This window comes from Passer montanus, unplaced genomic scaffold, assembly GCF_014805655.1.
Source record: "Passer montanus isolate IOZ18808 unplaced genomic scaffold, ASM1480565v1 scaffold18, whole genome shotgun sequence".
Lineage (NCBI taxonomy): Eukaryota > Metazoa > Chordata > Aves > Passeriformes > Passeridae > Passer > Passer montanus.
This window is the reverse complement of record NW_024365381.1, coordinates 59,693-131,781: the sequence shown is the minus strand read 5'-3', so window position 1 is coordinate 131,781 and position 72,089 is coordinate 59,693. Positions and strand designations below refer to the sequence as shown.

The 72,089-nt window shown below is 39.9% G+C and overlaps 1 long non-coding RNA gene across 1 annotated transcript; it reads right to left on the bottom strand.

Annotated features, from left to right (window-relative positions):
* Positions 1 to 23,222: 23,222 nt before the first annotated feature.
* On the bottom strand, positions 23,223 to 54,451 carry LOC120500527. Its single transcript, XR_005627120.1, has 3 exons — positions 54,354 to 54,451; positions 24,725 to 24,878; positions 23,223 to 23,660 (listed from the first exon to the last, which is right to left on the bottom strand). It is a non-coding gene; the product is annotated as an uncharacterized LOC120500527 (long non-coding RNA).
* Between the last annotated feature and the right edge of the window lie 17,638 nt (positions 54,452 to 72,089).

Sequence of the window (72,089 nt, the reverse complement as noted above, 5' to 3'; positions counted from 1 at the left end):
CCAAAAAAAATAAGCAATCCATTACAGGCTGCAGCTGTTTGCATGCTTGGGGAAAACACTATACATCTACAGGATGGCAGTCCTAGACTAGTCTCATGGATATTGCTCAGTTTTGATTGCTTAACTTGATGAAAGGACTTTGTAAAGTCACAGGTATGATTGTTCACAATTTTCAACTTAGGAAATTCAGGAATAAGGAAGGTGAGGCAATTAGCCCAAGGTAAATCAAGAGTTGTGAAAAGACCTTCATTATCCCCACTCTTATTGTAGTCATTAATCAGCACGGCCTTCAGTCCCAAAGGAAGAAGGTATTTTGGGGGGAGCAGCCTAGCCCTCCATCATACAGCTGGAGAATACAGAACATGGGTGAGCACCTTTGTTTCATGTGGCACTCGTCCATCCACCAAAAAATATCCTACAAGCCCTGCTGCCTGTCAAGGCAAGTCTCCTTGCTATAGACAGCACTGGAGAAAGTCCTAAGGCTACTTGCTGAGGACTCCCTACCTCTCCAGTTTTGGTTCTCAGCACAAATACAACCTTTCACTCTCCCACAGGTCTGCTTGGGGAAGAGTCTCTCTGGAACAGAGCCAAACCATGGAAATCATGAGGAAAACGTAGACTACCTTTCTGAACGCATTACTCAAGAGTGACCTCATTCATCCATGTCAAGTGTTCTTATCTCTTTATGGAGAACAGATATCAGATTATGGAACTGCAAAATAAATATATTTTAAATTATATTCTAAGGAAATTATCACTTTTCTTTAAACAGAGTCCCCACATGCACAAGGCTTAGTCTCAAACACTAAGTTTATCTGTACTGCACAACATATTCAACAGTAAGCAGGCAAATGATAAGTTCTAATAATGGCTCCTGCTACAAATTTGTCTTCTGCAATTTTGTAGCAATGTGTGAAGGCAGGAAAAAATCTATGACACATGAATACTGAGGACTCACTGCACACCTGCACTGGACTGAGAACTCTGTTTTTTAACTTGGCTGCAGCTGTTTCTCTGCTGCATTTTACCTCCCTCCAAGACAAAACACAGAAGAGAAACGGTAAGAACTCTTTCAGACATCACCAGCAAAAAACCCAACACTGAAATGCCTCCCTCTGAATAGATAATCATCAACACTATGCTGCTTTCTAGATCAAAACAGTTTTCTACCTGTAGGCCAGAAATGGGGATCACTTGGATTCTGCTGGCATCTAAATACAGCAGCAGGATGGATGCTCACTTGAAAAGACCCTCCCAGGGCAGGGTGGCACTCTCCTGTCCCGGTACTATTTCCATAACACCAAGTTCGTATAATCGCAAATTTTCTTCCTGTAAGATACAAGATTTCTTTAGTCTGCTGGATTCAAAACCAAAGAAAAACATTGGAAAGCTTTGAAAACTGAGGGTATATGCTGTCTATCATACAGAACCTGGGACTGGTGCACGTCCACAACAGCTATAAACAGCTGCTTCCTAGACAGAATGCTTTGCTTCAACAGTTTTTTCTCAGCATGAAATTGAGCCAAAACCTCAGTGTTCTGCTTTTCAGTAAATTCACACAAGAGTAGGATTGTGGTTTAGACATTCCTACCAGTTTCAGAGGCACACAATAAAACTGACCAGGCAGGCAATTCTGTAGACCAGAGGGACTGGCACATCCCAGCTCTCAGTTCTAGAGTTATGTGGTGAGCTGGGGTCATCACTTTCTCAGATTCCTAGCATGCCATGACAGACATCCAGCTCTTTCACAATTCCCTTTGATTCTCACAAAGCACAGCAAACCAGAGACTCCAATCCAAATGCTTCCTGCTTCATGCTTTATTAGGGAAGCTTTTGGCCCACTTACCAGTCTCCTTTCAGAGCTCTGCACCTTCCATTCCAGGCCCTCTTGGGATGCACAGTGCTGGGCCTAGAAATAACGAGGTGCGGATGGCAGCCCAGTGTCCTTAGCCATGTGTCAGCTCATTGCTTTCCTTCAGCTTATGAGCAAAGCAGGGAGGGAAGTGACAAAAGGCCTGTTATGGCTCTGTGCTGTGAGCCTAGCTGTGTTCCTCCGATGTCACCATGGCTGGATGTGCCCCAGGGACTCCAGGCAGAAGCTGCAGTGGGGACAGCCAGGGCCTCACCTTGCAACAGTGAGCTGGTCAATGAAACAGAGAAACCGGCAAAGCTGTTAGGAGCGGGACCCGGAGGAGCCAGGCCACACAACTTTTTATTTTCTGATTTCCTTTTTCAATTACATTTGACATTTTTGAGAGCAAGCTTGCTGACAGACTGTTAATCTGCAGCTGAGGTCCAAGGAAGGAAAACACTTCAGTGAGAACTGAACACTGAAAAGCTTTGTCTGCAGTACAGCATGCTAAGATCATTCCAGTGGGTTTTGACAAACAGGCAGTGGCAGTCCAGGCATGTGTGACACAAACATGTTCATACAGTATTTTCAGAGGAAAAGGTGAAATTTTAATGCCTATTTCCTTCCTTTCCTTTAAATTCAAGAATCATATCATCTAGGGAAAAGCATGTATTAACTGATATTTGCCACTAGTTAAGCAAAATGGTCATAATCCACCTACAGTGAAAGGCTTCTAACACTTGCAACAGACTGAGAACATCTAACTGGACCTTTGGAAGGAGCTGAATTTTCAATTTTAAGCATATGAAGATCAGATGACAGATTCAGAGGACAAAATGAGAGGTGCCATGATTTGTATCTAAAGCCTGATTATCTAGAGCAGCTAGAAGAGATTTGCATTTGAGAACCAGTTCATGCTTGATTATTTGAGATATAATGCTAAAAAATGAAAGTAATTTTTAAAAATACCTATAATTACATATAAAAAACAACATATAAAAATTACATATAAAATTATAATTAAGTAAAATTACCACTTAGTTGTACTGCATACTTATGAAGCTAACAATTTGATATCTAATCCTTAGATATCCTTAGGGTTCTTGTTCATATGTTACTCAGGAAAACAATATTTCGTTTCAGCAATAAAGCAAAACATTGAGCTGCAATTTCTGGAAAGATCCAAGATCTGGATTTGAACATTACGTCTAGGATGTACCTCTTAAAACAAATAAATTAAGGAAACTAAAGTCACATGTGGAACATAAACAGGTACCTGTAATCTCAAAATGAACAAGTGTTAAAAGAATACTTCCTCTGGAAGTTTTGAGAGCAGTTTTTATTTTTCTATCATGTGTCTCTCACATGCAAGAAGAAACTCTGGCAAATATTTCCTGTCAAATAGAAAATGGAAAGTGTTCAGAAAAAGATGGAGGGAATCTTTGCACAAAATTTTCACTGTATGCTAAGCCTTTGACCATACCCACAGGCAGTAATCAAATACAAATTCAACAATGTCAATAATCAATACAAAAACAACTCATCAGTGCAGGAACTGTAGAGCAAAATGAAGGCAAAAAACTGACTTTACTGATAAAGATCACCATCTTCCTTCAATGCCAGTCCCTTAATAATAGTTGTTACAGCTTTGAATCTAAGTGTCTTAACCCTTTAGCTTAATCTGCAATTGCTCATTCTTGCTGGAAGTCATTCATGTGGTGTGAGGAAGGACTGAAGGAGTCCTTCTAGCCAGTGTGTAGAAGGCTTCTGTTCATTTGCTGTTCAGTGAATCATGATTATATATGGTCAGATAATTATGAGTGGTTTGTTTAACAGAACAAGAAATAGAGGGGTTTTAAACATTTAAGCACTGCAAGCCATTTGCAGAGATAACAATTTCAAACCCACAGGCAATCTGTTTTCAGACATTTCTGACTTTTGTATTTTATATTGCTTTGTGTACCCAGACCCAGGAAGCTGAAGAATAAAGAAACATGATGTAGGGTTGTATAGGTGTAGCAATTTGAAGATTCAGAATGCTACAGTAGGCAGAAAGTATACACACATTCTGAATAACTGCAACATTTGTAATTTTAAGCAACGTTTTGCTCAAATATTATTTTTAGCAGCATGCAGGGAGACTGGGTAAAGCCTCAAAGAGGAATCAACAGCTGCAGTGATGCTCATCAGCTATAGATTAGATCATCCACAGGATGTGAAGAGTACACCATGTCTGCACTCTTCAAAGCAGAGTGAAGTGACTCACAGGACCACAATCCTGCTGTGGGTTGCCTCCATGCATGTTTGTCTGGGCTGACAGAAACACTGCTTCCATCTCACAGCACCCATGGCCAGGCTCCCCAGCAGCCTGCTGCCATGTAAAGCGGGCAACAAGAGCTGGGATCAGCACAGGACTGCAAGAAGGAAAAGGGCAGAAAGGAAGACAAAAGGAAGGGAGAAGTGAAGCAAACCTGAGTTGAAAAGGAGCAGCACTACTCTGCCGTGACAGGGGGAGGAGGGAGGCCCGGGTCTGAAGACAGGAAGAGTTTTTTGGCAGTATAGGCAGCATTTGCATCACCAGCTGCAAGTGTTTCATGGATTGGATTTCACGGAGACCTGGCACTGAGTCATTGAAAAAGATAACTACAATAAATGTGCTTAGATGGAGGGCGTTTTCATTAAAACTATAAAATCAACAAAGGCCTCTGATTGCTTGCTTTTTTCTTTAATTGAAAAGTTTCTCACTTTGCTGCTATTCTCAACAAGTTTTAATTGTGTTCATAGAACAATTAGAGGCTCCCTCCTCTGGCTCAGTTTAATACCTATATTTATAGGTATTAATATGGGAATTTCCCCATCAAAATCTTTGCAGAAGAGGGACAAAAGAAGAAAAGACTGCTTTATAGTATTAACTGGGGACTTGAAATCCTGCAGAAATTGTATTTCTATGGGAAATTATTCATATTTTTTTATTTCTCCGTCAAATCAATGACTACATTTTCGGCACCTAATTGAATGTCACAGTTTTAACTCAAAGCCAAGCAAGATAAGTGTATCAAGAAGAGGAAGCAAAAGAATTCTCATTCTCTTCACTTTTTTCTTGAAAGATCAAAAACTATAGTAAGATATGTCTCAATTTCATGAAATTTGGGATCCCTATAAGCTAGGAAAATAATTTTGTTTGAACTGCATGGCTCTTATGTTTAGCTTTAGAATAACATATTTCTAAGTCCCTTACAACATTAAATACAGGCTTCTGTAATTGGAGCTTCTGTCTCACTGATACTTCCATAACATTTTGTCCAAATCCTGATTATATTTAATTTAAATTGTTAATAGCTTTTACCACGGATCAGAGTCTTTGCATGGGAGTTTCTGAACCTAGATGAGTCTTAGTGCTATATCACTCTGAGGTCAGGAAACTACATAAAATTCTGATGGCTAAACTACATAAATTACATTTATAGGACTGAATTGACCCAATTTTACTTCCTATTTCAAATATACAGTATCTGTCCAAATGCTATAATCAAATAAACATGCTTTGGATGGTCGCACAAGCAGGCTCAACGTCTCTCACAGTCGAGAGAACATAACAAGCTTGACTGTCCCTGCCCAGCTCCTGGGGCTCCTCACACCCCAGCCATGGCTCAGAACCCACATCAGCCCCTTTTTGGCTGAGTTTTTTGACTGTTATTGATGTAAATTAAAACCAGCCCTTTTGCAGAAATAAAGCCTTTGTGATAATTTATGCACCACATCAATATGTGTGGGCATCCATCTATCTGAAAATTGCATTTAAAGACATTACTCAAGAAATCTTCAGTCAGTCATTCCTGAGGTCTTTGGGTAGAGATTGCTTCTTTTTCCTCCTGTGTCTTCACGGGTCCCTCTGGACTGTGCCAAGGGCTGACATGTTCTAACCTCAGCTGGCAGCTGAGCACCCTAAAGCTGCTCCCCAATGGGATGGAGAAAAGGGAATTGAAAGGGTTAAAGTGAAAAAAACTCATGGATTATTATAAAAAGAGTTTAATAATTAAATTTTTTAAAAATAATTCAAATGGTCACAAAAAAGAAAATAACAAAGAGAAAGAAATAAAACCCAAGACAGACAAGTGATGCAAATGAAAACAACTGCTCACCACAAACCAACCCATGTGCAGCCAGTCCCTAAGCAGCAATCTCCAGACAACCTTCCCCCACAGCCCTATTGCCAAGCATGGTGCCATATGGTATGGGATACCCCTGGGGTCAGCTATATCCCCTTCCAACCTTTTGTGTATCCCCACCCTTCTCACTGCTGGGTGGGGTGAGAAGCAGAAAAGGCCTTGACTCTGCGTAAGCACTGTTCAGCTGTAACAAAAACATCCCTGAACTACCAACCCTGGCCCCAGAACAAATCCAAAGCACAGCCCCACACTGGCTGCTGTGATGAAAATTAACTCAACCTCAACCAAAACCAGCATTCGCTCTTAGGTAATAGATGCAAAACAAAGAACTGTAGCCTCAAAATTAACTCAGTATTAATTATGAAGCTTGGATAGGGGTGCAAATAAGACAACTGGAACTGAGCAGAAAATTATTTCATCCTGGGAAAATTTTTTCCATTTTATAAAGTCTTCAATGTCCCAAACTAGCGCATGATGGATTGAGACCAGGTAAAAGCTTTTGTTCCCAAACTGATCAAGTAGCCTTATGACTGTCATATCTTTCTTCCTCCTGTTTCTTCCATCTCAAACAATGTCTGTCAAGCTTCTTTTACTTGTGATTTAAGGAAAAAAACCTTAAATCTTATTTCTTCCTCCTTTTCTTAGTTGGTTTTGCTTTAAAAATCAGGATACGGTTGCCTTGAAAATAATTTGAATATATAGAGAACCAGAATATATATAGCAAAATCAACCAAGGAAGTTGACTTTTTTTTTTCTGATTGTTTATACGTTCGTGATTTCTACCACAATTTATAGCAGGCACCCACCCACCAACCTCACCCCCCCAAAAAAAATCCTGTTTATTAAATTTTTCTCCTCTCTATCCCCTCAACAAAATGCTTGAGAACATTCTGAAAATACCTATGAGCTAACACAAAGAATTCTCCAAAACTTCAGGGAAGGAGAGGGAAACACTCAACATATTACCACTTCGTAGTAGTTTTGTATGGGAAGCACTCACAAAAGTAATGCAAAAAAAAGCTAATACACCTCTGTGAACGCCCATGTAAAAAATGAAAATCATTCTAGAGAGTGCCCTGGTGATTATCCAGCACTGAATTGGTGCATTAGCTGAGAAATCTCAAACTGGCAAACCAAAACCACTGCACACTCCCTACACAACATCCAAGAAGATAAAACTCAGTGATCTGATGTGGTATCTTTTTGACCAGAAATAAACCAGTGCTGTTTTGATGCCATGTTCCTTCTTTTGACAGGCATTTTAAGAGGTAAAATCTGAAAATTACTGATGTCAAAACCTGATGGGAATAATTCTGCTAGCAATTTTATTGGCAGTCAAACGGAATTAGACCGTGCAGAGACGTTCCAAAAGGTAGCAATGAAATGCTCAATAATATAAATAAAAATAAAGTACAGATGGGAACTTAAATTGTGGTGGAGCAGAATAGACATTAAAGACAATTACAGTTTAGACCAAAACCCAAGTGCTTTTATGTCAGTTAACTCATGTATATTGGAAATACTGAGTGGGGATGCACAGGAAGAATGGCTAAAGAGAACAAAAATAGGAACCACAAGTACTGTGTTAGAGCAGAAAGAGGCTGAAGGCCTTCATACATTCCAACTTGCAAAAGCCTGGGTTACTCCCCAGCCTCAAAAAGAAATAGCTTCTGAAGTTGCAGGTCTGCTTCACAGAATTCATTGTCAAATCTTCCAAGAGGTCATACAGCCAGAGGACAGCAAAGAGGAAGAAACATAGTAGAGGATCATTAGTCTGACCACAATTGTATACAATTTTTAGAGCAAACTTTGATGAAAAGAATATTTGAAGACATGGAAGGAAGTGGAAAGAAATGCTGCACAGGTTTATTAAAAGTAGAACAAGCAAGACTAAACATGAAAGTAAATAATTATTATGACCAAGGAGAGGCAGCTGATTCAATCTGTGTGGACATTGGTGAAAATACTTAATGATGTGGCAGCAGAGAGAAAACATTAAATCAGAAACGACAGATTAATATAATATTGGATTTTGAATTAGGACAATAACTGACTAAAAGGTAGATTACAGCAAAATTAGTAGCCTGGAGATGAATTAACAGGTAATGCCTCATTACATTTTCTTAGAATAAGTTTGATTCCTATTTTTTTAAATGATATGGTACAAAAATGTGTTTGCAGCATTAAAATTTGCTGTCGTCTCAGAACATAAGGGTTCCAATACAAAGGGAGATCAGTGAAAAAAAGTTGAAGTATTTTAAAAGCTGGAGTGAGACATATAGGATGAAAATGTCATTTCTACCAAGCACAAGGTTACACGTAGGTCAAGTGTTCTTGCTATAAATACATGTATTGCTAAGAACCAAAGATGGAAAAAGCCTGAGATGGATGAAGGCTCTTGAACAATGATCAACTACCAATATAATTCAGATTGAAAGAATCAGTTCGTAGATGAGGATTCTATTAGGCAAGATTTTTGGAGAGATGCAAAAAATTATTAAAATCACTTACAAAGCACTTGTAAGATCTAGCTGGTGCATTCTGTGTCTGAAGAACATGAACTCCACATAGAGCCAGTGCTATATATTAGATTCACCATCCCCTAATCATTGAAGCTGTTCAGAGAAAATCAAGCTGTAGCTGTACTGCAGGACCTCAAAGCATGCTTCATGTCTTTAGCTTGCAAGGTCTTTTCCTTTATGTCTGTTCCACATGAGGACAAGGGCACATTAGGCCTGGCTGCCCTCCTTCTCCCTTATGTTCCAGTTTCCATGGGAAGGCAACTCAGGTGAGAAGTAGAGGGAAGACATACTGCAACTCTTTCCCCAGCTTGAACAGAGAAGGGAAATACACAGCAGATACCCTAAGGAGCAGCACACATTTTGCCTGAGACATGACTTTTTTTGCCCAACAGCTTGATAACTGAGAGGTAGACTGTCTATAAAACAGTTAGGCAGCAGGGGGAAAAGAAGCCATGAAAAAAAAGAAAATATTAGCACAAAACCAAGCTGGATCAACTAGCAGTAAATTTCAAAACAACACATAAGAAGTCAGCTGTGATAGAGGATCATCCCTCTAGCCTTGAAAGCAGGAAGGCCCCAGCACAGCCTTTCAGCAGGAATAAAAAAAACTACAAAGAAAAGCTAGATTCAAGCAGAACTCAATCAGCTGTTGGAAGAGTTTATGTGACCTGGTTGACTGGCTGTAGCATTTCCAATGATTCAGAAGTTCCCCTCCAGAGCAACATTCCTAATTATATGGTTAGTATGGGTGTCATTTCATCACACTGTATATTCTTTTTAAACAGAGCTGACCTTCCAGAAGTAGGCAAACCACAGGCAGGATGTTTTCTATAGTTCTTGCTCTGCAGTGTTGTGGAAGAGATCCTTGTAGTCTGAGTGAACTCCTATCTCTAACGCACAGAAACTAGTTCCCATGAAATAATGGCCACCATTCTCTTGATCCTAGCTTCTAAAGAGTGAGAAAACTATAGGGGGAAGATGGAAACACTGAAAGGTGTTTGGAAAAGAGTCAAGGAGTTTCTCATTTCAAATTGCCACCTTTCACGTTGTTTTAGTAATATTTTTTTAATTTTATCCTTGTTTTTCCTTTCACTCAAATAAAACAATAACAGTGCTCAGGAGTCCTTTCAGAGACCATACTGAATTTTGTCAGCTGCAGATTTTGTGGTAAGAGACAGAAAGGCTAGAAAGGTAAAATATGGAGTAGGACTGAAGATTTCTGACCCTGCTGCCAGAAAGCAGCACACTTTTAATAATTCAATGAAGGCTACAATTTCATGTGTGGATCATGTTCCACTTTCTTTGAAGAGAATCCCCATAGAGTGTCAAGGGCTTTTTCCACTGTGAGAGATAAGAAAGGCAGACAGTACAACCAAACTTCAAAATAACTGTTTTACTATTCATCTTTGAAGAAACTGTAAGTTTCTGTAAGCTTTAGCCTCACCAACTTCCCAGAAAACTCCATACTACGTAAGAGGCAGTTATAGAAATTTGTTATCATTCTCAAATATATTGGATGGGGAAGATAATGACAAAATAACAAGTATGTTGTTAGCATCCCAGCATTATCAATTACGTGCTCTTTTAGAGAAAAAAATAAACTGAAAGTAGTGTTAGAATTGTCCATTTACAAATTAAAATTTATCAAACACATATGGAACGAGACCATAACATAGCCTGTGATAGTATGTCAAATGTTTTCTAAGATATCTGAAACTTGGGCTAGTGCTAATGAGCTTTAAATGGTTCTTCCCTGTGGCATCCAGTGACAGCCGGACAGCTGTTTGGATGTCAGGAACTCCTCTGAAATTGCCAAAGGAGGAGGAAAAACAGTACTTTTCAGCTTTATTCAAGAGGCAAGCATGATGTAGTTTCTCAGTGTATGATTTCTGTATGATAAGATGCCCCAGTTTTCATTCCCATGCAAATAGTGAAGGTAAACTTCCAAAGAAATTGCCCATGGCCAAATAAAACAAGGAAAACCCTGAGTATTTTTAGGCTGAGATTATCTCAACTACAAAAAAAGCAATTTTTTTCTGCAGGAAAATTGAAGTCTAAGATGCTTATTTATTGCAGAATAAGAAGATTGCAATAGATCAGATACAATAATAGAGAGGTTAAAAAGAGCTAACATACCAGTATCTGCTGCATTAGTATTAGAATTCCTCAACTGAGATACTTCTTTTTATTACTTTTGCTTATGGAGTTAATACTCGTAATTGTTCAACCACAGTGAACTGAACATTTTCCTTGAAAAGGGGAATGAATATTACCTATTTGCATGGCAAACTTGTGAATTATAAAAGTCGAAAGTTTGCAGGCTAATGTAGTTTACAGCACAGCACAGATAAATTTAGAAGGATTTTCAATGGCTGACCAGTTGCAAATTTCATTATAAAGATTCAAGTACAGACATTATCCATTCAGACTGTCCTTGTCTGTGGCTAAAGAAAGATCTTGTCTTGTGCTAGAGAGAGAACCATATTTCCCTTAGCACAAAATCTTGAAGTATGTTAGACAACTACCTTATTTATTGACTCTATTTACTGCATTGATGGATTGTATACTAACACAATAAACAGTGTCTTGAGGGAATGAAAAGTATTTCTACTTTCATTAGGGCTCTAACTTTCTTTTTCTAGAAACATTTTCTTTCTAGGGTCCTCAAGGTGAAAGCATACACCATTTGGTGTCTTGCTATAATAAAGTAAATACTTCCTTTTTCTAATCATACTGACCTTGTGATCTGTCACTGCTGGAATTTATATTCCTGGGAAACTTTGAGAAGTTATAATTTTCCTCTCTAGCAAAACAGATATCTTTCTGAGCTCTACCTGATTCAGAGCTAGTTTTAAATAATGGAGAGCTTTCTTGGTATCAGATTGCATATCCAGAATTAAAAAGGTGAAATTAATAAAACATCAGTGAAAATTGAGATTATATTCCAGAAATGCTATTAAACTGCCAAGCTTCTGATGAATTCACATAAGCAGCCTTAAAACCAGGCTGAACATTCCTCGTTTAAGTTACTTGCCAGCTTTATATCTTTTTTGGGAGCAGAAGAAGTTACTGGGAGAATAGAGGACACCAGTCATGGAAGGACAGACTCTTGAGTCAAGTGAGAGAAAAAAGCCTAGGGCAGAACAGCTTAGCAGGAAAATCATCCCTCTGAAAAGGTTAGTGTTACAAGAAGAAAATCAACCAGCTATGAAGGCAGATAGAGCTGTGCTCCAGCATGTACCCAGCAAGTCTCAGGACCCCAGGGTCATCTGTTCAGTCTTCCCACAGGCACTCTTCCCATCTGTTTTCCCATGCCATTCTTACACCCCTTCCTGTCAGCCTTTGTGCAGAAGGAGATGAACAGGGATCAGATTTTAACCTCTCATTCACTGGGGAGTAGGTATTACTGTGTCCTGCACAGGGGCTGGAAGACACTTAACAAGGTGTTGAAAACACAAGGCTGTTTAAGCAAACATCAAATACTGGATGATCAAGATTCATAAATTTTCCATGAAGACTGGAGTACAGTGAGCCAGCTCAGCAACCAGGGGCTTTAATGCCTTTAAGGCCTGCTAGTCAGTCATTAGTATCTGTAATAATGGGTCATCAGTGTCAATATGAATTTCCTGTACAGGAGCCTCCAAGATTGCTGCAAGGCATTTCATTCATAGAACAAAGAAACAAAACAATAGTGGGAGCTCATTACTTCAGAGGTTTTCTAAACTCTTTGGATTGTGTAAAATAAATATTCAAAAGAAATCATAGATGCAGTTTGATCTGCACTAAAGTTGTAGAAAAGTCCATCAAGGATCCCTCAGAGGCGTGAGGAAGAACAGTATTACCTTTACATCCAGACTCATAGACAACACACTTGTTCCTGTTTCAGAGCCTAACCTTATTTTTTCTGAAGTCTGGAACGTTGGTGGCAGACAAATCCCTATTATTGCCTCTAGGCATTCCTCAATATATATCAATTATCCTATCCAGTTGCATTTCAGATGAATTATTCTCTTGTTACCAAGGCAACCAAATATGTCTAACAAGAAATAACCATATTTTTTGTTCATGCACACCTGGGTTGCCCGAGCAACCTTAGAAAATGGATCACCCAAACAATGTGCGTGCAGTCTCAAGGGAACATGGCTTTCATCAGCTGTGGAATGTTCCCCTGTTGAGCATCACCTGTCCCCCAGGAGCACCACCTGCCATCCCAGTCTGCCACTGGTGTAGCACTGGAAAGACCCAAGGGCTTTGGAGACCATCGTGCTCTCAAGAGAGGAAGCAGAAGGCAACACTCACGGGAAAAGCAGAGCACCCTCAAGTGTCTGCAGTTAGAAAACAAAGCTTGTGAAGTCTGTACTAAGAAATCTCTGTATTTAATTGTATTTCAGCCAAAATTCCTGCAAGAAGTAAAAGGTGGTTTATCCTTGTTGACACTTGCAGACAAGTTATGTTCATTACCAGCTCAACTGCATCCATTGCTTACAGGCCATCAGCAGTGATTTTCTTTGAATAGGCAAGAATTCAAAGCTAAGTGGTAAGACTTATGAGCAGACTTAACACCAAAATACTTTCAATGCTCTTGGTATCAACTTGTGTGTAGACTAACCCTACCTGAAAAGAGAAAGAAATAAAGAAAATTATTTTAGAAGTTTCTTGAAATAATAGTTTATTCCTGAAATTGGGAAAAAAATAACAGTAAAATAGTGTCCTGAATGGTGATCTGCAGTCAGTATATTTATTATTAACATCACTTGCCTATCTGTACAGTAATACTTCCTTTGTTGGATTTTTATGTTTATTCAGGAAGAAATTGAATAAATAAGAAAACCCTTCTTGTGGCAGCACACTACAGCACAGTGTGAAACATACGCTCTCTAAACACATTAATGAAGGAATACTATTCAGAATTCCAAGTTGCAACACAGTTGAATAGTTTTACATGCACGCACACAGAGTATAATATATAATGTTTGGTCATTATACATTATAAAGAAGTTTCTGTTTTCCTAAAAAGCCACAGCTTAAAAACAAGATCAGCAGGGAATAAAGGTAAGAAGCAAATAGTTTTCTGCCTGATACAGGCAGAAAAGTAGTGCTCTAAACCCCTGCTTAAGAGGGAGTTTACAAAATCATGCCAAAGAGTGGCATGACTGCTACTGCTTCTCACCTCCAGTTTCAGGTATGCTGTTGGGCTCTGTCAGGTGCCAAAGTACATCCCAACCATACAGCCACCAATTATCTCTCAGATAAATACAGAAAAAAATGTATTAAAATATGTATCTCAATTAAACAGGAATCTCTGACGTGTTATTAAATATGTTGTGGAGTATGTAGTCCAGAATACAATTCAGTCCAGCTATGGGAGCATTAGGAGCAGGTACTCTGACAGCCCACTGCATAATTCACATGTGGGATGGGAGGATGGACAGGGACCCATCCTGTTCCCATCCAGGATCATCCCATTCCCATCCCCACGTGCTTTTAGCCAAGTTGCAATGTGGAAGCTGATTTAACTACTCTGTAAGGAGGGACAGGGACCCATCCTATTCCGATCCGGGATCATCCCATTCCCATCCCCATGTGCTTTTAGCCAAGTTGCAATGTGGAAGCTGATTTAACTACTCTGTAAACCAGTGGGAACTCACATCTACTGAAGAGGATCCTTACTCTTATTACTCTTATTATTTATAATCCAAGATCAGTAACAGAAAAGTAGGGATTAGAGGGTAGAAATTGAAGAGTCACAAAAAAGGTTAAGATCTGGGTTTAAGATGGGCCAACAGCCTAATATAAATTACTGGAGGAATAAAAGGGATGATCAGCAAAGTGCTAATTTACATTATATATAGTTATCAGTCAGGGGAGTCTGTCTGACTCGCAACCCAGGAAAAGCATAACAGTAACTTTATATGCCTTGCACAACCCTGAAGGTTAAAACACCATCTCTATTCACGCCTTGGTAAAGAAAAGGGACAAAGAAACACAGTAACAAAGCATAAAGAGCAGTGCAATACATTGTCATGGGAAGCAGCAAGCACCTCAGGTACTTCACAAGCTGCTAAATAAAAAATTTCCCTCTCTTCTGCAGTAACTTTTAAGGTATTTTCTTTTTCCCCCTCTTCCATGAAAAAAACAACCCAAAAAAACCCAAAACCACAAAAAAACAACAAAAACAACAAAAAAACCCCAAACAAACAAACAAAAAACCTCACAGCTAACAGCCTTTTGTAGAAACAAAGTATTTTGATGTCTTTTTCACCCAGAATAAAACCAAATAAAACCAATAAAAGAGGAATATATTTGCTTTGGAGACTGACCTGTAAAGTTGTCAAGACAACTTCATGTCTCAGCAGTTCATTCCCAAAAAAAGGTATCATGGCAGGCCAGTGACTTCATAACTGAAGCATAAAGCACTAGAAAAACTCAAAGTTCTCATCTCTCTAACCTTATTAAAACCAATACACTCCTGAAGAATATGCTGCATTTAACAAAACAGCACTGTATTTTAACAAAATAACTGCTTTGCAATTATCCTAATAAGGTCTGCCTGGTCTTGTAACAAATCAGAAGAAGATTCTTCAAGAGCATCAGCTGAAGCTACCATCAGTAAAGTAAATAGCTAGAAGAGTGTTCTATTTTGCTATCACTGTGAATTTAGCTAGGCACTAGAAGGTTTCTTAAAAAGATGCCCACCTGCCAGAGGAAAACAATTCTGAAAGGTGACCCCTGAATATGTACATTTTCCACATCACTAATGTTTACTAGGAATTGATTTGTTTGTAACTCTTAAAGCCCCTCCACTAAAGACAGAAATTGATCTTGCTGCAGTCACCTCTAGAAACCTACCACCTGCTACAGGCTGTCACTTTGAGCAGTATTTGTAATTCTTCTGAAGGAAAGTGTTAAAGATGCTCTTTGACTTGGAAACACTTCTATGGTGCAACTGGGACAGCAAATTGATGCTTCTGCTGCGGTAGCAACAGTTGTGGCAGTCACACGAAGGCCAGGTATAAATCACACGCCTGCTCACAACCAGGAGCTTCTCAAGAGGACGCTTAGTCCACACTCTTTCCCCTCCTCCAGAATAATCAATCCATTTCTCTAAGGCACTCTAAAAGTGTAAAACCTCCAGTGACAGGGACTGCACAGAATCCATTCCAATACTTGACTATATATAGCTTGAAAAACATATTTAATATCTCATATAAGACCCCCTTGCTGTGTTTTGGCTACACTGCTGCAACAGGTAGAGACATGTGCAGGTCCTTCCCCTCCACACTCCTACCATGTTGGACTTACCTTAAGGCTGTTACTCATTTCTCTAGATTAGACAGACTCAATTCTTCCAAGATTTCCACACACATCAGAGTTACTAAACTTCTGCAAGGTCTTGCTGTCCTTCCTTAGTCTGTTGACCATCCCCCACAAGGGTCATTTGTTCAGCACACAGATGGACAGACCCTGCTTGCAAGATCTTTTGGTATCATCTACTGTTCATGAATACTTTCTCCTTATCTACTTCCCCATGTAGAATTTTCAGTGTTTGAAAATGAGTCAACTGAGCCTGGAGGCCACAGGGAGATCTGATCATGCCTTTTTTATGTTAGCTGATATATTCCACAGTTAAATAAGAATCATTACAACCAATGAGATTCTCATTTACTGTACCAAGCATAAGAGTTTTGGTCTACAACAGGTCTCTTGGCAGGGAGTTGTACATTATGGTAGCAGGAAGTGTCACTCTTTCATTTGCAATTAGGCAACAACAAAAACAATTCCAACAATAACCTTCTGTACACATCCTATACTACTCCAGAATCTTACAACATTGAGCCCATACACATAGATTTATTTCTATGTGTGCAAGGAATTGTTTTTAAGATAATAATGAGGCTACTTAGGATGACAAAATGCTTCTTTTTAGATTTCTCTCTTCTCAAAAGTGTAGCTTTTCTGTAACCACAAATTGCACAGAAATCAGCACATCTTATCTGTAAGACAGAGAAGTTATTTCCCCCATGTATATATTAAACTATACATAAAGCTGCTGGGAAAGATCTAGTGCAGTTGTTTAATGTGTGAGGAACAGGAGGCAGCAGCAAGCGAGGAACTGTGCAAATGAAAGGGGACCAGTTGCATTTGCTCCCTAAAGCACACACTAGACAAGTGAGCACAGCATGTTTCATTAGAAACAATGCAATCTCCTTTTCAGCGAGCTGGCATTTTGGCAAGGCTGCTGATAGATCAGAAACCCAGAGCACAATTTGTTTGCCATGCTGTAGCCTACTTTTGTTTAATCAGCCAGCCACTGTTGAATGTGACCCTGCTGCCAACAGCAAGGCTCCAGACCCGCGTTCACACGTCAGAGCAAGCGTGTTGTGTGTGTACGTGAGCTCTCACTCATGCTCTGATTAAAAATGTAAGCACCTACTATTTTCAGTCTGAAAGGCAGCCAAAGCCTTTTTTGTTCAAATTGGCACAGGGAAGTCTTCTCGTGCCCATTCCGTCATATTAGCAGCACTCCATGAAATGGCAAAGAAGGATGGATAATTTTGAAGCTGTGACTGGAATGTGATGGTTTGACTTGCAGCATTGAAGTGAAGGCAAAACACGCTTTTGTGCAGGGTACATTTGGAGTATAATTGCAAGCTCTTAGCATGAAACCAGTCTCCTTAGCACTAAAAAATCTCTCAATGTTTTTAATTAAGGGCCTGACTCAGCTCCTCCAAAATAAACTGAATCAGACCCTACCAAACCTGCCTCTCAGTAAGGTCCAAAGGTTTCACCACTGCTCTGGTAGGAGCATAAATGAGCCTACCATTGGGCATTTGGACATTCAGTTTCCATCTCTCAAAAATATTTTCAGTTTTAGGTTGAAAATTAACACTTGCAAATATAAAAAAGGTGGCATGGAAATACTACCTCAGTGATCAATTCAGATACTTCTTTTTATCCTTCATCTTTCAGATGACAAGTCTGTATTCTGTGATGATCCCTGTTAACTGAGCTGACAGCACCTTCCACTTGGAGACACTCACACCACAGTAAAGCAAGAGCTGCAGACAGGAGAGAGGCACTGACTTGCAGAGGACAAAACAGAAGCTTAGAAAACACCATAAAACAACATAGCAATATTTCTAGTTTTTTGGAGAGAAACAATTTCTCTGTTGAATTCTAAAAATGGCAACACTTCTCCACAGAAAAGGGTGGGGGGCAGGAGGGTTAACCAGATCCTTGGGAAACCATTCCTTTGTTTAAAAGAACATTTGACCATCTTTACTTAGTTCTTAAATATCTCAAGAAATTTCAGGTGCAGACCATCATCCATCCATCCACTCATCCATCCAATAACTTATCTATAAAGATCACATAATAATAATGCCTCCACCCCTTCCCACCACCCCTTTTTGCCTTTAGAAAAGGGCAGGACTGTCTGAATGCAGAAAGTAGTATCAAAACTACTTCATAAAATGTTGACATCTCTTAATAAATATGGATACATTTAAATACCCTCTGTGCAAAATACTCATATTTAAGAAACAGGCCTAAATGTCACAAAGATAAAATAGCATCTTCACAGCAGAAACACATTATGCATAAATAGAAACTGAAAAGGCTGTTGAAGACAGTTTATTCCTAGATGTTGCTCTGTTTCTTCCATTCCACTAACACATTAGAAAATGCATAAAGTAATATAAAGCATTAAAAGAAACCTTAACTAATACCATGTTTGAGAGAGCATGTCTTTGTTGCCAGAGAATGATTTCTTAGATTGCAGTTCATACATTTTGTAAATGTCTGCACCTCACTTGCAGGGATTTGGACCTTTGAATTTCAGTTTCTGCATGTTTAACCACTTCCCAAAGCTGCTCAGAAAATAAATGCTGAGATTTGGGGTTATGCTCTGTGAGTGTGTGGGGGATTGGGAGAAACATGGGGAAGAAGCCAAAAACTTCTTGGAAATAAAGGGATCCAGAAATGTATTAAAATGTTGCTGTTCCATCTTAATTACAGTAAAAACTATGACTGGAATCAAAATGCCCAGAGAGGTGAAGACATCCAACCTTACTAATTGCATAGGTCAGTAACAGGTTGCAGGAGCCTCCCCAGGTTTCATTGGCCCAAGCAAACCCAGCATCCCAAGGATATTGCCCAATGCAGCTGAACCCTCCAAATTTACAATTTAAAATATTAAATGCAAAATAATCCATAACAAAAGCTATGGATTTCCAGCCAGTAACTACCAGGTGCCAGTAATTCTATTGAGGTTTTTTTCACACACTCAAGATATAATCCCTTTTAATTTAGTCATGTTCTGTCTGGAGTAATAGATACTATTTTTTGCCTCTACAAATTGCCCTTGAACTTCAACTGAGTAGCACATTCTGCTTCCCCTCCTGATTAGGACTGTTTAGAATTGCTGTGTCCTGTTGAGCAGCTGGCCCATTTCCCCTCATAGCAAGCAAATTGTTCTCTTTCCAATACTTGTTATTTTTAGAAACAAGAGGCTTTGGATTAAAAAAATAAACGTTGCATATCACAAGACATTACCCTTGCTTTCAAGGTTTATTTTTTTAATCTTTGTGGTAAATCTGACTCACTTACCTTGCCACTATGTCTGTCTCTTCCTTTCATACTAGGCTTGTCTTAAAAACAGCTCTAACCTTGTAAGGAGGAAGATTAAAAAATAATTAAAGGTGGGTCTGTCAACTGTATATTAAAATCAGGAGTGTTTGGATGTTACTTGTTAAACTCGACAAATTATTCCAACCAATTTTTATCCAGGACTGAATCAGAAAATGGTGTTTTGAATCTGAAGATTACAGAAGGCCCTAGTACTTAACTTTTAGGAGATCAGACTCAGCACACAACTTGCAGAAAGCTTGAGGGCTGTGTACTATTCCTAAGGAATTTGTATAACAGATAAGAAAAAAATTTTTCTTTTAAGCTGAAATGTGCACTGCTGCTTGAGACCAGCAAGGTATCCACAAGCTGGAAGAGACCACCGATGTGACTGTGGCTGCAGCTCATCATGCGGGAACCACTGTCATGTGGCAAAATCTACAAAAGTGCTTTTACACCAGTACTAACATCTCCCTAAAGGTTACACTTCTATGGTATGCTCTCAGAAAATTTTTTCAGTTCTCCTTCCATTAACTTTGGAGCAAAAACAGCCTTGAAGGGAAAAGGACAGATATAGAGGCAAAGCATTAACATGAGAAAAATGAAGTTGCTCCCAGCTATTTCAGTTGATTGGAAGCAAGGAATCACTAATAAGAAGTGCAGTTTAAAGCAGGCTGTGCATATGTTAAGCACGAGCTCTGATGTGCATTTTGCATCCTGTATTATATATTTGAGTCCAGGAATAGAGACAGGGCTGGGCAAAACTAGCACTGTGTGGAGCATGTATTAAAAGGGTCCCAATAGTAATTAGATAAATTGAATGAAATCTGACTTGACAAGTAGGGGTCATCCTATTCTATGAAGGCTCAAGATGGAGACCAAGGGGGCAAATAACAAGTGATTGAAGGGCACAGCTAATTAAAGTGCCTGCTATATTAATATTTATGTTAAAGTTTCCTGTAGCTCTGGCCTTGACCTGACAGCTGGGTATACAATGTGTGTCCTTAATTTTAATAATTTTCAACATTATTTCTCATATGGTTATGAAGGTACTTTAGACAGGTTGTTATACCTGTCTCTTCCATGGTCAGACTAAAATGGCTGAGAAGTGTAAAAATTGCTGAAAAGAAGTTAGGTAACAGATTCAATCAAGTCCCTCTGATTCAATCAGCAGAAAAATATAAAGGTAGGAAACACTGCCAGTTATGAGTGCTTTATGTTCAAAGCTGTCAAAAATGCTCTTCCATCTTCATGATACCTTATCTTCATTTTATGGGTAGGGAAACTGAGGAAGAGCTATGAAGGCTTGCTGTGAGATGCATTCACTAAGCACTGGAGAATCATTGCAGGTGGATTTCCTGCACATCAGTACTCCAGAGATGTAGAGCACTCCAGCTGAAAGCAAATGAAGCTGGAGCTGCTTTGCTTTTATGTACGGAGCATTACTTTATTACTTCATCCAGTAAGTGTGTGGAAGAGGGACAGTGTGGAGAAGCTGCTATGTATCAAGTCACATACAAAAACCACACAACATCCCCCTTCTTTTTCTTGCAAAAATAACCAAAAAAAACCCAACCAAACAAAAAAAACCTAATTTCTCTCATCTCACAGCAAAAAAAAATTAACTAATAATAATTAATTAATTAATAATTACTTGGTTTTAAATATTAAACTGAAATTACAATTTGGCAATTTCATCCTCAGTCTATAATGACCAAGACATTATGTTTCAGAGAATAAACTTTCACACATAAAAAAATAACTCATCTAATTTAAGTCACCTCAATCTTTTCTTTGCAGAATGGGAAAGAGAAAATGTCAAAGTGCTTCTTGTTCTATGACCCAACTGCTGTTAGCAAGACTGCAGACATCTCTGGCTGGACAATGAAGTATCAAAATATTCACAGCTAGCAGGAACCCTGACTTAAACAATTTGCCTACATTAGGACAGATTAAGGAATTGTGTCCTGGTCTTCTTTGCCTTGCCCTAATTTGTTTCTAATGTTGAGGTTTTGCAAGCACGAAGGGGAGGATGACATTTCCAAGCCTCCCATGAAAGCATGGCACTGTACAGATTCTATTTAAAAATATGTATATGGATGGATAAATCAAGGTTTTTCCAAGCTGGATTATTTCAGTGTTATTTCAATATTTATTGTTATTTCAATAACCCTTTTAATTACATTGTTGTACTTCTATTTTAGATAACAAGAGTGCACCTGGTACTTTATGTAGAGTCTGCAGAAGTGGGTACAACCGCTGGCTCTCTGACACCTCGCCTCTGTGTCTGAGAGAGTTCTAAAGCTTGGCTAGCCATGCCAGCACACATCACTGTTTGTACCTGCTGCAATTCAGTTGTTACAGCAGCAGTTGCAGCAATTTAGCAAGTAGAACACCTATTTTACTGTCTCTTTTATTACCAAGGCAGATAAAATTTGTACAAGTAGTGCTCAGGGAACCAGATGTAGCAGTACATCTGAATTAAAACCAAGAGTATTATCTAGCTGAACTCATTAGCATTTGCAGGAGTGGCTGAACAGATTTGTTTCCCCCATCCACTGTGTAGCTCCCTGAACAACAGCCATTTGTTCTGAACCTCTATCAGCAACTTAGCAGAAGAAAACAGATCAAACAACAGCACTGACTGGATGAACAGCTCATGGAAACAGTGCAGAACACACAAGAATAATGTAAGATTTATCTGCTACGCACCTTCCAACAGTTGGCTCAGCAGATCTGATGATTCATGGAAGACAACTCTCCCCAGGCTTTGTAAAGGGAACTCAGGACAGACCTTTCAGTCTGAGACCCAAAGCAGGACCTCAGCATCTAACTCCCATCTCAGGTGCTGCTCATCTCCTGCAGATCTCAGCTTTAAACTTACCTTCTTCTTGAGCACCTCAAACATACTTCCTCCAGGATCACAAAAAAGGCAGCTGTGTCCACCCCCTGCTTGGGGTGCTGCTCTCATTCTGCAAAGCCCAGTCCTTCTACAGGCACACACAGGACCCCAGCACAGCACAGGGATATCTTCACTTACAAATATATGCTGCATCTAGAAACAGTGCAGACTTTAGAAATCTTCCCCAGATTCCCTCATGATCAGCATTCCAGCAAAAACAGGGCTCATTCCTAGACACCAGAAATCTAGAGCCAAGGAATGGAGCCAAACAAGTCTAGCAAAGCATAAGCTATGGAGGCACTCGGGTGAGTCCAGAAACAGGTTAGAAGCATTTGAGTGCTGTTTAATAGATTTCACATAACTAGATACTGAATAATAGTCTGTGTAAATATTATCACATCTTCCTGTGCCTTCCAGCTGCAATACAGGCCAAAGTTCTGGCTTTACAGAACACTTGAGGTGGTTTTCCTCAAGCTAGGATTCAAACTTGTTGCACATAAGGCATAGGGAGGGAAGTGTTTCTGCTTGTCAGTACACTTTAGAACTCTTCTTCTTGTTAAACAACATACCATATAGTGGGTAGTATTTGGAATTCTATGGGCAGCTTTTAAACAGACTTTTTTTAAAAAGGTATTCCTTATGTTGACTCTTAATACTGTATTCTCACATAATTTTATATTCTTTTCTGTCCTAAGACAGAAAAACACTGCCATCATAATCTCATTAATGAGACATACCTTTTTAGCCATATTCCAATATGTGAAATTTGTCATTGTGCTGTTTGGCACCTGAAAAAAATGGCATCTCAGCAATTTCATGCAGTTTGCACACTTTTCCAGCAAAAACCCTTCATTATGGAAATCCTGAGAAAACTGGCAGTTCCCAGAGACTGAGCAGAGAGACCTGAAGCCTGTACCTACACACAACCATGCCTGCAAGCATTCAAGCAAACGATTCAGCAAACAAAGCTCAGTTCTGCATGAATTAATAGCAAAACCAGATTTGGTTTCCAAAATTTCTTCCACATCCAAGCATGGCTCCAGTCCATTTACAGTTCTGTCTTCCAGTGTGTTTCTCTGTTAATAAATAAATAATAATAGCAGGCTCCAGGACTGATCCCTACATTGCATAGACAATAAAAAGACACCCCAGTTTTGACTTGGCTTCTCCCTCTGCATGTGTGTGGAGGTACTCACACAGCTCTGTTCTCACCATCTCTTCTTTCCTGCTCTCCAGCTCTTTAGGCCAATGAAACCACGTTACAATATTAAAAACAGAGCATTACACATGTAAAATCAAGTATAGTAGTTTGATTTTAGATAAGAGCTAATGAGTTATGATAAAGATTACCCTCAAGTGAGAGCCCTGTGCACAAAGTATTTTTAAAGGGAAAAAAAGTAGAACTGCAAAATAAACAGCCACTCCCTTTGCTCTAATGGACCAGAATACTTTGCTAAAATGAAATATTTTTCACCAATCTTTAATTTAATTCCCTTCTCATATATTAAAATAGCTCAGCTAGGCTGTTTGATGAGCTTCAGATGCTTGTCTTCTAGCTCCTCTTCAGTGCCTGCTTTAGCCTTGAGCTCCTGCAGAAAAACACACAAGGAATATGTATGTTGGATCCCTTCAGGGGCTCAGCATACTTTCAAGACTCTGCAGAGTATGCAAAGTACACACTGCTACAGATATCAGCATCAAGCCACTGGCCTAACTCCACTCCTTAAGCACACTATCTTCCCCTCCTGAAAGGTCTAAAAAGAATTGCAGGGGATATTAAAGCAAGCAGTTAATTCCTTGATGGAAAAAACTTTTCAAAAGTGATGAGCCAAAATTAAGAAAGGTCTCTAACTTTTCCCACTAAAAGATTTCCTTGTCTTGTTTTTATTTTTCTTAGGCATTCTAAAATAACAAGCTGAAAACTTAAAGGCCAGTACTGATGCTTTCATTTGTGATAAAAATCATTTAAGCATCTACATATATCTAAAAGAACAAAGCTGTCACCTCATGGTTCACACCTGGTGAGTATTAATAATGCTTTCCACAGACTGCTTCTTAGAAAACAATTTCTTGGTTATATAAAGAAGAATAAAGATTTAAATCTATTGTGGAAGGGAACAAATAGGATTCTTTAACCTTTAAAGAATCCAATCATCTGCTCAAGTACTTGAAGCTAAATAGTCCTGGCTATCAAACAACCCAATTAAAACCAACCAGCAAAAAAGTCAATAGGTTTTACACCAAGGAAAAAAAACAAACACATCACTAAGGAATGCACATCTTGTGGAAACTGGGAACAGAATGTGCAGAGGTTGATCATTTTAAGGTATTAAGTGCTAAGGTTTAGAAAGTGCCTGTATAAGAACATGGCAGTGTTGAAGATTTGGAGACCTGACCTGCATATCACAGCATGAAGGTGGGGCTGCAACAGAGGGGAAGGGATCTGCCTCTAAACACAAACAAGTCTGACTTGTTGGACAGACAACTATATTTGAATGTCAGCTTTATTTGACATTTTCTAATTTCTTCACACTAGTAAAAAATTGCACTTTCACATCCTCAGTCTTTACCATTTTTCCTGGTCCATTGCCAACGCCAATTGTTTGAAAGACAACAGGGAGAATAACAGTGGGATATGACAGGAGCTACAAACCTCCTGATGGATGTTCCTGCACCTCTGCTGGTCATTGAATTGTAGGAGAGAAAAGGAAAACCAGGTTTTTCAATGTGTTTGGTGAAACTTAGGAGGCCTTGGGTTCAAGTATTTGTGAAAAGTTCTGTCTCCTCCCTGTGATGTTTCTTTCCTGCTAAAAGATGATAAATAAATAAATAAATAAATACACCTGCATTTTGACTGGCTGACAGCAAACAGTAAACAACCAGCCCAAGCAAGAACTGCCTGCAATCTTAGGGGACAAAGTGTTGTTTACAAGATGATGATCATATGAGAATTTGGCCTTACTTCTCTCCCCTAAATACAAAAAGATATCATGTCAAATCTTTACCAAGTTACTAATTAGTTCACTTAGGTATCTGTTAAGAACAATATTTCCTCTTTAGACATTCATTTCTTTAAAACTGGCTATTTAATTCACTGAAAAAACTAATAAGGTATTGAATTATATCATCATTGCCAGATGTAGTCCAATTCACAAAATCTCTTGGAACAAATCAAATCCTCTTTTTATTGCCCATCTGATTCATGCTGATCTCAGGGGTTCATGTTTCCATTCATGTTTTCATTCTGAATTTAACATAACAGCACTGTGCTTGCTGGTACATAAATTAACAGGACATTTAGGATCTCCAGTGAAATCCCAGATTATGCAGTGCTGCAGCAGGTAAAATTTTTAACAACTGAACACTGAACATTCACAAAGCAGCTACAAGAGCAAGACTCTGGAAGGAGGAATTTGAACTTCCACCTTCACATGGCTGTGGCCTCCCAGCTGAAGCCATGTTCAGGTTTTGGAGCCAGACTGATCAAAGAGAACTCCTCTCCCCCCTCTCCATGCAGAACTTGCCCTCTGCATGGCTGACGTGCCTTCAGTAGCATCTCACAGTGATTTACAGCTGTGCTGTAGGAGGACAGAGTCAGTCAAACCTGTGCTGCAGCTCAGCAAAATTGCTTGAAGCTGAATAAACTGGTGCATTCGTGCCAAAAAGAGAACAAAATCTCTTTGCAAGCAAAACCACAATGCTTAGACAGAAACACAAATATAAACATGCTTTGAAGATTCTCCCCCAGTCAAAGCGAAGCATTCACTGTCGAAGTGTTATTGCTGTAAGTGGAATTATTTGCACTTTTCTGTGCCACACAGGGAACATCTCTCAATATTACTTTTTAAATACGTAGCTTACAATGAACATCTGGCTGTCATTCAGAAGGCAAAAGGCCTTTTGAAAATTCACCAGAAGAGCCAAAGAAAAACCAGCAAAGACCAGCTGAAGAAAACACCAGCAAAACTTGCTTCTAAGTCAGTTTGAGAAAAAGTCATCTCTTGGGTAACAATTTTATGTTTTTCCCCTCTCTAACTGTCCCCTGCAGCTTCTGGTCCAGGCTGGGAGCTCCCAACCCCACCTCAATGCCAGCCCCTCACAGTCAGCCCCCATGCCCTGAAGAGAGCAGCCCAACACTGTCACCTGGGTGTGTTTCCTCACACGTGTCCCTAGCATGAGCAGAGGAGCAGCATGACCATTGCTGGTAGAGAAATTAGTAAAGGAATAAAGCCCAGCCACCAACTGGGCAGGAAAAAGCAATTCCTGCCTCTGGGACGGAATCTGGGATGGAAATCACCATCCTACAGCATTGCCAGCTGGCTTCAGCCCTGCTGTGCTCTCCTGAAGTCACAGGATCTTCCCCCCGAAAGCCGAATCCCTAGTTCAGAACACAGAGCTTCTGACAGAGTTTCAGGGGTCCCCATTTCACAAACAGCTCTGCCCCCTGTGAAAGGGAGACATGTGCAGGCTCAAGCACACTGCCACACACAGATACTGGCCCAGTTGCCAGAAACATTCCAACTGAGTTTACTGGGGCTGGATCCAGCTCCTTAGCCCTGGCTGACAGCTGGAGCCATCAGCCTGGCCTCACAAGAGGAGCTGTGTGTCAGGGCACAGCCATCCTGCTCTGGTCCCAGCAGGGCTGGTCTGGCTCTGTACTGTAGCTGCAGACCCTTGGTAGGACAATGAAGAAGAACTAAAAGAGCTGCGCCACACTCACTTACCACCCTTAGCAGAAAAGGGTTTGTACCTAACCTGAAAAATACTGGGGATTTTCAGACATGGGAATTAGTAGCTTTCAAAAATGTTACAAGTTTTTATTTTTAATTCAGGGGGAAATTCAGAAATGCTGAAACTCCATCTCATAATTTTTTTAAAATAGAAATTAAAAGTAAAAATTGTTTTGGAAATGGAAATTTTCATTCAAAACGTTACCCTAGGGAAGCCCTCCTGTTGGTTGCACTCAAGGACTACCATCTGACATTTCTTCCTGGCATGCTAAAGCAGCACTCTAGCTGCTTCCATTACCTACAGCAGCTCAAGAAGACACAGTCAATTGCTCCTCAGAGCTGCCCAGCAACAGACTTGAGGCAAAGGTCACCAGCTGCAACAAGAGAAATACCAGTGGGGTATAAGGGTGGAAAGAACATCAATAGAAGTAGTAACAGATTGGAAAAGGCTGCCTGGAGAGGCTGTGGGATCTCCCTCTGCATAGATGTTCAGGCTTGATCAGTGCAGGCTGAGCCACTGGAGCTACTCATCATGTCAGCCCTGCTTTGAGCAGTGTGTCAGACTTAAACGACTTCTGCAGGTTCCCTCCAGCTTACTTGGTGGCTAAAATACAGCCCATTATAACATTTTCAATGCTGTCAGCTGTACTTTATTCCTCAAATGATGCTGGCCAGCTTTTCCTTTATATTAACTAAAATACCTTATCGCTTCTGTACAGCAAGTGTCTCCTGGTGGCTGAAATGAAGAAAGCAGATGTTTTCTCCAAATGGATTATGTAAACTATAAAACTGAAACGACATGAATAATTGCCAGTACACTCATAGAATATAAAAAAAAACTTTCCAAAAACATAAATAGATTTCCAACTCCACAGGAAATTTCTGAAATATTGCTTTTACATAACATGACAAATTCCAAAATGCCAATGTTTTCCAAATTTAATTCAAATTTAATTTTTAATTTTAATTCCCATCATGTAACTAAAAAATATGACAAAACATGTAAGGGACTGGTAAGGGCAAAATACATATAAGAATTCAACAAGTTCAGGAAATGTCTTTCAAATTATTAGAATTATTTCATTATGGCTATTGGCATATAATCATATATTGCTCTGCAGCAGTTCAGATAAATAAAAAGCCTTGATCTTACAGCATTTTTTTCTTGAAATAAAATTTTTAAAACCCGTCCTTACGATGTGATTTCAATAAAAATAGAAATGGAACAGACATCCTCACAGTGGCTGCAACCTGTATCATTAGAGAAGGGTAGGAACCTCAGTTTGGTCTTTGATTGATTGATTGTTTCCAGGGAGTACTCGGCCTCTAGAAGAGGCTATGAGCTCTAGAGACTGTTTGTAAGAGTGATCACGGTTAAACATGGGTAGGTATAAAATCAGTATGTTTTGTGAGGAGTGGAGGGGAGGATAGAAAACATAGGAGGTCATTCAGAAAATGTGTCCTGAAATTGCCTTTTTTTTTTTTAATCAAAGCCACATTCTTGAATCTTAATACAAGATTCAAGCATCTGTTATATAATTAAATGTTTCAGAAATATCTGGACTTTCATCTCCAGAATCAAAGGCAACAAGTTTTTTCACTACAAATCTATTAATTATATTAAAGCTCATTAAAGACTTGGGAAACAAACAAAAAAAAAGGCTTTGTGCTCAAAATTCCCAGGAGAATTATTCTCTAGACCTTTACCGACACTTGTTGCTAGAATCAATCTGCAACCTCCAGTGAAAGGGGGTTCCAGTGCAAAGTGCTGAATCACTGCAGCAGCAACAAAGGCCATTCCCAAACCTGGCAGAACATAAAAGGCTGCAGCCCACCACCTGCCAGGCTGCTCCAGTGCCCAGCACAGGGATACTCCCCTCCCCCATCTGACACTTGTTCCAGCTGGCCCTGGCCACACCAGGGATTTAGGAAGCCCAAAGAGCTTCAAGGGAGTCCAAGTCTGACATCTCTTCCTCCTAATTGTACTTTCTGTCCACATATTTGGCTACGTAGGATTAAAAAGCAATGCAAGCAGTGCAGTAAAAGTAGCTTGCCATTCTTTTATTCCAGGACTTGATGAGCTGGCAACAGGCTTGGGAGGCTACCGTTTGCCATCATCACATTTTGCACAAGGGGCTAAAATATGTGTAAAATATGGAACTCCCAGGGGAGGGAAATTGGCAGTGACTAAACAAACTCTACCTTGCCACTTGGGTTTGTTGTCCAACAATCAGAGAACAGATATTTCTTCAATGTACCACTGACATTAGACACACTTATTCTATAATGCCTATGTCATGCTAGACGCTGCAGAACTATCACAGTCGACAGTGCTCTTGGTTCAAGGAAATCAGAAACTGGGAGAAGCACATCATACAGACATTGGAAGCAGAGGGCCATAATTCTGATTTATGGTGACTATCACCAGCTAACCTGTGTTAGAAGATGACCTGTGTGAGAAGACAAGATAAGTGTGCTTTTCCTTCCTTGGCTGCGACAGTACCAGAAATGTGTTCAGAAGAATACCCTGGGCTACACCATAGCTGCTGGGGGCAGAAAAAGAATGCATGTTCTATTAAGTCAAATTCTGCACAGATTTAGAGCAAAAAGCCCTGCTGAACCCAGCAGACCACATCACTGCCCAATGGAAGAGCATGGATTTTCCACTGATTGCATCAGAAGGTGCACATTTTGCCTGTTTCTGCAAAAGTGTCCACACTTTTTGAACCTCCTGTAGTCTGACCTCCTGAGCCAGTTCCAGAGTGCAATTCAGCACAGACTACAATGCCAAGGACAGAAGTCAGAAGTAAGGAGAAAAATAGGGGGGGAAATTACTGAGCATTCTTTAAAATAGACAGTCATTATATTTAGATATTGCAAAGATCTCTTATATTTTTGTTTGAAATTTAATCTTAGAGGTAATCAAATCTGCTACAGCATGCTTTTTTCATTTCCCTTTCCTTGACCCTTTAGGACTTTCTTTGGGCCATTGGGAGCTACTTTCCTGGAGCTGCCTTGCAAGCACCTGCTTTGATACAATTCAGCCAACGACCTCACCCTTGGAAAACACAGGAGAAGGGAAGAGCTGTCAAAGATAAAGCTGCACTTAATTAAGTGTAGCTATTGTTTGCAGTTGCTCCTGCAAAGCTAAATTGCATTACTGTTCTGATGGTGTATACAAAATATAATGTAAAATGCATCTATTTTATAGCTGGTTCAGAATTCCTACTAATACTGAGACTTAAATGAAAGAAAGGAGAGAGACTTACTATATGTACTTATAAGTCAAAGGGCTGGCAAAATGCCATCAAACATTTTAAAAGGAGAAGTCAGAAACTCTTAAAAAAAGCACAGAATCAACATAGCACCTCAGAAAAGAAGGAGGGGACTGTTTGTGAGAGAATGCCAAGTTAGCACACTTGTCCTGAAAAACTCCCCCTGCCCTGCTAAAAACAGCTTCATTCCAGAGTGAACGTGCCATCTTCTCATACAAGAACACAAAGAAAGAGCACAGCAAAGCAAAATAAGAATGCACATTACTTCTAGTCCATGAGAACAAATGTTAAAAGGCAAGCATTGTGCCAAAAATCCCTCTTACTGTCACGTAAAGACTTACTGAACAAAGACTGTTTGTCTCCATTAAACTTTTTTCCTATACCTTGTACTTGGCATGTCAAAAGTTGTTTAGAGGGGAAAAAAACCCAAAGCAAAATCATTCAAGGCTTTGGGTTTTTTTCTGCTTCCTTTTCATCTTTAGAATGTTGAAAACTCAGGTACTATATTTGCATACACCACTATTCATCTTTAATTTAATAAATGATCTCTTCAATGTATTAATGGTTAGCAGTGCATATAAATTAGCATTTATAAAAATCAATTACATTGTCTCATAAGACAGAGGAGAAACCAAGACCTTCATCACTGGATCATTTGTATTTATCTGTTAATTATAAACCTTAATTGTCTCTTCTTATCAGATTCATTTGCATAAATTGCATAAGTTTAACGTTTAACAGGTTTTAATACCAGAATACAATTATTCTTTAAACATTCTTTGTTGAAATATTCATTATTAATTATAGCATTAAAATTAGAAATTCTGATAATTGACCTTGGCTTCTCCTTGGCTCATCATCATCTGCCCATTGAGGTCATTTATCTCATGATTATGCATGCTTTGTGGCTCCTTATTACTGATGTACTCAGTTTTAATTGTACTTTATAGCCTGTCACATTTCTCTGAATTTTGACTTAAAGCAGAATATTATGCAGAGTTCCACAAAAGTGGACTTTTTATAGTGTATTCATCCTCTTAGCATACCTACACATAATGACATAGCGGGGGTGAAAGGACTTTTGCCATATATCTGGACTATTAGGTACAACTATTTCTACCCTGGTGAGGAAAGGTTTCTTTTCAACAGATGACTTACAAAGTAAGAGAGACATTTGAGCTCCCAGCTAGCCTTGGGAAAAAAAAAAAAGAATTAGCCTGGTATTACATTTGACAGGTCATCTAATAAGCTCTTGTTGTTTGTAATTGACCAGACATCTCTAGCTGCCCTTTTCACTTTAAATACTGTTGGGGTTTAAGCCCAGGAAATAATGAAATAAGAGAAAAGATGACCAAGACCAAGTGTTGACAGAGGTATTCGCCTGAATTTGGCGGATTTCAATATACAGAATTTTTGAAAAATCATCCAGTGCAGAGGTGAAAACAAGTGGGTTTTCTCCTCTGTCAGACATCCAATAAGTTTCACATACAGGGATTTACTGGGCTGAAGTTTCCTTTCAGTCAACATTATTCATGCTATTCCGTTAAGTAAATATTTTAGATAACATCAGCTATATGTCCAAGAAAAGAGACGAATATTTTAAAAATATTAAACAAGGGTTTTTTTATATTGCTTACAGATACTATTATTAAAATGCTAGAGGGTGCCTCAGGTCAATAGCTTATAGCATATTCTTCTTACAGGAGTCTGGTAAGGAAACACTGAGTCCAGTCTACTTGAAATTTTCAGTATCTCTTTTGACTTACCTGTGGTCCCTAATTCAAAGAGTCAAAGCTACTGCACCCTTGTCTGAAAAGCACGACCAATGTATTTCCAGCCAGTTGCTGGCACCAGTGTTTCCTGAGTTCTCTTTTCAAATTCAAGTAAAACCTGAGAGTTACTCTGTGCAAATCATCTTTTTGCACCAAGGACTTTCTTCTGCTGGGATTTCCAATGCAAATGTATGTGTGAGTCAACAGAAAAGAAAAAATCAGTAGTGCATATTAGCTGTCATTACAACTGATTTAATGTATCTTCATCATGACTTATGTTTCCAAGAGCACACACATTATGACTCCAGCTGATGGGGAGCCTAAGGAGAACTAGTTGGTTACTATCAGGTCATGCAAAGTAGAAATAAAAGGAAATTGTCAATGCTTCCTCACACAATCTTACAGGTGACTAACTGAAGGAATGAACAGAACAATTGTTATCCAGTCCATCATGTTTGTAAAAACTTGAGGCTGCTTCTTGATCCCTCAAAGGAAACCAACACTTGGCACTAATTTGGAAAGCACTGCCATTTTTTTCCTGCTTGAAGATCAGCTATAATTATCCATTTCATCTGAAAACCAAGTTGCTAGAAAATGCTTCACTTGATCAACACCTTGATGCCTGATATGATAGATGGACACCTTTTACGCAAATATATTAACCACCTTGATTTACATTTACAGGAAGGATAGCAGTACCTTGGACATGTCATTCTTAAATCCCCTCATCTTGCAAGAAGAGCCTGAAACAAGTAGTCCCCTCTGTTGCCTAAGACATTTTGATGAAATTGTGCAGGAGAGCACAATTGTGTATGGTGACCAGAAACACCACAGGGAAGCAGTGCCTTCCATGTGTGCTGGACCCTCTCCAGCCAGGGACCGCAGCTGGGATCCTGCCACACTTGAGATTTCCTGCTCCTCCACCACTCAAATCCCTTGCCCCAGCTCTCCCCAGCAGCATTTCCTTATGCCAAAGAAGTAGAAACAAACACTACACAGATACCTGCACCTTGAGCACCTGCAGCATCACAGAACAAGTGCTAAAACCCCTAACAATAATTCTGCCCACATTAACAGCTACAAACTACACCCTTTATTGTGCAGTGGGAACATAAGGACGTCACAGAAATCTGCAGACTGTCAGAGGTTATTTCACAGGCAGTTTTCTGTTACTCTCACCCTCTGTTTACTTTCCTTCCAAGGAAACCGATCTAACCACAAGAATTCTACTCCAGACAACTCCACTACCACTGCCCAGGAGTGCCAAGCATCATTGGAGCAGCCCCATGCTGTGGAATGACAGTCAGCCTGGTGGCTGCTGATCTACAGCAGATTTAATCCTGCCTCAAAGAGCACACTAGAAGATGACAGCCACTCTTACCTCCATGAGCATTTTCCTGCTCTGCCTAGGGTTAGGGTTACACTTAGGGTTAGGGCTCAGGAAACCACAAAGCCCAGGGACACTGCAGCTGCATAAGTCCTGCCAAGGCCAGCACAGCTGCCCCAACATTGCTCCCTCCACACTTTTCTCCAGCATAAGCAGTTTCTGGTAATCAAGTGTGATATTTCTAGGCTTTTCTATACTGACTTCATCCAGCAGAAAATGCTTATAGGGAGTTTTTTGTTTGGGGTTTTTGGGTTTTATTGTGATCGGTGTAGTGGCTGGCCAGGAGTGAGGCAGTTAGTAGTAACAAAATTAAGGTGGGCTGACAGGACAACCCAAGTGCTACATTCTGTTCTTGCTCCCTGGCATTTCATGAGCCCTCTGTGAAAGCTGTCACATATTATGGTTTTTATCAGAATACAGATTTTTCCTTCCATCTACAATGAAACTCATTCAGCAGGCTTTTCAGCTGCTGGGTTCAATCCCTGTACATTTCCTTTTAAAAAACGAAGGGGAGAATGCAGCACTTCAAACAAAGAATGTTTAACTCTTTTTTTTTCTTCTGATCATTCAAATCTAGGTTGCCCAGACTGTCTCCCCTGTTTATGGAGTGAAGGTCCAGCCTCTTCCCCTCTGCAAAATACCTCCCTTTAAGTCTACTGTCCAAGTCCCTCTGCTGCCATTGTTCCATGCATGCCAAGGAGTTACAAATGTACCTCACTTCTGCTGAGCTGTTTATCTCTCTCTGTATATTCCCACTTCTTGTCAGTCATATAGGGAGCAGATGAGGGACGTGGGGTTGTTTAGCCTGGAGAAAAGGAGGCTCAGGGGTGACCTTATCACTCTCTGCAAGTACCTGAAAGGAGGGTGTAAGCCAGGTGGGGCTTGGGCTCTTCTCCCAGGCAACAAAGGACAGGACAAGAGGAAATGTCCTCCTGCTGTGACAGGAGTGGTCCAGGCTGGACATCAAGAAAAATTTCTTTACTAAAGGGATGGATAGGCATTGGAATGGGTTGCCCAGAGAAGCAGTGGAGTTACCATCCCTGCAAGGGTTCAAGAAATGACTGGATGTGGCATTTAGTGCCATGGCTTAGCTGGTGTGGTGGTGCTTGAGCAAAGGCTGGTCTCTCCCTTGGAGGTCTTTTCCAATGGCAGTGGTTCTATGAATCTGTCTTTTCTGATGCTGCCTCCAGGGTCAGCTGAAACTGAAAGAATCATTCGAGTCAAACTACTAACATTTTTTGCTTCCCTTTCCACTTTGAGGGACTCCTTTCTGCATGCCTCAGCTTACCAGAGCTGTTGTCAAGATATTAAAACTACATTGTCATTGTAACTTCACACTCACTTGTCAATGCTGCTGGACACACCAGCTACCAAAGTAATTTCCTTTTGTCATTGCATCAATTATGTCATCCCCAATCTCATTACTCTAAGTCCTGCTGGTTTTCATTCTTAATGGTCTTCAGTTGTGAACATGTCATTCCTACTTGGAGCAGTCAGGAAGATAGAAAGCTGCTTTATGCATAGAGTTACCACAGAAGAAAATATGGCCACATAATCACACAGCTTTTTTCCTCCCAAGACCTGCACAGTGTCATTACAGAAATGCAATGTCCTTGAAGCAAGAACTGCACCACCCTATGTACAGTTGTCAGGGTCAAGCCATGTGGGGTATTTCCAAGAACAATCACTGACATAGCAATGATCATGCTGACAATGAAGGATAATTCCTCCTGATTTCATAACGTTAACATTCACAAATAATCCATCAAAGAGTACATGAATATTAGATCTGCTCCAAAGAAATCTGGCATTTTTCTCAGCTGTCACTTTGCTTGAAAAAGCCTCTCACATGAAATTAAAACTTTGGAGAGGCATGTTTCAAGAAGCAGAGCAGGTTAAGTCTTCCAGCAAACTAGACCCAGGTGACTTTGGCTCTAGATCGTAGAAAACTGAGGTCTTACTCCATTGCCAAAGCTGGAACATTAGTTCTCAAATTCCCTCAAATGCAGTCAACCAGATTGCATTCATCCCAGTATAAGAGAGGATGAACAGGTTTAACCCTGAAACCATATCTAACTATCCTCAATACCAAGAGGTAAGAGGTTTTCCCTCTTACTGACAAATACTAAATCTGTTTTTGTGATTATGTAGAGCCCCATTCATTACATTTATGGAGAAAAAAAAAATCCTGTGCTCACCTCTAAGAAAACTTAACAGAGCCTTAGCAAAAGCTAAGTTTGTTTTCTCAGTATTACACGTATATGACGGAATACCCTGATCCCTTTCTTTTCCTGGAATACAAGCAGGTTTCATGCTTCCCCTGTGTGTAATGGAAGTAGTTACCCTCTGGCCAATTCAGATTGTTGTTTCTGAAAATTGTTTTTCTCTCTGGTTTTATTGGGCAATGTAATTATTTGAATTGCATGAGAACTGTCTGAAGAAAATCTGGGATATCAAGCCCATCAACTCACAGATTTCCTAGACAGTCAGGGACTCTAACAAAGCTTGCTATCTTTTTCTTTGCATAACAAGACAATAAAAGTGCAGTCATTTAAAGATCCAGTTTGCAATGCTGAGACCTGCAATTTAAAACCCAGTAACTCAGTTATGGGGAACTTTAATATTTAATGTGCAGATTAAGTGCACATTTAAAAACTCGTGAATACATGCAACTCATGCAAGCTGCAGAACATCCTTTGCTTTAACACAAGGTCCCTGGCACTTCAGAAGGATGAAGCAAAGAAAACAACACACCTTGGTGACCTTATAATCCTTGCAGCTGACCGGGATACCAGATCCTTCCTACATCACAATATTCATCTACTATAATACACTTATCCCTCATTCAAATCCCTAACAAAGAAAACTGTCGTCAAGAGAATTATGGACAGAAATGTTTACCAATGAGCAACAACGGCAGCACTGTTCCCTACAGCACACAAAACAGACAACCAGTCTGCATCCAGCTCTAGAAGAGCAGGAAAATGAAAAAAGAGGTAGTGGAAAATCCAGAAAATCCATTAGGTCTTGTTTAGAAGCAGATAATAATAGATCAACAAAACTGGGACAATGAAGTCACTCTCTGCCACTTCTCATAGCACCCTGCAGCAGGGACAGACATGATATTTGCTGTGCAAGAAGGGTCATGGTAAGATGTTCATGGGACACTTCTGATTATTTTGAGCTTCTCTGGCTCCCCCTCAGCTGTCCCTATGCAGAGCCCCTCTACTCAGCAGGAGGCAAGAAAGTCCTCTTGTTCCTGCACTTAGGAGTTACACGTCCAACTAAAGCTTGGTCACTGTGCTCCAGAGTATATCAAACCTGTGCTGGCTCTCCACACTCATGGCCTTAGCTGAGGCCTTGCATGAAACTTCTGAGTAGAAAAGGCTAAGAGCTAAATGCTGCTCCCCACAGTTTCTAAGTCACTAAGAAACAACTGGTCTAACATTTCCAGGAATCCCACCCCAGGTTCCAGAGAAAGACGAATTTTGTGCATAGCCTTTTCAAATTTAAGAAACAGCTTTTGATTGAGATAGCTCTGCTGTTTGAATAAAGTAAAAAAGCAAGTGGAGCAGAGCTTCTCAATAACACTGAACTTTACATTGCATGCAATAATTTAAGAGTGTGCTCAGCATGCATGAAGTACAATCATTTAATATTAATGCTGTATCTGAAGTGCACAAATAAAAGATAATTGAGTCAAAAATTTAAAATAAACCCCACACTTCTCCAGAGTGCAGAGTTCAAACAGAAGTACTAAAAAGGGGTCTGAAGTTGATTGTCATGACCCTCTCCTTGCAAGTATTGGCTAATAGCCAGATACACCCCATCAAAGTTAGAATCATGCCAGTGGCTTCAAAGACGTTACACTGGTTCTAAGCATCCCACAATATTCATGTTTTGATACCTTATAATAAATATTTGGTCTTCATTGTCCTTCATAACATATGAACACTTGGGTCCAGATTAAGAGTATTAAAGTTTCCAATGCTTCTGAAATTGAATTGATTTCAGTGGACCAGGAGACACAGGGAGGAAATCTCAATGAGCCTTAGCCAGGTATAATTCCATTTATAACCAAAAGGAATATAAGAAAATGTTACATGAAATGCAGGATGATAAGAGTAGAAAAAGCAATAAGTTGTGTGTGTTTTGTTTAGACTTTTTGTTTGTTTTTAACCAAAAATATCTAGAGTCACATAATGATTACTCTTGCCTAGGACGTCAATAGGAGGACAACACATTAAATTACATGATGGACTCTCAAGTCGAGTCAGAAATTAGGTTTTCCAGAGGCAACCTTTTAAGCAGCTATCAGCAACATGGTCCTGGCACCAAGGGTCAGTAATTTTGGATTTAACACACAAGAAAACAAGAGACCATGAAAGAATATTTGCACATCCCATTTCAGTGTGAGACAACTGAAGACACTGAAATCTCTATCAAAATTAGTGACACCCTAGAAGCTGAATTTTCCATTAGCTGCAGGAAAAACCTTTCAGCCGTATTGAATAGCAATAGCTATTATACATGCTTGGATGAGGCAGCTTTATTTCTCCTTTATCAAGCTGGTTTCTCTTTACTAACAGCCCTCTATCCAAGTGCTCAGAAAGCTACTTTTAAATACTCTACATTTTCAGAGGCTCATGCTAAGTTTGCCATTTTCATCCAAGACAATAATTTCAAACTGATGAACCTTTAGCTATGAGGATCTAAAGGTCATTTAGGGAGTGTTGCTTTCCACGTAGCTGATTCTTACCATATACTCAACTTCTATGCAGCTGATTTACTTCTGCACATAACCAATCCATTCCTTCCTGTCAGAAAACATTTTTATTTTACTCCAATCATTCTCACACATCAGTGACTGCACAGGCTAAAAACTAGTTTTTTAGATGTATTCAGTCTTTTCTTTCTCTGCTGTCACTACTTCAAGTGGAAAAGGATTCTAGTGTCTGGGAAGTTTAACCCATTCCCAGGAATTCCTTCAGATCATCACCATCTAGTAGAAACACCAAAGAGGGTGTTAATACAAGTACCACGGACCACCTGAATTTATCACCACTCTTCCTGAACTCACTAGTGATGTTCTAGCTCTTCCTGATAGTCTTGAAAATCACAAATTATGTATTGCCTTAGTGCCATGTTGTGCCTTCAAAGATCTGAAAAGCAACTCAGTGTTCCAGAAAAATTTGTTCTGCTGTTTTCTGAAGCCTAACTTATCTAAGTTCTGGATTTTCATTGCTCACATCATTGGAATACAATTCTAACTCTGTAAAAGTGTCTTTTAGTAAAATTGAAGTTTAAAAAAAAAGAAGTCACAGAAGTCTAGAAGTCTTCATTTATAAACCGCTAATCAGCTTCAGACCATAACTTGTGTTTGGTTTTCATTCTGCAGACTAGAGCTTGTCAAGCACAGCACTGCTCTCATCATTTCCACGTTCTCATCACATTCATTAACATTTTAAACAATGAAAAAAATGTTTATTATGGGTGTGATTTGGAAATGAAATGATCTCTTGTGCTCTCAAAAGAAGGAGGAGTTCTTGGGCCCTCACTTCAGCCCACTGGCTGGGCTGTGGAGCATCTGCTCACACATCCACGGAGAACATCTCACTTGGTTTTAGAGACTTATTCTGATTGTGCTGCAAATTCTGCTGCCTCTAGTGACACCCAGCAATAGGAGCTGCCAGTGAAACAGAGCAGCAGGTGCAAATGCTCTTCTGCTCACTAAATACGTTAGGGCTTGGGAAAATTAGGGTAAAAGAAAGAGAATCAGGTTGTCTACTTCATTCCTGGCTGAAGTACATCCTCCAGTTCCAGACATACAAGACCCTGTTCATTCTTCTGTGTTCTTTATGTGCACAGGCACCATTTCCAGAGGCAAAATCTTTCCCTCTCCAACTGCAAAATTATAAAGCAACTTGAAACCTAAATCTCAGACTTGCCAGGAAAGCAGCTATATCAAATGGTGATGCAAGAACCCTCAATGTGCCTAATTTGCTAGTTTTAACACACAGGACAGCCTATGCCAATTAAAATTAAATAAAGGCTCAGAGTTTCCTACAAGCTGCATTTCAGGTCTCAGCAGCTTGACTCACCTAACAGAGTATCAAACCCTTCCAAACACAGAGAGAACAATTTTGCTATGTTGACTGAATGCTGCAAAGTGCTTTCTTCTTTCTCTCTCTAGCTTAAAAATAAGTCCCAGAGAAGATTTGGTAAATTTGGTGGACATAATTTCTAGCACTCTTTACATTAAAATCTGCAGAGCATGATAAAATACTTCTCTTCCCAGTGCTGTATGGGGACTTGGGCTAAGGAGCAGTTTCTGTTAAGCACATTTATCCCATTCTTTCCTATTTTGCTCAGTGGAATTCTTGATAATATGTAAGTGTTTGGAGGTCACATCAATTATTGCAATCTAAGATGCCATTTCCGGACTGAAAGTAAGAGCACCTTCAGTTTAGCAAGATTTAATAGAGGTTGTTAAGGGTGTCTGACATTTTTTGACCTTTGCTCTTCCCTGTCAGAGTTTGAATAGGTCTGATTTAATTAGGTAGAAACTGTTTAAGAATGAATGCAAATGTAAAGGCTCAGAAGGAAGGATATATGTATTAGAAAAATTACCAATTCAGTATCTTCAAACTGCAGCCAAACAAAGTATTGATGAGGACAGATTCAACAGGAGATATTTTACTGGTTGGAAATAAAGAAGAAATCATGTCAGCACTAAATTATGGTTAAGGAAAGTCTGAAAGTGAGCCCAGTTCATGATTATTTTTTTTTTTTAAGCTGGAAACATAGACAGCATTTGGAATTATCCACACAGAAGCACAACAGTTTTTTCTGTCTGACCAACTCATCTCCCTACACTCAGGATTGTTTTCCCACTGAAGGAAGGAGCCTTTTCCCTAAGGGAGAAGGAGAAAAAACAGACATATCCAAATAACCAGAAATTCCCAGACAAGAAAAAGCCTTGGGGTCCCACACATAATCTTTCTCTGGTTTGGCTTGGAACCTGGAAAACAGGCACTGACATCAAGTTAAAAAGCATTTTCTGAAGCTGATGATCTGTGTAAGTCAGCTAAGAGCCAGCTGGGGGGTGAGGACTTCAGAAAACAAGTCCTTTTCTCTTGGGTTCATTGTTCCCTACTGGAGTGTAAAGGGGTAGTTTAGTCCCAAACATGTTTAGCGCCTGCTTCGAACTGGTACACTCTGTCATGACCCTGGCTTTTATTCTTGTTACCTGGCCTCCTTCCACACATCATTACTACTTCTATTGTCTCATCTCCTAAAAATAAAGAGACACTGACATAAAAATATTCCTGCTGTGTGCTTAATGGAAACATACAGCACACAGAGTGTCCTCAAAGCTCCATAATGTCAAAGATTTGAGAAGAATATTATATTATATCCTAGGTCTAGGTTATTCCAACAAACGTGAACAAAACATTACAACTTCAAAAGTTAACTGACCAGTAGCCCGCATCCCACTATCAAATGGCTTATTTATCTGCTTTACTTACAATACATCTTTTTATCAGAACATCCATTTTAAAATAAGGTCATTAGCTTGGGAAAGAAAAATAAATCAGAGTACAGTTGTATAATTATTTTCAAAAGCTTTATGGAAATCATTACATCATTTAGGCTGTAGAATTGAATCTTCTAAACTAATGACCCTCCTATCTCAAGACCTGATATGTAGGTCTGCTGATTTACAACATGAATCTGATGTTGTGCAGGTGAGAACAGATGCATGTACATGCACATATATACAGGTGAAGGGGGGGTTGATGTAATCAATGGTGGCAGGAATAAAACTCCAAGACATCAGATTATTAAAAAAAAAAAGTAGTATGTATTAAGGGCATTATCTTAAAAGGAAAACAGAAGTGTATTTAGACAATGGATAGGAAAAATTTTACAGAACAGATAAAGCTAAAAAATGTTTCTCTCTAAACCAAGATAGGTGAGAGGCAGGGGAGGGAAGAATAGGAAGCCAGTTATCACAAAACCCCAGGAGATAACAGTGTGGAGCTGAAGGATGAAAGCTTAGATAAAGGCAATTAAAGTATTTTCTATGGTGCATTAGATTTGGACTTTATTATAGTTGTGGTTTTGAGTCCATACTGATACAAGCTAAAACAGAAAAGCAAATCTGAATTATCTTTATAACTACAGAAACAAGTAGTCTAGCTCACATCCACATTCTGAGGCTATTGCTCTTTTCCACCTCACATTGGGCCAAACAGAGAAAAACCTGTGAAGAGAAACCAAGTAAACTGCGTACCTGGGAAATGAAGGCCTTCTATGACAAAATTAAAATCTATATTAGAAAATGTGAATTACAGTCCAATGGAGAGGTGGGCTTTTTGAAACGAGTAAACCCCAGCACATGACAATGCAGGATAATGCACTGGGTATGAGATACTACATAAAATATTTGTCATGGGTTCTTCCACACAAATACCCAAGACTAAAGTAAAGCAGAAAACTCAGTGACAGTTATAATGAAATGCTTACTGCATAACTGAAGAAAATAAGAATGAAAGATAAATAAAGGAGCTTGGCAACAAATCATATATTTGAAAACCAAACTATGGACTTTTGGCCAATAGCAAAAAAATGGGGAGTTTATCTTGAATAAGTGGTATGGAATGAGAGCTGTTAAAGTAAAAAATAAAAATATTCAGGCACCTTTTGCATGGCTTTGTGCCAAGAACCAAAAATTCCTGCAGTTCTTTTTATGATAGCATATACAGGCTTGATTTATTTTAGGGGGATGACAATTCAGCCCACATTTTTTGACAGAAAGTAAAATACTCAGATATTTGCATTGATGTCTGCCAGGAATAAAAGTGAGTTTTAGGCAGACTTTTCCTTACCTCTTCTGAGGAAACATCAAAGTGTTGCTGCCAGCAAAGTACAGCTCAGGGAATTGGGACTTTGCTTGGCCCACAGAGAACATGCACTAAAGCTACTGAAACCAAATATTTGGTTTCTTCCAACAGCCATAGGAAGTTGAGACCCTTCAAAGGAAGTGTTGGTCTCAGATGGATCTTCAGCACTGTTTGAAAATTCAGAATTGCTCAAGACCAACAGTTGCCAAGCATTCAGTTTGATATGCTAAAGAACTTTTTTATCCTCCATGACTAACTTCTGAAAGTTCGTTTCAGTCAAGGGTTTTCTCCCACTCTTTACAGTCTTTGCCTGAATATTTTCATTGTTTTCCTACTGTAGTAATGAATACAATGCTAATACTCTCTCTTTCCCAAAATTCTGCAACAGAGCCACACAGTAAATACAGACCTTAATTCACAGTTTTCCTGATGGGTCTCCAGAGCAACAGTTTTCAGTTCAGGGGAATTTGATGATCCAGCAGGAAAACATAAGAGAAATTTTGGTTTAATAGCTTCCATAGCTCTAAGGCATCTTGCCACAGTTTATTTCTGTTCACCATAAGCTCAGTTATTAGCCAAACCCCTCTGGCTGTTTACCAAATTATCTTGTGCTCTTGGGAAATATGCACATTCACTCCCATTTAATCTTTAGGTGGAAATTAATGAACTAATTTCACCAACTGACCACCTGAACCACTGTTTATTCCTTCTGAAGAAGCCAAAATGCAAATATTGAAACTAAATCTGAAATTTTTGAAGTCATGTCACAAAGGAGGAAAGCAGAGTTGCTCTACTGGCAAGTTCTTGGATTCTGAAAGCATCCTGAGAGCTGAAACAGGACAGTACATGGGTGAAAGACCAAAACAGCAAGCTTCAAAAAGAAAAGTAAACTGAAACTTCAGGCCTTAATCTGCTGCCTTTCAGCCATGCAGATAGCATTCACTGCAAATAACTACTTCATTACATTGGCTGTATTTAATTTCAGAGCAAAAATGCCCCTCAAGCTTACCACAATTCTTACTCCAAAGGAGCCACAGAAGTGGAAGTCAGTATTTGAAAAAAAGTATTTCATGACTTAACCAGAAAGTTATCTAGGCTACACAGTCTGCAATCCAGTTATTTTGACAAATGTGGAAAGGTTTTCTGTCCCCTTGAGACAGGAAATACCTCCTCCTATTTTACTTTTTGGCCTTTTGATTTACATATGGAATCAACAAAATACTAAGTGGTAGGACCTCCAGGCACAACATTGGAGAGTGAATGCTACCAAAATACATTCTGCATCCTGACAGATATCACAGACTGGCTTTTAGGTCACTTAATGCTATTATAGAGTGTTTCAGAAATGCCTATAACATTGAACCATGCCATCCTTTTTTGCTACCACAGGATATAGCACTCTGGCATATTTATACATATAAATTGTGCCCAGGATAGACAGCAAGCAACTGACAGTCAAAGGTGATACCATACATACCTGGGTTCACTGTGTATTTTTACAGAAGTTTGACATAAACCACTTTAAAGATGCCACTGCTTGTCCTACGTGTCTTGACTAAATCTATAGGAACATTTTATACCAGTGTTCTCCTTACCAAAAACTATTCCATTTACCTGGAGTCGCACCTCATCCAATTTCATTCTCACCCTTCCTGAGAAACAAGATTTCCTCCCTCAGGCTTCACACATAGCAACCATAGGCCAACTTTGCAACACTCACCAGCACAGCATCAAAGGAGATAAGTGTCTGTTGAAATATTTATAAACTTGAATTCCATGCCACAACACAAACCCAATCTTTAAGAAACTTCCTCCTTATATGTGAGTTAGATAAACACCTACTTGAAGGAAAACACAACTAAGCTGTTCTGTGAAGTAGAATAAGGAAATTAAATGATTCAGGCCCAACTCGCTCGCTCCAAAGCTGTAACAAAGGCCATCAAAAGGACACAGGTGTGACAATACCAGTCAGCAAACTCCCTATCTCAATGGAAACTACAACAGGCTGATGACTGATCCATCTGGAGGCCTGAATGTTCTAGGACCTCTAAAACAGAGGCAACCCTGCAGAGAAAGCAAAGTTGGTACTGACATTGTTCATACTCTACACAAGATGCATCAGTTCCCAGCAGTGTCACACGGGCACTCTTCAGTAACCCTTAGGTAAATATCTATTCATTAAAGTACTGCAGGAAAATTTTGCACTCAGTGCAGGCAGGAATTAAAGGAGTCTCTGTCAGGACTCACTGGCACTGTTATGAGGTAGACCAGCATGAAAGATCTGCTCAGGAGACCCTTACAGGCATTCAGCTGGAGGAATTTCAAATCTAGATTTAGTGAGGTGAAGTGTATATAACAGCTAGCATCTCACACAGAGAGCCTGTGTTCATCTTGGCAGAACCCTGCTGCCCCTCACGTCTGTCAACACTGCAGCTACATCCATCCTCACCCAATGCTGAGCTCCACAAGACCACGTACACTGACAGAGTTTGGCTTCACGTTAGCCCAAGGCCTTGGTCACACCCTTTTGCCACAAATCCTCTGGTGATGAGAATGTGGCACCTGCAAGGAGCCAAGGATGAGCTTAAGAAGCAGCCCTAGTACAGCAGAGCAGCACTCCTGTCAGCTTCTGTTGCCACGACAGACAGGATCCTTTGCTGCATCGTGCCAGTTTCACAGCCAGTTTAATCAAGTAAAAATGGGACAGCCAGCATGAACAATTCCTATTTCCAGATATTTTCACTTCGCTGTACAAGTTGTGCTAGATATAATCAGCACATTCACTTTTCTAAGAGCAAAACAGTCTGGGCTAGAACAATTCTAACTTAGGGAATAACTGAAAACTGTGAGATGAAAACACAGTTAGACAAAAAAATTGCCTGAAGGCATGTACTAGCTTCCACACCCTTATGCTTCTTCTGCCTCTCCCCTTTTGGCAAACTCACAGGTACAGATAGTCACCATTTAACAATTACTCTTACTCCATTTTCTTTGCTGCTAAATAAACGTTAATTAAGAAAAGACCATTTATGAGCCATTCCACAATTAGAAACCCACTCTGGAAAAAAAAATAGCTTGATATTAAAGTAACTCAAATTCCCTACTGAGATCAGAGCTACCTAACATGGGATGGGAATCCAGTTTTTAAATGCAGTACTTTGATGAAGGAAACCACAGAGCAGCACACACTAAGATATATGTAAATAGAAATCCAAATAAGTATTAGCCATTCTGTTGGTCAAACAAACTGAGCTCTAGCAAAGCTTCCACAAGTGCCTCAGGCAAACTGCAGTGTGTTTTAAGACAGAGTTATAAATTTAGCATAGGTATCAAAGAAAAGGTTACTCACCTAGTGGCAAGGAGTCACTTCACAGTAAACAGGAAACCCTATTTTTAGCAGTAAGTATAGAACAGAATTATGGAATCATCCAGGTTGGAAAAGACCTCTAAGACAATCAAGTCAAATCATTCCAATAGTCAAAGTCCCACAGGTGGGTAAGAGAAACCACCCCCAAAGGTAATCTTATCACTGATGGCAAAATGGATATCCAGATATTTGTATGAGGTAAAGAAACAGTGCTGTTCTTACAATATTTATCTAACAGCATTTAACAAATATAAAATTTAAAAATAACATGGCCATATAGGTATAGAGCTGCTCCTTGATTTTATGACAGTAAATGTACAGGAGGCAGGAGAAAGGTGCTGGTGGTAGTATGGAAGAGTCAAAAAAAAACCAAAACCAACCAACAAACAACCACCAACAGGGAAATGACTACTTAAATAGCTCCAAGGGCAGGAGAAAGGTGCTGGTGGTAGGATGGAAGAGTCAAAAAACCCCAAAAACAACCAACAAACAACCACCAACAGGGAAATGACTACTTAAATAGCTCCAGATGAAAAATTTCAGTGAGTGATATCACTGGAGCCTTGTCCTACAAAGTCTGCCAATACTCCTCTTAAAGATGCCTCCTCATTTGGAGCTCCTGTCATTTTAGACCTTTCCACAGCAGGGACTCAAGACAAAAAAAAAATCCAAGAACCAGTTAAGGAAAGAGGGACTTCATATGCTTAAGGAAGGTGATCAGAGGTTTAAAAAAAAAAAAATCAGTTTAGTAGTAGTAGTAGTAAAATGCAATCCTCAGCTCAGGAGAATAATTCGTTTGGGGAGACCATTCCTAAAGACTCCTCTTGAACCCTCCGAGTCCTCTTGTAGAAGGATTTGTAAACAATGTTTTTGCCACTTACAAAAGCATTATTTTAGAGGCATTTTATTGAGGCAACACAGACAGCAGGGGTAGGCTTACCATAACATTTTACATGAACAACTGTGTTTGAAGCCCAGTTTCAATGTTTCTGTGTTTTAAAAGCTAGTATAGAGATTTTCTAGTTGCCTAAATAACAAAATCAAAATATTCCTCCAGGGAGAAGGGAAAATATAACGAATACTTATTATCTAGAGAATTGTTTACATTCCAGTATTTGTGCTACAAAGGTTGATTAAGTGATGTGAACAAAAGTGGTAAAGGGAATTAATTTTCAGCCATGGACTGCATTAGAGCTTAGGGCAGTCCCTCTCCTTTGTCAAGTGAGAATGAAGATTGGAGAAGATATGGTGCAGAAGCCATGCAAACAGCTACTTTTGATCTATGCTGTCAGCCAATGTGATTTATTTGCTGAGACACACAGTAAGTGCAAGACTTCAAGTCCCTTAAGCAGAGGTGATACACACACATGCAGGTGATACATACACACACACAAAGCCTTTTAGAAGTTTCATTTCTCAGCCCTCAAAATGCCTCTGAGCTGCTCTGCAGTGAGAATGTCACGAGGTTTCTAGAATAGAGCTACTATTACCTAGCAAAGGGGAATCTTCATTAAGAAGGTTCATACAATACAAATCACTCTAACATAATTTAAGAATCCTACAAATAATTCAAAATAACTTTTCACACAGTAAACCTTAAGTAGATTGCTTCAGTGCTTCTGCCACCGCTCTGCTTTAGGCATTCTTCTGTGTAATCCTGAACAGTTTTGTTTTCTGATTTATAATACACCTGCAACTTAATAGAGTGGAAGGTGTAATTAACACTCTCAAAAGTTAACAGAAGTGTTTCAAGGTGCAAGAACCTAGTTAAATTTCCCACAGGTAGACAATTCTAAATTATTATCTCCTTAAAATCACATCACATTCATACAACTTCTGTCATATGAACAGATTCTGACATATGAACATATTCCCTGTGTAGTATACACAATAAATAAAATTTTAAATAAATACTGTAAGGCCCATGTAGGAAATTTACAGATAGACATCAAAACAGAGTAGGAGGAATACCTTACTGGAGTGAGTTAGGAAGGCCAGTTCTCCACACTGAAAAGCCTCCAGTCCAGCTGATTCTTAAGGGGAAAAAAAAAACAAAAAACCCAAACCAAAAAAAAACCAAACAAAACAACCAACAAAAGCCCAGATGTGAGCATGTAGCTTCTTTACTGAAAGATCCAACTCCTACAGGGAGTGCCCAGTGTAAAGGTCCCACATTGCACAGCAGAATCTCTCCAAGCTGAACTCAGGCAACCCCTGAGGAGAAGGCATGTCGGCTCCTCTTTTCAGTTAATCCTTGGCTTTTTTCCAAAGACCTCTCCAGAAAGGATAATTAATGCTAATTACAGGGTTTGGGGGTTTTTAAATGAAGTACACAAACCTCCATCTCTATAAAACTGGGCCCTATTAGATGCTGAAATAAAGAAATTAAAGACTTCAAAGGATCTTTTTTTTTACTAATTCTCTGAGCCATTCAGTGCATCTTGCATCAAAAATAAGTTGTATTAAAATTAAATTGCTTTTAAAGCAGCAGTGGTCTCTTGCTTGTGAGCCAGTCTACAGCTCTGAACTTCTATCAGGGTTCTTAAAAGACAGGCAGGAGAAAAAAATGCAAGAGAAATAAACTTTTCACTTTAAAAACATAATATAAAATGCATTTTTGGATTTTTTTGTCAAATTGCTCTAAACCAGTGACTAAACAACATAAACATATGAATGTTCTCTCTTTAAAAAGTCAAAGTCTCCAAAGAGAATCAATTGTTAACTTCTGTTTGTATAATATTTACAAATATGGCATTGTGTTTACTTTAATCCTATACCACACCTTCATTTTTTTTCCTTTATATTTATACAACAATCATAAGCATTAAATCTCATTCTCCCTTTCCTCCTCTCTGACAGATGCCTCATGTATTAAGCTTTCCTCTGCACTGTGCAACACTTCTGGCATCAACAGTGGTATCTGGGGTTGCCCAAGGCTAGGATTTGGTACCTCCTGGCCATATTTCCAGAGTTCCTTCCGGCAGCAATGGTGGATAATTGAGTATTGCAGTTCCTGCTATTACATTTTATTTGCACTGTTGTACCTTCTGGGTACCACAGTCAGGGGGAAGCACCCTATTGTGACAGACACTTAAGGGCACTTGATGAAAATATATTCCTTGCTCCAAATGTCCACGATCCAGGCAAGACTGTGGATGGGAGAAGGAGCTGGATGTAAAGAAGTCAGAATCCACAACAGAGTTGTTTTCATTCAAAGAGCTGAGAGAAGTACAATATGCAATACTGTAAAGAGTTGGAGAATCAGTGGGGAAAGGTCAACTCAAACAATTTCTGTCACTTTATAAAATTTTTCAAGTCCACTACAGAAAAGGATGAATTAGTTCTGCTGTGAATTACTAGCAATCCTTTTGTTTCAGTTTCTTGCCCTGAAAATGCTGTCCACAGGAAGGTCAAAGCAGCAAGGTGCTGGATTTTGCCCTCCCAATAGCCCAATCACCCCTTCAACTAAACAACTTGAACCTAAAGCTCAGATCTGTTCTTGCACACACTGTGCATGAGGAAAATCAGCACCTGATGTCAGGGGAAGCAAACTGAAGCAGTGCCAGGTTAAGCTGCACCAAAAGCAGGCCCAGGTACTGTATTGCTGAAGGGGTTTTTGCCAAACCTTCCTCAAATCCTGTCCAATGTCTTCCCATGCCAAACCCAGCATCTGAGTCCTAAAGAAACATCAGAAATAAATTAAACTAGTCCCCAGGCTGCCCACAGCAGAAGTAGCTTGGGTTCTGATGTGCATTTCAGACATGGAGACTTAGATATCCTTTCATAAATAGCAGCTTTTCTCTCATAAAATGATCCAAAAAAAGAGGCAAAATATTTCTGTTCACTTTTTCCTTCTACCTCATCCATTGCAGATGGCATCTGCGCAAACAGTTGTCTTTTTTAATAAAATTAACACAGAAACATATAAACATGCATTTTTTATGACTTCCACCTGAGCACTCATTTAAAAGTTCATATTATACTTTTTTTCAAGTAATGTTAATGTAAAATGCATTATGCATTTTCCTGACTCGTTTCCAAATACTGTGAGAACAAAAAGCAGTCCTTTCCATCATTCAAACAGCCAGAAATGCACCACATGACACTGTTTCAGAGGTTTAAAAAAGCCTTTTAGCTTCAGCTGATTGCTATTCATTTCTGAAGGGTCTACTCTTTTTAGTCTTTGTTATTTTATCTTTGAGGAAACCTTGTAAATGAGATTATAATGCAATATTATTAATTTCATAGATTGCAAAGGTGTTCAGGGTCAAAAGCAAACAACTTATTCCATTCTTAATGTAGACTTTAACTTTCTCCGTCTCATAAGCTCTTGAACATCCCTAAATATCTACATTTATTCCCAGTTCTCCATCACAGCTGTTTGCACTTACACCAAGAGAAGCTAATGCACATGGAAAGTTTGACCAATGTCAGTGGCAAACATGTTTATTTTTGCATCGTTATGTGACATGAGGGACAAAGGCAAACACTGAAAAATTACTGCTTTTCCCCACCACATCTCTGTGTGCTTCCACAGCCTCTTCACTATGTCCTGTGCTCCCCTGTGAGTGAGATCAGCTCCTCTTTCTAACCCTGGCAACCACCTTGTCTCCTTCAGCCTGAGTAAGCTTAGACCTCCTTGAGCTGCCATTCTTTTCTACTTTCTCCTGCCAGAGTTTACACAAATTGTAGAGACAGCAAGGGTAAGATTTATACCTTTCCTTTTCAGAAAATTAGTTGGTTTTCACATTTTTTACTCACTGCTCAAGAGGCCAGCCTAATCCTGCTTTCCATCTTGGTTCTCCAAATGCACAACTAAGATAATCTACTGACATTTTAGTGTAGAGTATTCTTCTGCATGACACTCACCATCACTTGCATCCATACAGTTTCTTTTCTGTTCCCCACACTGCACACCTGACCCCTGACCAGATCACTTCCACAACATTAGGAAACATTTTTATTTCGTACCTAGTCCTTTCAAATTAATCTTTATTCCTGTCCAAAGGTTTACAAATACTGTATTTAAAAATATTGTTTCTTCTCTGCTGTTTATTAATATCCACTTTAAGAAGTGAGTCTGTGAACTTAGATAACTTTATTACTCCCCAAGATGATTAATGAGGTGATCTGAAATATCAATAGCACAACACCAGCATTTGGAAAAACTATTTATATTACACAGCAAGAAAGTGATTTGTAACTTCCACATAAAACAACTCCAGAATGGACATGTTTCCTCCAGTTAAGTCTTTGTTTATCTTAACTATGACAAAAACAGACCCTTTTACTTTGGGTTGCATGCTGTAGGTCTCCAACATGAAGCGGTTTGCATCCACTGGTTTCAGCACATAAACACAGACTATTATTCTGTGAAATGAAGATGCAGCTCTGTACAGGAACTTCTGTATTTATAAATTAAGCTTGTAGATGAAGAAACTTTTCTGGAAGAGATCAAGACCCTGAAGTGTTCCTTTTCTAAACATGGTTTGGTATCATACAAGTCAAAGCTGGAATGTTAATGGGTTGCATATAAAACTTAAGACAAGCTGATTACAATGAAGTCTGCTTTTGACAGCTACCATCCTGACAATGACAACACATTATATTCTGCCATCAGGTTTCTCCCTCTAGCAATTTTTATTTCTACTAAACAAATAAGCAAATTTCTTCATATAAAGAGGGAATTAAGCTATAGCTTCACCTATCCAAAACACTAAAAGAATACAGCCAACAGAAATAAAAAGCTAGGGTAAGAGGGTTTTATAGCTTCACCTGTCTGTTTGTTTTGCAGCTGCTGTTCTTGTGTCCTTCCAGGGCAAGCTACAGTCAGAAATAGAAAATTACATACCACAAAGAATGTCTTATCAGAAATCCAAGCTATGCTGAAAGTAGCAAGTGTCAAAACCACATCAAGAGCCTTTCTTGTGAGATGTCTCAGCTTAAACACCTTGTGCAGTTCAGATAAGGTTTACCAAAGCCTGTGGATATGATTTTCCAAGCCTCTCTAACTGTCCACTCTCAAACATGTGGATTACACTAGCTTGTTCAGCAGCCACTTTCCATCCTTTCTGCTGGGAGCTCAGTTACACTGACATTCAGCTTTCACAAAAGCAATCCTCAGCTTCCCAGGAGCAGCCAAGCCTCCTAAGTATGGCATCCAGGCCAGTCTCACCCTGCCACTTGCCCAAGGAGGTTGGGGAGGGCAGCATGAGGAAGCTGTATGTGAACAAAAGAAAGCCAGCAAGAGCGCTAGGGAGCAGACAGACGGACAGTAACACGAGGAGCCCTGTTAGCCCAGACACTGCTGAGCTGCTGGCAAAGCTACCCCGACACCCCCCATTCCTGTGGCACTGCCAACCACCTGTGTATGACAAGGGCCAACCCAGCCTGCTATCACATCACAAAAAAGATATGACGGTAGAGACTATTTAAGATACACCAGGATAAAAATATTGGAAACTGATGAGCTCATTGTCTCTTTTCCATGAACAGCCACAGTATTTGCATGCCTTCTCTTACCCCCTCCTGCAGCAAAATCCCAGCAATCACAGAAAATAAATACAAGCTATACACATTGGTCATTAATATCCAGACCATATTTTGGATTAAACAATTCCTTCCTAAAACATGCACATCTATTTCACTAATGCCAACAGCAATTTTTAAATCTGAAATGTTAAGAAAGACTGCATAAGTTCACTAGAGAAACAGATGAGAGGTGCAGTGAATAGAATTTTAGTGCTGTTCATTGTCCTAATTGCAGTGAATAATACTTTGGCAGAAAGACCAGAGCCCTGATTGTTCCAGGAACTTCCAACAATCAACAGACTATTACCTCACTTATTTACACCAGAGACCTGATCTTCCAGTCACATGAAGCACGTAGCACGGGCTTTAAGCACATGAACAGTCTAATTGACTTGTTTGGCACAACTGAGATGCTGAGGAATGAACCTGAAACACAGGTTCTCCTGCTAAAGGCTTTCTCCATGTTCTGCATACTGAAATCACTACAGCCTCCATTTCTTTTCCCCTCTTAAACACCTCTGATATATTCCCTGTTGTCCTGCAACCGACCCACCACACTGGCATGATTTGATCTGGAAATTCAGTTTACTGATGGCTTGCTTGCACAAGAGCCCAGTGGAGTTAAAAGACACAAGCGAGTACCCCAGTCACTTAGGAATGGCTGGAGAGGATTGAAAGGTTTGGTTTTGTTTGCAGTAATTACAAAGGTGATAGCTACATGAAAGCAGACTCATGAAGTTCAGCCCACCTCTTTTGCATGCATTGAGAACATATATCCAAATACAAGACTTGTGAAAGGTAGAAAATTTTAAAATTCCATGTCTCCCCAAATAAACTTCCTTTGATTTGTGGGTCACCTAGGGCAGTGAAAGCTAACAAGGAATAAACCTAGAACTGGAAATCAAATAATCCTATTTAATTTTATGGTTGTTGACACAACTTGTTACATGTGTTTCCTACCAGAATAAATGAAATCATAGTCATCTGATTTCCAAATTACCATATCTATTGTTTCAGAAATACAGGGTGTAAATAATTGCAGTGCAATCGCCTATGTCTGGACCTCTCTCATCCGGAACCGTTATCAGGATTAGCATAAATTACGGTGCCATCTAATAATGAAATCACTGAACACTGATTGTGCCAGCTATTTAAACCTGTAATTATTGCTCATTAGAAACGTGTTTCACATTATTTGCCCCTTGCAGGCCCAAAGTTTTTGTCTAAAGGCTTCTGCAAAGAATTCTACAGAGAAGACTGTGAAGAAACTTAAAACAATAGGCACGAATTTCAGTTGCAAAGACTGTCTGTCAAAAGAAATATGTTATAGGCACCATTCATCCAACCTGAAAGACATTTGTATGTTACTATTACTGCAAAGGAAAGTTGTAACAGGCAAGAAAGGAATGCTCTGGTATCATTCAGATAACATAAAGAATATGTGGTTTTCTGCTTAAGTGGAGAGTGATTAGCTCACAGCATTTGCTATTACAGTACACAATTAGCATAACAGACTCTAAATGAAATAAGCTCCTGACCTAGCCAGAGGGAAGATTTTTGGCAGCTCTTCTCAGGGCTAGGAAGGGATAGATAGCTACCTGGGACACCACACCAAAGGCAGTTTAGGACAGATGCCAGAACTAAAGCAAAAATGACTGTAACTCTTGCATTCTCCTCTGCAAAGGGTTTGCAGAAGAGAGCTGATTAAGACTTGTCAGTTGCCCTTCTGGATCAAGCTGTTTACAAAATGAAACATCTAAGAAGAGGCTTACATAAGTGCTCTTCAGTCCTAATAGATATTTTAAATCCATTTTCCTTGACAGAGTGAAACCAATTTACTTTTCGCCATCTTCTTTGCACTGCACATGCAAAAACTTTTACAGAGGATAAAATAATAGCTTTTGACACTTTCAGAAGCAAAAAGGTACAAAAACAAGAGAGGACAGACAAGCATATATCACTTTGAAATACACACCTAAGTGCAAAGACCTCAGCTGACAGTGAGCTTATTCATCTTCCCTGATGACTCCTTCCAACAGCTGATTCAAGCCACAGTTTAAAGTTCCATTCCTGTGGTGAGTGGGTTCAGCAGACACACAAACAACTCAGCTGCCAAGGTACACATCCCCTGCAGACTGCTGACTGCACACCCTCACAGCCACTGGAGGCACACCTATGAAGGCTTGAGCACTCTTCAAAGTTTAGCTTGTATTAGTGCTTCACAAAATTGTAGGAGCCCACCTCCACTTCAGCCAGGATGCAGAAGGCTCAGACTCTGTCCATTCTCTGAACAGAAGGCTCTTATTTTACTTACCACAGGCTCTACAACAGGGAGAGTCTCCAGCCTTCTGATAATTGAGTGATTCTGCCCAGCTTCCAGCCACTTGCACCAACACATTCCCATGATGCAAGGCCAACAGACCTAATCATTGGGTGGGGCACTTAACCAATTGGTTCTGAATCCTTAAATTTCCTACCATCACCTGGCAGATATTACAAGCCTTACCAGAGGTTGTAATTTGATATAGGCAGAATACAGGAGAAACTCTATCCTTCCTGACATGATGTCGATGCAGTTGTTCTTCTTAGCATTCAACAACTAGCAGATTCAAAAAGAAAATAAAATGCTTTCTTGAATGTGTGGGACACAATATGTTCAAAAAGTGAGCCACAACTGTTCTGTTGGCAGGCATTTGCAAATAAAATTAAATATTCCAGGCAAAGGCAATCTAAGCTTTTTGTACTGATATAATGCTACCTGCAGGTATTTACCCTGAATATTGCCTTACTTACACCTGTAGTCTGTGATGTTACTACTGCAAATATTTGAAATTCAGTATTTGATGGAAATAATAAGCTGACTTGGCTTTAAAAAAAAAAATTAGGCAGTTCTGTTGTACTGCTATTAACTCTAGTTTTCTACTCTAGTAAATATCCTTACAGGACTGTTAGTTAACAACCCTTCCTCCAAAAAAAAGAGCCATTCTTGGCTGTTCCCATCTGTATCTGTGAATGATGTAGAGCCCAAGTGTATTTTCCTTCTTATTACCAAATAGTCGTCTCCAGTAATTTGATGGGCACTTAGCCAGATTCTGTTATTTGGTCTTTCTCCCCAACTTTTGGGCTTTGTCAGGAAAATAAGCCCCTTTCTCATTCCTAGGGTACATTTCTGAAAATAAGGCTTTTGCAGGTTCATTATTTATGTTTCTGGAGAGAAAAAGCTCTAGGAGATTGTTTATTAAAAATAAAATAAGCACTTTGATAATTTGTCAGTGTTGGTAACCTTCAACCGAGACTGTGTGGACAACACTGGTTCCTATTTGCACAGGATGAAGGATACACCAAATGGAGACAAAATATCCATCTCAGAACTTCATTAAAACTGTTGAAATCTTTAAATTATTTGTAATTTATAAAACAAATTGGTATTCTTTAACACCAAAGAGGATAAACTGCAATTCTATTCAAATTATTGTTCTGCTTTTTTCTTTTTGACAGTAGAAACCAGGAATTTTCTTTCCATTTGACTGTAATATGGTCCATTTATTCTGTTTTCTTCAAATAGAAGTGGTGATGTGTGGTGACAAGAAAACAGACCTCATATTACCATATATTTATACTCTGTAGAAGGAATGATGGTACATTAATAGGTTTATAAAAAAAGACTGCTGTCCTTTAGGCACATAAAAGGACAAGACATCAACCAGTTTCACAACTGTCAACCCACTACCTATTGGTTTACCCAATTTAACATATTGAAAACTAATCAAAGAGGAGAGATTGGGGAAAGAGGACAGTTTAAAATAGCAGCAGTTAGCAAATACATCTTTGGAGAGATTTGCACATCTTGGACAAGATACCAGGGCTCTGAAGTGATTTCACCATTTCAATATGGATTAATTGCCTCGATCATATTTCATTGCAAGGTTGTGTTAAAGCTTTGATTAAGAATTATCTTAGCATACCTCTGACCAAGGGAGAAAAAGGAGCACTGCTATTGCTGCTGCTACAAGAGCAAACCAACAATCAGTCATTCAAAGGAACCGTGTTAATGATACAAAACACGTGCTTTGTACTATTTTGTGTATTTTATACCTGCTTTCATCTCCTTACTTTCTCATATAAGATAATTACTAAAGAAAACTTTAAAGCAAAAGTAGGTAAAAATATCCCAATTTCCTAGTCATACAATGCCACATAAAAGTAAGGCTACGGAGAAACACTACTTTATTATAAATGTGAAGAGAAAACCAGTTAAGCCTTAAAACACCTGAGATACCAGACCTTAAAAGAATCACTTCTCAATGGCCTGAAATAGCAGAAAGAGCCTCAGAGGAGATAGAATAGGGAGTCAAGTGCCTCTATAGTCAGCAGTATACACTGAACACAGTTTAGCATAGGTAAGATAAAAATGCTATTATCACATTTAATAAGTGTGAGCATATAGGCTTTGTTGAGAGATGTATAAATATTTGCCCATTACGATGTGCGTGCGTTCACATGCAGGTACATTTAAATATGATATAATGTACTGGTATAAAGAAAATGGGGAATTGAAATCTTAGTGTGGTTATGTCTCCATAAAAACCTGCCTAATAGCTCCAGGTCAGGGAGCCCTCAGCAATAGATGGCCTAGCTCCAAGCTGTAAGCAAAGCAATATTGTTCTAGCCTAAAAAAAACACAAAAAATTACACCATGAAAACTGACTTTATAAATAAAGGAGATGTTAACCTGGATGCTTAGTTCACATAAGAGGGTAAGATCTTTCTGGTATTTCTACATGTAAATTCTGAGTCTTAACCTCTCTGGGAGAGATAAATATGATATCAGACTCTAGAGCATTACATATTCTCTCTGTCTCTGTCCCCTTCTCTCTGTATATATTAATTTTATAGATCTTTTTATTGTCTCAACTATACTGGTTGCGTGAGAAGCAGAACAATAGGCCAAGTACTTCTATTTCACACATGCCACCTCCATAATTCAACAAAGAATAGTAAAGAAGATCTATAAACTTGTTATAAATCAGTGCCCTAAACTAAATTAACCATTGAAATAGATTACCATAAAAATAATGTCTTAAAAATATTCTTCACCTTTCTAGTCCTGGAATGTGTGTGTGTGTGTGCACCCACACCGGAGCCACTGTCCCAGCACCAAGGCCAGTGTTCGTGCTAACCGTGTGGCAGGGTGCCTTCCACAGCCCTGGAGGAGATCGCAGACAGGCCTGTGAGGATGGGCTGTAATCTCTCTGTGTCTGGGAAATAACCCATAAACAGATCCCCGACCTGCATAAGTCACCTTCAGTAGTAGTGAGTCTGCCCTGCTTTCCTATTCGCAGTGAAGCTCTGTGCTTTTTGGCTGTATTTCTGAGGCACTTTTGGAAAAAAGATAAAACCAACCAAGTCGCGGGCTAAAGGATATGGCAATTTATGCAATACAGCCTTTTCCAAGTCTGGGTCCTGCTCTGCTGTCTCTACACACCCACTCTCCCAGCATTTGACCTTTAAGCTCCATGAGAAAGGCATGTGTAAATACATGGAGAGTATACAGACACAATGGATGAAGTTCATTTCTGGACTGATAAGACGGTGGTTCAAGAGCTGGTAGGAGTTCTTCTGATCAGCTGACACTGACACTCACTCTATAAAGAGACATTAGCAGAGCCCAAGGTGGTGCTTTCCTTACCACCTCCAGCAGTGTTTTCCCCTGAGCTCACATATTGCTATCATTTAGTTCACAATCATCACATGGGAGCAAACCTGTATTTCTTGGTTACTGTCCAACGTTAGCCATCAAAATGGCTTTTTAAAATCTGTAAGAGCCACTCTTCCAGGCACAAGAACAACCCCTGAGAACCAGGGGCACCAAGGCAAGAGTAACTCAGCCCCTACACTGGCTTCCCTCTACAGCCTGCCACTCTTGATAGGCTTTCTCAATCTGTATTTTGACAAGACAATTCTCTCAACAAAACTGAACTGTGAAATCTTCCAGAAAGGCAATTCAGCTGCTTGAAATGGTAGAATTGTGCAGCAGCCACCTGGCACAACCAGGGTCTCATCAGCACTGGGAAGCATTGCCTTTGGTAAAATATGGGAATGGGGCACAAAGAACAACAATGCCCAGCCAATAAAATGGGTTAAAACCCTAGAAAACTGCTCTCTTTCCTGCTAGTGAGATGGAGAAAACAATGTGGAGAGCAACAACCACCTCATGAATAAGAAAGAGAAAGCCTGGAGAAAACACATAAGGTCAGAACTGAAGGAGAGGGAGTTGTGATACGTGACAGAACTGAAAACATCTGTTTGGGAGGTATCAGTCATTTTCTCAGCTCACTTTAAAGGGCTGGTCAACACACCAGGAAGAGCCTGTGAGGTATTTCCTAAGTGGGGATTTTAGAACTGGACAGGAAACATGGATCACACTGAGGAAATGGATTTATTTCTTTCTCCTCACTGGGTTCACATGTATATAGCCTGAGTTTTCCACAACCAAATGAACTTTGTGTTCAAGTTTCTATTTTGTTCTAATATAGGACATAGTGTTGTCAAGCAGATCACTGTCAACTAAAGTTTCCTGCATTTGAAACGAACTCTATCTCAAAGGAGCAAAGAACAGTCTGTCATTACTGGGGCTAGGGCTGAGAGAGTAGGTGCTGAACTAGGATAGAAGTAAATTAAAGCAGCATACAGAGTTGTAACATGAATTTTCTAATGTAAAAAGTTAGAAGCTAATCCAAACTGTGCAGCAATTCCCTTTTTCTTATTGGGAAAATTCCTATTGCTGTGGGAAGCAATGGGGTTCAAAGCATCATTGCCACTGAAGAGGAAGGACTGTACATTTTGTTTTTAAATGCCTCAGTCTGGTAGATAAGATAAACTCATCTTTCAAGACAGAACAGTCTTCATGCCATTCCAAATAATCATTGTTAGAAATGCACTGAACTGCTGGGCCAGTTAATAACGACATCACATTTTATTTATATGGTTCCCATCTGCTAAAGCCTTCTAGGCAGCTCACAATGGGTTTGATTTTTGGCCAGAATTTAGCATAGCTTCTGTTTATATGGATGCAAATAACAGCAGTTGGATGGCTGTGTGCATAAACAGGTCTGACTACTAATCTTTGTGGCCACAATGCATGGTTTTATTCCTTCACGCAACAACAAAATGTCCATCTGAAAAATCCCTCTGACAAAGAATAGAAACTGTGAAAAAGAACTAAGATTTTCTTAGTTTTTCTAAGGGTTTTAATCCATTTTTAATCCAGTTTTAATTCAAAGAATCCAGCACTGGCTTGGCAGCCCCATAAAAGGGTCATCACCAAGAAAGGGGCATCACCACTATGCCCACTGCTGAGCGAGGACCCCAGACTTCACACTCCCCAGGACAGGGTGCAGCTCTGCAAAGAAGAAAGAACTAGATCTTCATTTCCTCCCTCCCATAATCTCTCTCATTCACCATTCTCTTCCACACCGTCAGCCAGCCCTAACTCCCTTTCTCACCCAACTCTGCAGGCATCTTTCTGCCAATGTCCTTCCCCTCCTCCCTGCTTTCTTTCTGAGCTTTGTTTGGCTCCTTTCATGCTCTTCACAGCCTGTTTTATGACTCAGGGTACTGACTTCTCCAATGGCCCCTTCCTACACCACCCAGTGCTGCCAGTGCCACGTGCACTGATCGTGCCCTTACTTGGCACTGCCTCCCACATGTCCCTCACCAACATGTTTCAGCAGTGGATGACTGATGCATGCCTTCTCTCTTAGGTGTCTGGGTAGGACAGATTTCATCTTTTTGCCTTTCATGCTGAAAAAGATGGAAATATGAATACCTTGTCGAGTTCAGTGCTTATTGTCTGGAGTGCTTCTATCAACTTGATGGCAGTGAGTGCAGTGCCTGGCAGTGCTCACCGAGCTGGGCTGTTGGATAATGGGGATATTTATAGGATATGCATTGCTTATGTACCGAGAGCTGCCAAAGTAGTAAACAAACAAATGCTCTCCATAAAACAATGAGAAAGTAGGATCATAATCTTTGATCGATGAATGAGGATGACAGCTTTAAAAAGGCTTCCTCGCTCTTTTATGCAGATTGCTTTTCCAACTGCCTGAATCTCAGCCAGCACGAGGAGGCTGAAAGTCTGGAAATGGATTGGGAAGAGCAATTCCACGCTCTGCAATCCACCCACTGTTGGAGAAGGACGTGAATGTGTGTCTAGCACTGACCCTAAAGGGCAAGAGATGCAAGAGGACAGCCTCTCCAAGTGCCAAGAAGGACAGCCCAGAGCCACACCGCAAGATATGCACCAAGCAAGCTTTATCTGCAGGAGCAGGATATGGACAGGACACAGCAAAAACTTGTCAGGCCCTTTCAGACAGATCTGCTGCTCAGGAGGGACTTCCCAGATTGGTAGAGACCTCAGTGGGTGTAAGAATGGTCTTGTACAGAAGCTGTTCTGAAGAGTGTTCCATTGAGGTTTGCAACCTGAATCTACTCCTGGAGGACGAGTCTAGGCATTGTTCATCCAACAAGTGCCCCAACAGGATTAGAGAGACTTGTTAAAACTAAGATCCATATATTGCTCTGGATCTAAACTTTAAATCAGTGTCAAATCTGCCTGCAAACTCTAAATTTATATTTGCATTTCCTCCCATATACTCACATTAAAATGAAGATATGCTCAGTGCAACCTCATTTATGTTTAAATTCATGTATAAACTAACCAATCTGTGAGTCTAAGCATGGCTCCATACACCTTCCTGGAAGTCCAGGGAGATTTAAAATCAGTGATCTTGATCAAGACATTGAATAACTGAATAAATTCCATTTAGATATTTGTTTAGGCACTACCTCAGTAAATTGCAATATGCGTGGTTTAAAAACCAGCTTAACTAAAAATGTGGTACAGTTGTACCACACTAATCCAAGACAGTTCATGGTGGGTTTGAGCTATTACATGTGAATGGCCTGACTTCCACATTGGCATGCAGTAATAACTGCAAGTTACATCAGTGGTTGTTACTAACTTTGAAAATCCAGCCATTACAGACATTCACCTTGAAATTATATTGAAAATATTAAAATATAATATTAGTGCAGATCCACCTAAATAGTATTTTTATGCAAGATCTGTATTACCTGAATAAGAACCATTACTTGTTGATTGAAATACAGAATAAATTTAATGTTGATGACTTAACTAATAACTTTGTATTTAAACAACACGTTTCAAGCAAAGCCTCCTCAGGCATTATGGAGATGGGAAGCATAAACATGCCATTAGAATTTTAGGTAGGCAGAATGCAATTATCCAAATTGGATTCTGGCCAGAAAAATGGGCACTTCCCCCTCCTATTCTTGTTTTTAAAAAACTCCCTGACAAAAGAGACAACAGCTGTGACAAGAGAGGAATCCATCAGTTGCTCACACCACCTACGTACTTGATTTAAACATCCTCAATTTCTGCCACAGACAAACAGCAAAGAGGAAGAAACTGGCCAATCACCTACACATAGAAAGTTGCAAGCTAATATTCTCCTTCCTCTTGAACTGCTTTAATTTCTCCTGGAAGATGGAGGTCCAGAGCTGCTTTGAGTGGGGTGAACCTGCTGGGAAGATATTATTACCCTGTTGAGCAAGACTTGCTGAGAGATGCAGGAGAAAAAATGGGTGTCTCCTCAATGCTATTTGTAACACACCTGCTGGTGCATCCTCCCCATTTCTCTTCACACTCTAAGTCACCAGGATCTTTCCTGATACATGGGCTTGGCAGATAGAGATGGTAATTAACTTTGTGCCCACTGAGGTGAGCATGAAGACCAGAGTTCACAGGAATTTTCCCTGTACCAAGATGCAACTGCAGAGAGATCCCCTCTAGAATCTATTCCACAACTTTACTATTCCAAAATTATTATTCTCAAAAAACAAGTCTTCTCACTACAGTTTCTCCTTAAATTACAAGGCATTATGTAGTCTCTCTGGGATTCAAATATCATCTCAATCCCTGATCAACCTCCAATGGCCATTTAGGATTCACAAAAGCCCTGTTTTGGTGGAGCACTCAAGCGGGACTCCAGATGTTCAGAAACTGCAGGTCAGGAAAGAACTTACATCCTGGAAAAAATTGTAGAATTGAGGTACATGTCTAAATCCCCCCTGGATAGAGAGGAGGTTATTCACACTTAAAAATGCTTTACTTTTGGGGGGCTCAAGATTCCCAGAAGAATTGCACTGGACTAGTATTGAACTCTGCCAAAAAACTCCAACATTTTCTCTGTCCCTTTCCTCCTGAAATGCTTCCAGAGCTGTTAGCAGACCAAGGCTATTCTAGAACTAAAAAGGGAAATTTATTCAACAAGCACTATAGCAGGTGGCAGCTGCTAAACAATCTGCCACCAATCAGCAGTTTATGAAAGAGAGTAAAGAATCCAATAATAACTCACAGTTGGGGAGGGAGACACCAAGCCTGCATTTACTGAGGGAAGCTCATAACTACACAGAGTCAACTCTTCAGCAAAATTATTTCTTCTAAAATCTGCTTAATTGCTGAAGTTGGCACTCCCCAGCTCCTGCAGTCAGGACATCCATAGCTGACCCACCATAAGATAAACTGTAGGTTAGAGCTGGGAGGCTTCTGTGAAGGGCCAAGTTGGTAAAAATTGAGGCTGGTGGGTAACCCAAATAATTTTATCTCTGTTCTTTTGACCATTTCCTTCTCCTGGAAAAGGTCTATCCTTATGCAAGGGCTCTGGATTTTTAGCACATGCAGCCCTTTCCAAGATGTAAGTATGCAGATCAGTCAATGGCACCATTTTCTGCAGTAGCTCCCTGGTGCCAGTCTGCTGAGGTGGAGCCACGGCTGTACAAAGCATGAGGAAGACGGTGAAGGTGGTGTGCCAGGGCACCTGAGCCCATCTGCAGGTTCCTGTACCACTTCACCTTCAGTGAACTGAGTTTGCTGCAGTTATTTAGAACTCAAAATCCTGCAGGTATGAAATTAAGCAAAATAGATCTGAGTTCAGCTTCTGAGGACTAAGACAACTCCATCCAGACGCACAGTAAATCTATTTTTTTTTTCAGTTATATTACAGCACCATCTACAGGCCTTTCCTGACGGAAACCTTACCTCAGACAAGTTGTTTCACTCTCTGTGTATAAATACTTTGTGGCTGCAGCAGCATGTCTAGTGCAGTGACAGACTGCACAGTCCAGCTTAATGTAAATGGGGAAAAATGCCATTAGACTGAGCTGAGAAAAAAGTTGGGTAACAGATGACAAACAGGTTTGCTTCTTCACAAGAAGGAGCCAGTTAGTGAGTGGCCTTGGATTTCAATAGCTTGACTCTAAAGCACAATATAGGGTCCACCAATTCATTTGTACTTTAAACATTCTACTAAAATTATCTTTTAGTTACACTGTTCTGTTTAGAACAGTTGAACCAGAACTGCAAGAGAGAAAAGTAAAAATGCAGAACTCGGATTTCAGCTAAAAATGGAACAATAGATTTCTGCTGTTATATTATAGGATGAAAACACTACTGTCCATGTGGGACCATATATGTGAATGTAGTAAGGAAAGTTGATCCAACAGGATCCATTATTCTGATCTTAGCTGTTTGACACAGGTAGAACTCTCTACAAGACATCTGGCTCATTTCTTTCTGGAGACTATTATTTGCTAAATTACAGGACAGAACAAAAGAAACAATTGCTACTATGCATTTACAAGATTCTGGGACAAGCACTGGTTCAATGTGAAGGGGGGTGTGATGAAGCAAACCTACAGGACAGCAATTATTTGTAGTAAAATAGCATATCTTCATGCAAAATTTATCTGCCATAAGAAAGTGCTTCTGTCTTCATCTGAGGAAGCAAACCACAAACACAATGTAGATTGGTCATTTCTGGCACCAAATGCAGTCACTTGAAATCCACAAGAAAGATCCAAACAAGTAAGATCTAAATGGAAATCAAAAACTCAAAAGACTGGGAAAAAAAAAAAAAAGCTTGGAAAAGTTTACCTTCCTCCTGATGTTTTTTGGCTCTTGGGATGGGAAATGGTATTTCAAGATGTTCTCTGCAGCTAGGAGAGAAATGGCCTTTTCTTTTTTGATATGAAACTTAAGATTTAAAAAATCACATTTAGAGAAAACCTGAAGCTTTAGGACAGAATATTAGCCACCACAAGGCTCGTGATCATATCACAAGTGCTGGCAGCACTTTGTGAATCAGCACACAAAGCCTACAGGAAATTTTCAGGTTTTGAATCTTTGCCATGAAAATAATTTAGCGCTAATATCTATGTCATGTGGGGACCACATGCATAAATGCCTTTTAAATTACATTCTCCCTCTCATTCCAAAATGGAGAAAAGGTAAATGGTCAGGGGGAATATGCACATGTCACTGTTACCACCTGTGCAAGGATTTTGTTGTCTAAAATGTGGTTGTCTTGAATACTACACATCTTATGGAATTAAAAGTCATAAAGTTGCTGTCTTATTGATGTGTAACAGCACAGAGTGCACACCAACCGCTTTGGATTAATTGCACTATAAAAACATTTCTCTTTTAAAAGTCTGCACACAGAGAAGAATCATTAATTTCACTTGAAGTGATTCCCAAACAGGATACGGAGCCTCTAACAGCCCTTTGGGTTGTGCCAATTGTTTTGTGCAGGTGTTTAATCCAAGTGCTCAGCCGCACGTAGGGAACAGTCGTTCTGCAAGCGCTGGCTGGAGTGGGAGCTGCATGCTGGTGTCACATAACTGCAAGGGGTTGATTCCTCAAAATCAGCAGAAACCTCGGGAAGCTGCTAATTCTTGTAAACAAGAGCCTGGCTTTTATGGAGCAAAATGGAGCAGAAAACACTGAAGTACACGAGAACCAAATCCCTTCTGCGAAAGCCTCTTTTATTATACCAGTGAAGCACTAAAACCTGCCATAAACAAGCTGATTGCTCATTCCAGCCTCTCTCTCTGCAGTCAGGAAGAACAGCAGCAACCACAGACTGAGCTGAACGACTGGAATAGGAAACATCTCCTGAAGGTCAGCGTTCCTTGTATTTTTAGATTTCATTAGAACTTCCTCATTCACACAGCGATGAAAACAATATATACACATATAGGATAAAAGCTGAGCTGCCATTGTATGTACAACACATTCCACCCTCTTCCCCCTCTTTGTAATGCTGTAGTTTGATAGCAGCCTGCAGAAAGATTGGATGGCTCTGAGGTGAAGGAAGGGGAGAGGTTCCAAGGCGTCACAAATAATTTTTGAACCTACCACATCGGACTGTGAGGAGTTTGATGAAAAGAGAGTCTCCCTTAAAAGCCAGTATGGCATCTAGAGAAACAGATTGCATGCCCACCTCTGACTTGCACGAAAGCAGCCCTGCTGCAGGAACCAGGTTGAGTCATTGGCAGTGTCCTGGGAGGACAGAGAGAAAGAAGGGAAGGAGAAAGTCAAAGAGGATGCAGGAAGGCTGCACCCCACAGCCTTGCACAATCAAAATGTTTCCAAAGGGATGGTGGCTGCAAAGCTCTGTGCAAGGCTACCTGTGGAGACTGAGTCACAGTCTCAAACCTCTTTGGACTTTTTGTCTCAGCCTCTTTCTCAGAGGCCACCTGCCACAGCTCTCCCTTAAAAGTGGAACATGATCCCACGAGAATCTGCACTCCAGCCTGTGTTGATCCAGAGTCAGCAGTAGCTTTCACTCACCCCTATTCAAATATCTGTGTTCCTTTAAGTATCGTCAGGCCAAATACACAAACTTACTGAAGCAACTGAAGGGCAGAAAGCAAGGCAGCTGTGAGTCACAACACCCAGCGTGCCGCAGGGACACGCAGCGAGTGCTCCCAGCCTGCCGTCAAAGCACCTCCGTGCCCGCAGCCCTCCAACGCATCCACTGGGAAACAGCTTCTCCCACCACTTGGCATGGGCTGGGGCTAGGCAGGCTGGAAGACAGCACAAGAACACTGGGCTTCACCAATGAAATTTAGCTGGCATAAAGCGCGTGCATTCCCTAATGAATTATTCCAAGATAATTAACAGTCTGAGGGAGACATTTGCAACAGTTTAATGCTTACTGTCAAGGGAAGCTAGTACCAAGCTCAGCACTGCCTCACCAACTCACAAAAGGAAACAAAGCAAAAATACAAGGGAGCGAAGCAACAATGAAAAAAATATGGAATCTGAGAGCTGTTAATTACAAAGGTGCACATGTTGGAGTAATAAGGATGCTAACAGAGTGTTATTAGTAGGCAAGAGATCCGGGTTTGGTAGCTTTGTAAAAGAGGCAGCACTGAGTGGACCCAACACTGGGCTGGTGCAAACAGCATTTCACTAAAGCCCATGCAAACCTGACTTTGGCACTCAGCACTGTCTGCCTCTCCCAGCTCCCTGGTAAATCTTCTTGCAAGGTGTAGAGGAAGCTGTGGGGTTCTGTGCTTTTCACACACTAGGTGGTTGCATGCCTTTTCACACACTGCCTCTGCAGGGAAGACATCCCCAGGAGATTAGTAGCTTACCCACATATAACAGGGATAAATAAATGGCAAATAATCTGATATCAATCTTACCATGTGCTTTTTTTTTTATTATGCTCGAGGCAACATAACTCAAATGCTTCTGTGCAGTCATTGTGCACAGAGCCAACATGAGCTCCCACTTATTAGAGTATATTTAGCACCCTTACTCTGAGGCTCTCAGATCAATGGAGTCCACAGTCTTAATCTCACATTGCTCTTGCTAACAATGTGGTCACTGTAGTGTTGGCCCTGATTCTCAAAGGAAAGAGGATATTAGAGGAGAAACCTCTGGTAATGAAATCTCATGTAATGAAAGAGTGTTTACAGTGAAATGTTCACATGTTGCCAGCAACAAGGTGATTTCTGAAAGCCTCTGTAATTATACGAGTGCCATGAAGTGCAGTTGGGTGGCAGGCAGGTTATTTAACATTTATTGTTACCACATAATACACTGCAGCTCTGCAGGCAAAAAGGGTGTGAGGGATAGTAGTATTTCACAAAATACACACAACATAATTAAGAATCACAGGCTTGGAACATCTATAAGTGCTTTCAGTATATGTTACTCCTTATTAAAAATGAACTGCATGCATCTCAAGACAAAGTCCTGTAGATAGCAAGAAACGCACAAGGGAGAAATCTTTCCAGTGGATAGTAAGAGTGCAGCAGCCATATAATGAAGAATGAACGTGGTAAGGAGAAAGCCTGTGTGCTATGGAAGCCCTGTGGGACAAGGTGTTTCAGCCTACCTCATAACAGGTGACAGGTGAATCAGAGCAATCTTCTTGTCACCAGTGGTACAAAAAGACAGGAATCCTTGCACTGCTCTAAGTGTGAACAAAGGCTGTGCATCTGCAAATCCTCTGTTATGATACATACCTCAACCCAGAAAGGTTATCCGTGTCATGAAGGGTTGCAGGATTAGGCCCTCAAAATGAGAATTCAAGCAAAGGGGAGCAGAGTGACTTGCATGCACAGATGCTTCCCCTTGTGTCAAGAAACACAGTTAAGATATTTGCTTTTGGTTTGTCCTCTGAGATAAAGCTAAGTGTAACTAAAGCCATCTTCACCTCTTGCAGTTCTAATGCCCATCCTGACATTCAGCAGGAATTCAGCAACCCTCATTCTCCTACAAAAATAGTAAAACTTTTATATTTCAAACATCCTTCCAGAATGTTCTCAGCAATATCAGCAACTTTCAGACAGATGTACCCATTTAATCATCAACCAGTTGATCACCTACCTTTTACAGTATCCCACACTACTTACTCTCTCCCCAAACAGAAGGTCCATAAAAAGACACTGGTGTTTGGCTCCTCATTATCAATTTAATTTCAGAGGTGGAGTAGGGGTTAATAGATCAGGTACTAGGAAAGCCAGGAAGCCAGATGTCTCCTCTGCATGAACAAGCATGCTAGAAATATGTCTGTCTTCTTGGCCAGCTCTGCCAAGATCATCTTCCATCCAGATCACTCTTTCAGGATAGCACAGGTGCAGCTTGTGAATCCAGTACATTCATCAGCAGAGCCTGAAAACTCTATTACAAATTAGAGATCATTTGATCTAGACACTGTGTTGATACATTAGAGGCAGGTCCTAACATGGGATATTCAGTGTCTGAACAAATAAAGCAGATAAAGACTGGGAGGAAAAGAGACAGTACAACTCCCCCATGATCATAAAATAAAGGAAGAACCAGGAAAAGAAGTGCTGTAGTCTACCCCATCTGCTGTGCTGTTCAAGGACCTTTTATTTTCTGTTCATTACTTGTTAATTATTTCTGAATGCTGGAGAAGGCAAAAAGCTAAAGACAAACAAGCCCCCATAGAGTTAGAAAACATCCCTGCTGTAAGGCAGACTCAAATTGGTTGAGTTTGCAGCCAAAAGCATTCCCAGGAGGGAGAGCAGAACTTGCTGCTACAAGAAAAGGGCCAGTTGGTTTCTGAAGCCCATGGACATATAAAGATAAAGCTTGAGACAGAAATGTGGAGAAAACTGCACAGTGGAAACGGCACACACCCGAGCAGGCTGTGTCTTTCAGAGGGAGGAATGTGCACTAGCAGGCTGCTGTGTGCAAGCACACGATGACTGGGACACAAATGTGCCACAGCAAAGCTGGGCACGGGGCTGCCCCAGCATCGCGCTCTGCCGCAGCTTCACGGGTTCTAAACTTCAGGTGCCTCGGTCACTCTAATCCTGTGTCCCTGTAAGCTAACCAGCAGACATAAAAAAAATTAAATCCCACTTTTCTGTACTGAGGAGCAAGTGTCTGGTGGGCTGGGTGGGCACCCAGGTGAACAACTCAAAACTATTTGAAAACTGAAGTGTGGGCATGTACACACTATCAAAGGTACAACAAAGGATCAACACAGATGCTGTCGATGCTCATGCAATTTGCACAATGAACTGACCTCAGACACCAACTCCAGAAAGTATCTTCCATTTTGATGTTTTATGTCTCATCAAGTCAAAAGTCAAATAAAATTAAAATATGACAACTGTATAGAATTTTATAGTAACAACATAAAAATTGTGACTTACAGAAAGGTTTTTTTCCTTTGTTGTAGCCAAAATATGAGGGGCAATCCCTTGTCTATAAAGACATATCCTTCAGTAAAGAGTTTGAAACCCTGCTAATGATAAAGGGCAAGGTTTAATTTTTGAGTACTTGCAGTACCTATGCCAATGCAGATATTCTCTGGCTTTGTTCAACATTTAATCTTTCCCTCTTTTCTCCCTCAAAAAAAATCTCAGATAAATTTCTAGCATATATCCAGAGATATTTTAATATGAAGTTGTTTTTTTTAAAAGCTCTTGTATGAACTAATTACCAAGTGTAAGAGAACTGAGCAACAGTTTTCTTTGTCAGAATTAACAGAGTCAAGCAGCAGAGCCCTACTTTACAGATGTCTGCAGCATTTATTACAACAGTGCTTAAATGAGCAATTTAAAGCTACCTGCTTTCACTTCTTGCCTGAGCTTTGCCCTTCCCATGGTGAATTCTGCTGTGACTGATGGGCACTGACAGCCCCATGGAGCAGAGCAGAGGAGGAAGCGTGCAGACAGACATGAACACCCCTGACAGATCCCTGTCCTGGTGGGTCCTCAGGACAGCAGGGATCTGATGGGGCTGGGGCAGGCAGCTGCTGGCTCCCCAGCCACCACCTCTGCTCCTGGGATGGGTAGTGAGGAATTTCTGTGTTAACAAGTGGCATTAATCTCACTGTGCCTGACCACCAGCAATTGACCTACCCATCTAAAACAGTGTCTCATCTTTTTTTTTTGAGCCCGTTTAAAACCTCGTTCTCTAGTCAGGTTAAAAAAATAAGTGCACAATTCAATTAGGAGCTGTACAAAACAAGAAGTTTCGTTTATTTCCTGCCTGAAAGGTTCACAGGTTACTCAAATGAAGCTACAGCACTGCTGAGCACTTTCATCTCCCATTGGCTTCAAAAAGCTCCGTGAACTCTTAGCAACTACCAAAAACCAAGTCAAATATAAATACATAACCTAAATTACATGCACATTTCCTTTCTCATTCATCTTTCTCTACTCTACAGAAATGTTGACTTTCCTAATGATGTTTTAGACATATTGGGAAAGTGTATAACCCATTACATAGCCATAAATGTAACTATGGAATTACACTAGTTTTCTGATTGTCTAAAGAATTAGTGGGGACATGAATGCCCCAGCTTGCAAAATCAATTTGCATATTCAACTTAGATGCTTATCCATCAAAACATTTTAATTTCCAGTTTAAATCATTATCATGAGTTCTGCTCTGATCTTTTTGCCACAGATGTAACTCAAGTAAAAAAATCAGAGAAAATGCTAAAAAGGAAATCAGTGAAAGTTCAGTTATGTAATATAAGGTCAAAATATTGTTGAAATTTGAAAGAGAGGCAGTGGTGTTCATGCCACTACAAAGTCTGTATTACTCACTGCTTTTCCCCAGTGGGTAGCTTTGCCAAGCACCATATTCTGCTGGGTTTCAGCTATACTTGTGTGGATGTTGCTCCACAGATAAAAGACACAGAACCATAATAGAGGGAGTCATATTCATAAGAGTGTTTCTACGCCACTGATTTGGCTGCAGAGCTAGAACAGTTGCTATGTCACCACTAATCCTCTCTTTCCTGGTCAGCTTTTGTACGTTATGGCTGAAACTGTACTTATTTCTTTTTAGAGACTGGGTAAGGCACATAATACTTCACACAGGTCTCTTGTTCACACAGATTCAGGCAAAGTTCAATTCAGGCCTGCTTTAGAAATGCCACCACAGCTTCACAGAGCACTGATGACGGACACACAAATTCATGGCCACTGTAAGGCACGGACAATCAAAGCAGTGATGGATAGCTTCCCCTGGTAAAACATGGCCCAAATAAAACTCAGAAAGGTTTAACACACTCACTGCAGATGATGAGGATCCTGAATAATTGCTCCAGGGAGTGTGTGCAGTATACAGCCATTTCAGTGTAGTAAATCAGGTGATTTGGTTTGAATGCATGTCTCCCTATCATCACTCCTGCATCGATCATGCTGCCAGACCCCAGATGACGTATCTACCAACAGCCTCAAGAAGCCAGGGAGGGACTGGTAGGTCCTGACCACCAGTGGAGTGGCAAGTTTCCCTCTCTGCAGCAATGCCTTGGTATGAAAGGCATTTCCTATGTTACAGTCATGTTTCTGGCAAAATGAGGTGTGTTTTCAATTCTCAGGATGCAGATATGACTTACAGAATTTCCAAAGGTGCTCAGTGTTGATCTGGCAGCATTCCCTTTAAAAATTACTTTCCACTTGCCACCAGTATGGAGAGGACAAACAAGCACAAAGCACTTTTGAACCTACCCTTGGCACACTAAACAGAAAATTTACTTTTTTAATGATTATCCTTCTATTTTCTTTCACAACTTCTTTACTCATTCTTATTCTACTGCTTATCTGTGGTTATCACATGGACCTTGTACCTTCGGAAATGGTCTCTTTTCTCAACACTAGACACTGTTATTTGACCTAATGCAAAATTTGTTTTATTTTCCTTTCCTTCACATTTTTTGCCTCTCAATAAGCTTCACAAAATAACTTTTCTAGCCTTGGCCTACAAGGCTTATTCCCTCTGAAGGCACATTGATAACTTTTATCAAAGCACACTTCCCCATATACTTTGTGATCTCAGCTCTCAAAATCTCTAGGAACTTGCCTGCAACTAAGTTCAATTTACTAGCCCATTATTTCCTCTTACCATACTACTTCTTTCAGAGACTAAGATAATGTTAGTTTTCTTTGTGTCCATTTACACCACTCGGCCTCCCTATAGAATATTAAATATTCATTAATAATTCATTCAGTATTCTCCTACAGTGATAAAACTCAACACACTCCTATCCCTCCTGCCTGCCAAAGACCAGCCAGCGAGCAACTCATCTGAGAGAGTTGCTAGAATTTATAGATGTGGCCTCTTTTTTGTCATTTCCCAAAATAGCACAGGTTTTCCAGAATTGCATTTGAATTAAAAAATAGC